The sequence below is a fragment of the Thermobia domestica genome, chromosome 1 (genome assembly GCF_964235325.1).
Source record: "Thermobia domestica chromosome 1, izTheDome1.hap1.1, whole genome shotgun sequence".
In the NCBI taxonomy this organism is placed as follows: domain Eukaryota; kingdom Metazoa; phylum Arthropoda; class Insecta; order Zygentoma; family Lepismatidae; genus Thermobia; species Thermobia domestica.
In genome coordinates this window covers 364,491,982-364,564,070 of record NC_137454.1, presented here as the reverse complement: position 1 = coordinate 364,564,070, position 72,089 = coordinate 364,491,982, and the positions used below count along the sequence as shown (strand labels likewise).

Here is a 72,089-nt window from a genome sequence, read left to right as displayed (position 1 = left end):
TCGTGCGAAGAATGAGCCTTTCAGCTTGTATACCATAAAAGCATGACAATTTTCAAATATAAGCATTAATATTTAGAAATGACTACTACTATTATTCTCTCAAAGTATTTCTATTTCACGACATTTTACGACATGTAAAAGAACTTATTACAAAACTAGTAGTTTTGAGAAGTAGGCGCCAGTTAGGTTCTGGATTTCATCAAACTGTTGTAAATTGCACTAAGCTTCAACTGGTGACCAGTGCTTAATTCAGGGCGTGACCTGGGAGGAAAATTCTCCTGGTATATTTTCGATCGTGCTCAATATTACTTACCAAAATTTTGACAGTGCTACCACCCGTCTATTGAAAATCCGCCCAGGGAAAATCACTACAACTGGTGTTATTCATGTAGCATGCGTGCGCAGTCTGTCACAATGAAAACAACGGTATTTTCAGGTCAGATCATATTTATTATTGAGTGGTGCGAGGGAAGGTAAAATTCCCGAGGAGCTATCAAATATCCCATGGGACATTTCTCCGTTCGGACTCAATTTGGTTTACCAACATTTTCGAAGTACTACTTTCACTGACTGTTCAAAGTCCCTTCCGGTGAACAGACTGTTCAAAATCTGAAATGAAATCATCACTGTTATAGAAAACATTACAAAATCATCCATACCCTATTTTAGCAGCAACATTTTTGACACGTCCTATAGATTGCTGTGTAAAATAAAGCAGTCTAATGCACCAAAGGCTGATTAATTAACACAAAATAACCAAGTGAATCGTTTGACACTTATGACGTATTCAACAGTGTATTAATACATTTAGGCATTTCACTAGGACACGTTTTATAGGATAATTACTTGGTTTTACGGAGAAAATGTACTCTGTATCCGTTAGAAGTTGCTTTTCTCGCTGGACATCGCATGAGAAACACCCCTAAGCAAGTCTGGCTAACTAATATAGCAACAGGTCCCAGAAGACAACCATTTTCAAGAAGCACGACTGTAACTTCTACGTCATTGGCTATATTTTATCTTTACAGCTACGAGATAGAGCGTTTCCTCCCTTTTTCTATCTAGCAAGTGGCTACCAAGAAAGAAAGAAAAAAAACTTAAACCCCTTCTTCGTCTTTGCCCACAAAATGAAGGCATTGCTATGGAAATAGGAACAGTAGAGATAGTAGTACTAGTAGTAGTAATACTAGTAATGGTGGTGTTGGGGAAGTAAGTAAGTAAAAGTGCCAGGATATGAGGGTTTGGCTAAAACAAGGGATACTTCGTTCGGGGGCGGAGTGGGGGTTTGTGTGTGTGTATATATATACACACCGCGAAACTTCAGCAGTGCTGCCAAGTTCTCGGAAAGAAAATCTGATTAGCAACGCCGCCGCGACCGTTTTCGTGGTTCTGCGGAATGAGTTGCATAGCGCCATTTTCTGTCCCATCCGAATGTTTTAGGGGGAAAAAGTATGAAACAAAAAAAAAGTAAGATAGTATGAGTAGTTTTTTTTTTCTTTTCTCAGAAAAGATATACAAAAGAAACTGTTAGGAGAGGGGAAGAAGAGAATATTTTTACTGCATGGTAGTCGCATGCGCCATTCACGCGTTTATGTTTACTGTATATTCAGTACCCATTTAATGTAGTGAGCGCTGGAGAACTAAGAGATCTCGTACATGAGTTCCTTCCTTATGTTACTTTAGATATAATGTGACTTGAAAATAAAGTATCCTTTTATCTATCTATTAAAATGCTACAATAGCAATTAAATGTGCCCGAGTTCCAACCTATAACTTTAGCTTTCAAATCTTTCATTTACGGTTATGTGTGATTTCACGTTTAACAGAGACAAACAGTTTAAGTATTTGTACTTTGAATAGTCTAAATTAGTTAACTATACGTACCTTTTTCATTAAGTTTATGATATGAAATTAGTGTTCAAAACCTTTGTATTTTAATAAGCCTTCTCCAAAATGAATGTAAGTGAACTATGCTGCCATCTTTGGAGTTCTTTTAAACTATATGTTTCTAGAAATTTATATGTTTGTGGCTAACCCTTTCGACAATGAGATCTCGGAAACTACAGGCTCTAGAAAGATGACGTTTTCACTGACCGATTGGAAATTTTGCGTACATTGTCCAGTTCTAATTGAATATTAAAAAAACATGGGCATTATTTCTTTATTACATTTTTAGGGTATACTGGAAGCGTTGAAATTAAAAAAAAAAAAAAAAAACAAACAAACTAAAGCATCATATCCTACGCGTTTTCATCCCAACACCACATTGTTGTATATTGAGGTTGTATATGTCTCCGCCGTATGTTTCATGGCCAAATAATAATGAAAAAGGAAGGATAAGCATTTCTCGAGTCTAAGATAAATCTTTATTTTTTGAGTGTTTTGCCCAATGAACACCGTATATAACTGACATAATTAATTGTATATGTGAGTATTTGCTTACTAGATACTGCATGCAAGAAGAAAGAAAACACTGGTCATACATGAATTAGAAACTCCAACCGGAAGTAGGCTCAAATGTTGCAAACGGTGCGAGATATTGAGAAAAAATAATCGAAAAAATCTCCCCTTTATGATACCCCTTGGCGATTTTTTTAAATCAAGACGTCTTTCACTTTTGTCTGTAAAGGGACATGTACATTTTTGTGAGGAATGAGAAGGAGATTTATGCTCATATGTGAATGATGCGCTGTGTAGAGAGCACAGGTTCAGCTAGTTATATATAAAATTCTTCCTAATGCTTTTAATTGGATGACGTAAGGTCTGAACATGAGATCTTTTATGGTTGAGCATGAGACGAGACGAGGCAGAATTTCCGAGACAAGATTTGAGACGATACAAAGTTCTTCCATTAGAAACATACGAGGTGCTATTCAAAATATTCGACAATGCCATTGTAAAAATCAGAAAACTATACTTAGGTCTTACGTCCTAATGTCCTATGTCACCTTCAAAATAGTCTCCTCCAGCATATATGCAATGATACCAGCTTTGTTCCTACTTTTGCAAGCACTCCTGGAAGTCCACAGGATGAATTGTGTTCAAGACTCGTTGCGATTGCACTTGGATGTATTTAATGGAGTCAAAACGACGCTCTTTCAACGGCAGTTTCATCTTTGGGAATAGACATAAGTCACACGGGGCTAGGTTAGGAGAGTATGGAAAGTGGGAGACCATTGTCATGTTGTTTTTGGCCAGGAATTTCCCCACAACGAGTGAGGTGTGCGCACGTGCGTTGTTAAGGTGCAGCAACCAGTCTTTCGTTTACCAGAGCTCTGGCTGTTTGCGCAGAGCATCTTCCCTCAGTCTTCAAAACCTTGCAGTAAAACTTCCCGTTGACATTCTAACCAGGTGGAACAAAATCCTTATGCACAATTCCTCGAGTGTCGAAAAAATTATCAGTATCGACTTTATGTTGCTGCGAAGTTGTCGAGCTTTCTTCGGCCTTGGAGAGGATGGCTTCTTCCATTGTGATGATTTCTGCTTCGTTTCCGGGTCATAGCCATAGACACTAAATTCATCATCTTTAATGAACCTGGATAACAAGTTTTTGACACTATTAAACTTTTTGTTGCAGCTCAGTACACGTCTGAATACTGAGTTTCTTTTCTTTTTCTTTCTTTCTTTTTTGGTTGATGCTGAGAAGGCGAGGGAAATTTCAATGCAATTCGTCTCATGTTTAGTTCATCGGTTCGTTGACATGTACCGTGGGACATTCGAAGTCTGTTACAAACATTGTGAATTGTCTACCTTCTGTCTTCGCGAATCATATTACGTACTTTCACTTTCATGATCATTTCCGGCGTTGTGCATGTTGACGATCGACCAGAATGTTTGGCATCTTTCACAGATTCATGTCCTCCTTTGAAACGTTTGAACAACTGAAATGTTCTTGCTTGACTCAATGCACTCTCACTAAAAGCCTCTTTTAGCATCGGGTGGATTTCGATTGTAGTTTTCTTTATCTTGACACAGAACTTGATGCAAATCCGTTGCTTCTTAAGAGTCTTCATCCCGGCGAAATTAAATTACCGCTAATTTTACAGTAATTATGTGATATCTTCAAATAGATAAAATATAATCGAAATGTGGAACAAGAGCGCCCTGGACAATATTATTTTACATGAGAAACCGTTATCACGACTCACTTATCTGCTTTCGATTTCGAGCCATTTTGAAAACCGGCATTTATTTTCGCGTTTCTAAACAGCTGAAAACATAAAGCCACTAGGTGACTTGTGATAACGGTACCTCACGCAAAATAATATTGTCTAGGGCGCTTTGGTTCCACATTTCAATTATCTTTCCTCTATTTGAAGATATCACATAATTACTGTAAAATTAGCGGTATTTTAATTTCGCCGGGATGAAGACTCTTAACGTCAACCCTTTGGCAAATCGCAGAAGCACTGAAACACGCCCTGACACGCTCAACTACAACTCACAACTCAATTCACCACAGATGATACAACTTCGTGGTTCAGTAGCTAATATATGTACCTCGAGATATCTAGCGTTGGAATGTCGTACTGTTACTGGTAAAAGATATTCTTGGATATTTTGGGTAGCATCTCGTATAGATAATTTTAGACGAGTCACCACTTTCATTTAGTTTTGTCCACGAGAAGAGACGAGACAAATTTTTTCGTGACAAGTACGAGACAGGACAGAGCTCTTCCAACAGAAATAAGTATATTTTTCGAAAAGAGAGAGCACTCTCACTACCACTTTTCGAAACGGAACAGCATCAAATGTAGTCTCGTGCGCGCATCCCTAGCGTACCTGCACAGTCATTTCTGGATTTGCAGAGGTCCCAGTTCGCTCTTATTTCCAGCACCTTCTCTCCTCGTTATCTCTTAATATTGCGTTAACGCTAATAATCTATGCCCCATCAGTTCATCGTAAAACGAAAACTGCTATTTCTCGATATTTTTTTCTTAGTAATTCAGAAAAACATATTCTTATGTGATGTTGAATGTGACGCTACTTATTTCTTAAGAAAAGAAATAATATATAGATAGTTTAATAATCACACACACACATACACACACACACACACACACACACACATATATATATATATATATATATATATATATATATATATATATATATATATATATATCGGGTGTTGCAAAATAAGTGTTACAACTCTTGGGAGGTGACTCCTGCCACTGAGGCAAAAAAAAAAAAAAAAGTTATCTTGAACTTTCGGCTATCGGACATAGTTTCGGATCTACAACGTGCCGAAAGCGTGGGAAAATGACTTTCGGACGCCAATAGTTCGGAAACTATCCAACGTAAAGAGGGCGGGTAAAAAATTCACTGAAGAAGTCATACCTGCTGTATTGAATTTTGCATGTTTCACAATCCTACCGTGCACGCGCAAGGGATTCCCCAAAGGAACGTAGGGAGTCCCGGATAATCTGCCAAATGAAAATTGGACTAAATGGATATGAATTGATAGGGCTTCTTCCAGGTAACAATAATTCGTTTGTATTAAGTCAATATCTAGAACAAATACAAAATGGCGGACACCTTAATGCCCGTTGTGTGTGGTTGCATAATCGCCAGCTACGGATGCTGGCCAACAGTGACGTTCTGAGTATTAAGTGTACCGAATTTGTACTCAAATGCTCTAGAAAGACATCTGGAGTGTCGGTAGAGCACAACACATGAAGCAGGGTGAATAACATGTGTGGAAACACGTAAGGAAAAATGCCCAGAAATGCACTCATACTCAGTAAACGTGAGTTCAAAGCGTCGGAAATGTATGGATTAGCGTCAAGAACATGAACGCCATTGCCAATTTACCAATAATATTCCATCAATCGGATGCATTATGATGTGCACGGTTGCATATGAAAATAAGGATGTTGGCCAGTATCCGTAGCTGGCGATTATGCAACCACACACAACGGGCATTAAGGTGTCCGCCATTTTGTATTTGCTCTAGATATAGACTTAATACAAACGAATTATTGTTACCCGGTAGAAGCCCTATCAATTCATATCCATTTAGTCCAATTTTCATTTGGCAGATTATCCGGGACTCCCTACGTTCCTTTGGGGAATCCCTTGCGCGTGCACGGTAGGATTGTGAAACATGCAAAATTCAATACAGCAGGTATGACTTCTTCAGTGAATTTTTTACCCGCCCTCTTTACGTTGGATAGTTTCCGAACTATTGGCGTCCGAAAGTCATTTTCCCACGCTTTCGGCACGTTGTAGATCCAAAACTATGTCCGATAGCCGAAAGTTCAAGATGACTTTTTTTCTTGTCTCAGTGGCAGGAGTCACCTCCCAAGACTTGTAACACTTATTTTGCAACACCCGATATATATATATATATATATATATATATATATATATATATATATATATATATATATATATATATATATATATATATATATATATATATATATATATATATATATATATATATATATACAAAATGAAAGTTCTGCGTACCATGGGTTCGAGGTATTTTGTTACACAGAATCCAAATTTCGAAACCTCAGGACGATCGACTGTCATTTTTTTTTTTTTTTTTTTTTTTTTTTGTATGGGCGTAAAACCTGAGCGAACTTGAATACGGAGGATACACGTAACACAGCTATAATTGACAAAAAACAGCGGGAGTGGTAGCATATGCTGATGACCTCGCCATAGTCATGAATGCAAGAACAAGAGCGGAAATACAAAATAAGGCAAATACAGTAATGAATAATTTACTTGATTGGTGCAAGTCAGTTAAATTGAACATTTCTTCTGAGAAAACAAAATATATCTTGGCATGTGGAAGACTCGAAAGGAATCCAATAATCAAGATAGATTCAAAATCAATTTCAAGGGTTTAGGTCTTTAAATACCTAGGAGTATGGTTGGACGAAGGTTTGAAGTTTGAAACACACCTCCAAAGTCAAAAATAAAAAATAGTTAGTGTAGCAAACAAGATATTTTACATAATGGCGAAAGAATATAAACTTTCCGCTAGACATTGCCGGTTATACTATAAGATGATCTTTGTGGCAATTGCTTCGTACGGATCAAGTGCTTGGGGACACAGATTAATGGAAAATATTAAGTGCCGTCAAAAAATTGACAGTACTCAAAGAGCAGTTTTATTATGTATGACAGGAGCAATGGCAACTACACCGGTAGAAGCCTTACAAATAATCTTAGGTATCGAACCATTGCATTTAGCAGTTTTAAGGTCCGTTAGTAAATATTGTCGGAAAAAAGGTGAAAATGCTAAAGTAGGAAGACTCTTTACTTTAACACCTGACGACTTAGAGACAATTTTAAAAGAAAAATGGCAGGAGAATTGGAACAATAGTACGAAAGCCAGGAGAGTCTACGAAATATTCCCAAACATAAAACAAAGATTAGAACTAGGACATCTTGAGCTAAATAGACATACAATACAGTTCTTGTCAGGACACGGACCTTGACGTACAATTTTTACAAAAATCGGCTTACTAGACTCTGACGAATGTGATTGTGGAGATATTCAAAATCCAGATCACTTGGTTTTCTACTGCCTACCAGATGAAGATCAAGATTTAAGAGTCAATCTACGGAATATTCAGGAACAACACGGAATAATAGAACTGATACGTAAAGAGGACTATAGAAAAGGTTTAAACAAAATTTGCACTAAAATATCAGAAATAAATAGAGCACAAATAAGTTTAGATCTAGCGCGAAGAAGAGATAATTAAGTCAAAATTGGAACGTTCTACAATGAACAGAAAGCTATATAATAATAATAACGGTACTCAAGTTACATATAGTGTTTTGTGTTAGTGATTAGTCCAGTGTAATGTGCTTGTGTCTAGTGTATTATCTTGAAGCGGAGAGTAAAGTTAACATTCGAAATTAGTGGTGGACCACTTAGTTAGTAGCAACAGGATCGGAAGTCCAAATTTAACAGAACAAACTATATTAAACAGAAACGGTATGGAAGACCAACAAGAAAGTAATTATTAAGTCATTGACTTACAAACTGTATAATACAGGTGAAACCAAATAGGTCCTATAAGAAAAAAAAAAACTGTCGATTAATCTAAAACAGGTGAGAAACCTAGTAAGTTTTATAAGTAAAATCAAGTAAAAAATAAATAAATAAATAAATATTAATCGTCAATGTTTTAACACAGGAGGGAAACCAAATACATTCAAATAAACAAAATAACACACAGGTGAAACCGAAAAAAAAATGGTTTCAATGTAAAGAAACAAACAAACAAACAAAGATATTTCTTTTAATAATGTTTTATTAGTAGTGACATGTAACTTTGTGAATGTTGTATTTTATATATGTATGTTATGTCAATAAAAAAAAAGAAGAAAATAGACCTGAGGTAGTTACCAAAAACTCAGGTCCAAAAAAAGGCCATCCCCTACCTAAATAGGGAAGGATAATACAGCAAGAGAGGGAGATCTGGAAAATAGGAGAGAGATTATTCAGAATGGGCAGTTGCGTCTGCCGATAAGACCGAAATATTTGGCAAAGGCAGGGATAGTGGAGGAAAAAAAAAACAGCTATACAAAAAACAAAAGTTCTGTCCAGTAAACCCCAGGATACGAATTCAATGTATTTTGTTACAGAGGATCCAATTTCCACAATCATCGCTCAAGACGATTGAACCTGTCCATTTTTTATTATGGGCCTAAAACTTGAGCAATTTTGGGAAGGGAGATATGTAACACAAGCATACAAAAAAAAAAAAAAAAAGTTCTGTACAGCGGACCCCAGAGTATGGATTCGATGTATTTTGTTACACAGAGTCCAACTTTCGAAACCCCAGGACGATTAACAGTATTAATTTTGTCTTATGAGCGAAAAACATATGTCCTTCCTATCCAAAATTGCTCAAATTTTTCGCCCATAAAAAAATTTACACGATCAATCGTCCTGGGGTTTCGAAAGTTGGACTCTGTGTAACAAAATACATTGAATCCATACTCTGGGGCCCGCTGTACAGAACTTTTTTGTATGCCTGTGTTACATATCCTCCTTCCCAAAATTGCTCAAGTTTTAGGCCCATAATAAAAAATGGACAGGTTCAATCGTCTTGAGCGATGATTGTGGAAATTGAATCCTGTGTAACAAAATACATTGAATTTGTATCCTGGGGTCCACTGGACGGAACTTTTTTTTTTATATATATACATATATATATATAGCTGTGTTACATATCCTCCGTATTCAAAATTGTTCAAGTTTTTCGCCCATAACAAAAAATTGATACGATCGTTGTTCCTGGAGTTTCGAAATGTGGATTCTGTGTAACAACATACATCGAATCCATTCTCTGTGGTCCGCTGAACACAGCTTTTGTTTTTCTGTATGGCTGTGTAAGTGAAGTCAGTTTTACTCGAGTAAATACGAATTACTCGAAAACAGCTCAGCGAAGGATAGAAACAATTCTCAAGAGTATACAGATAATATTTGAATAATTTGAATAATTTTTGTAGATAGTAATACCTACATAGCATAACAGTACCAAGGCTATTGTGACAAACTTTCTTTGTAGATTCTTTCTAAAAGATTGCACATCTTCAGCAAATATTCTTTATTCACGGTTCTCACTCTGCCTTCACCTTTTCAACATTTGTTTTCTCAATTTTGTCTTTTCTCAATACTCTTTTCTTTTCTATTCTTTCCTTTTCAACCGTGAAAGATACAACAGAATAGCGATACATATTAGGGGAGTCAAAAAGGGGAAAGCAAAGAAAGAATGAAACTCAATATACACGGTATTGTCCATGCCCCTCTTTTGTTGTTACCTCTTTTGCTTTGATACCTGCTTTATTTTCCTGTCTTTCTTAACCACACTTTTCTTCACTTATCACATATTTCCACTTGACAGAAGAGGTAAACAAAAAGGGAAGTAATATTCAATGGAAGTAGAAATTGAAAAACTTTTCTTATTCTAACGTAGTAATATCATAAATATATCTCACGGAACTCCGGCGCCATCTGCTTTATTTGCTGATTTTATTCTCTTAAGAGTTTTCTTCTTGTTTCCAGTACATCTTCGTTTACTGACTGAACTCATTGTCTCATAGCTATTGCTGCTACTTGCGAACACAAAAAGTTTGTGCGTTTTTCTTTTCCAGAAAGTTCAAAACGAAATTTATTCACGTAATGATTATATCAAACCAGCAACTTGAGGTAACGTTTCATGAAAAGCCATATTTTACTCGTGCATGCATATTTATATAATACCTACCTATCTTACCCAGTGGTGCTATTCAGCCGGTTCGGTAGAACCAGTTAACAAAATATTTTGAGTTCCTAGAACCGTTAGTTATACCCAGAAATAACAGTAAATTTTAGCCAGCAACAGTAAATTTTACTTTAACTATCTTTGTTTTCAGTACAGCTACAGCAGTGGTGCCCCCCCCCCCTCATGGCCATGACGCACCCCCCCTCAATTGTCTATCCGTAGGTGTTCTTCCATGGAAAAAAATCTTTTCGATTAATTTTTACACCCTCTCAAACATATTTATATAGATTTTTAACCCCCCCAAATATTTCAATGACGCAGTTTGCGTCATAGCCCCCCCTTGTGGACACCCCTGGCTACAGGGTTAAATATATGATCTCTTAGAACGAGCTATAACCGTTTATTTCTTAATCTTAAATGCTCAGATATTAAGAATGAGAACTGGGCTCTCATTAGTGTAGTGGTGAGAGTTATTTATATTTGAAACGGATACATACCATTATCAACAATGTTGTTCATCCATTGCTGGATTAAAGTCTTTCGAATTCTTTTCAACAACCATCTATCTTCGCTAAATTGCTTCAAAGATATTCGCAGTGCTACCTAATTTCGTCACACCACCTTGTATTATTAAATTGTGTAGCCCTCTACTTGCCATTTGAATCAGATAATGCAAAAAGAGCTTAGGTTGTTTGAAAACAACACCGACAACGTTTGGGAGGTGTTTCCTGACACTAAGATAAAACGAAAAGTATAGAACAACCTGGGTGCACAAATGCTTCCTTTCGGAGTTATAGGATGCCAAAAACATGAAAAACTGAACTTTAAAGGTCCATAGTTCCAATACTATGGGACCTACCGTAGTCGGGTCAAGATTTTATTTAGGAACTAGTATGTGCTCTATCCAAATATCCATGTTTCAGAATCCTGCAGTACTTCCGCAACAATTTTATAGAGGTACAGTAGTTGGTGAGTACTTCAAATTATAGGCCCGTAGCCAAACTGCCTCTATAAAAATTGTTACGTGAGTACCTTAGGATTCTGAAACGTGTATCTTTGGATAGAACACATATTATCTTGGTGTCAGGAATCACATCCTAAAAGTTGTCAATGTTGTTTTGAAACACCCTATCTCTCTCTCTTTCTATATATATATATATTGCATACCCTTGCATTGATCGATTTATGCCCGTTCGCCTTATGCTCTCAAAACACACTTTGACGGACAACCGATAAGGATGTTATCTTAAGGCGGAGCGGGAATTCCCGTTTCGCCTTTTTCCGTTTCGCCTTATAACATACAAGGGAATTTTCACTCCGTATTTGTAGCAAAGAGGGATTTATTTTATTCTCAGCTGCAACCTCTCTTCTGTTTCAGACAAATTAAACTCAAATATCTTACAAGAACATAAATTTTATTATCACACCCAAAATAGCATATCAAGTTTCTATGCGGATATAATATGAAACAGCACCAATATATGAAATTACATCAATTACATTGTTCTTTAGTTTATCTTTTAGGCAGTGAATCCTGTCGTCAAGCGTATCCACTTTAGCTTTCTTTCTAAGTGTTCCCTGATTATCCTCGCAGTCTTTCATTTTAACGTTGCTCGTCTTTCATTAATTCAATGAAAGAATATATCGTCGACAGCGTCACAAAGTGTCGTATCTCAAAAAAATCGAAAATTGAGATATTTTACTATGTAGTTGCATACACTGACTTCTACAATTTCCCAAAGCGACACATCTGTAATGTGCGTTGTTTTGACGGTGGTGATGACGTCACTGTGTCGTATCTTGAGATGAAGCATATAAACCATTTTCACAAACAGTCGTATCTTGAGTTACGACAGTTTGTGAGCAACAGATCTTTCGCAGCTGGACAGATACGCCTATATTCAAAGCAATTTGTTTATATACTCAAAGTGGCCCAAAAGTAGGAATACAGTCCCGTACTGATAAACTCATTGTTTTTTATATCATTTCTTATTGTTATCCATCAGGTAGACTTAGTTTCTTTATCATTTGTTCCTAATGTATTTTTACTTATATCTTAAGGTCGGAACAGCCGAAGCAAATAAACTTATAGGCTAGAATGTTATACTTGATCAATGCGTTGCTGTATACATATATATTTACACGGCATGGGGCGTCCTCAGGTTGCGGATCAACATGACATGACATTTTTGAGTTTTACGTCCCACGGTTATGCCGGTTAGGCTAAAGGAGACGATGATTATGAGAAATGAATGAAATGATGGAATGGAGAAAGTGGGAGGAAACGGGAGAACCCCGAGGAAACCCACGCTCACGCTATTTGTCCACCACAAAATTCACTTGGCGGGAGCAGGGAGCCCGCGACCCCATGAACCAGAGGTGAACGCTCTACCACTGAGCCACCGCGGTCCTAGGTTGCGGATCGAGGAGAAGGCCTTTAGATATAGAGGTTAGCTGCGAAGATACTGAATAAGCAGTCGCGGGGAGACAAGGAGTGGCCCTCCAGCTTGGGCGTTTGGGTGAGCCTAACAAACTCATCCTGTAATCGAAAAAAAGACACTTTTTCAGAAACAATCACAGAAGCCTCGGACCAAGACTGATAACTTGGCCCGACATCAGCAAAAGAAAATGGATATGAGATTTGGAACATGGAATATTAGAATTAGGGAGGCGCGTTAAAATCCGTAATAAATGAGTTGGAGAAATACAGGATGGACCTAGTAGGAGTTCAGGTTGGTTGCTCTGATGGGGTATGCGGTGCAAACACATAAGAACATCAGAGAAATTTCTCTCCGATTCTTTGAATCTAGGCATGGACAAAATGAGGGAGATTCAGTCCACAGTGCTATAAGCACATCTATTAAGCACTGTGGCAGTAATTTTTTACCCTCGCAACTTGAACCGATTGTTAAACTGGCAAGGAAAAAGAACCCATATACTGTTCATTGTATTGACAGAAGCGATGTATGAGATTAGATCTCTGTCTCAATGTCTTTGTATTCTGTCAGTTAGACGTGACGAAAATGGAGATCCAATCAATCGGACGGAAATGCCCGAAGTGAAAGTGAACAAAGACTATCCAAACTGCATTCAGTTTAAGACAAGTCATTTTGAGGACACTTACATAACTATTTCCCTGAAAAGAACGCACATTGAATCCACCAGATAGAAGTTCCTACTTTGCATACTTGTCAAAAATTATCGCTCCAGAGAAGTACGAGGACTCGTTTTGATTGATTGATTTTTAACGTCCCTTTCAGCAGCGAGGCTATATGAGACGTGGACCTACTGATTAACGTGGAATCCGAACCACATGAGCTTCCGCCGGGAATCGAACCCGGGTCTCCCACGCCTACGAGGACTCGTTATCATTGTGTCCGGGCCCAACTCCAATCATTCGAAACCCTGAACATGTTCAATTTTACAGAAACTTACCACATTAGCCATCCTTCTCAAGTGCAATATCAAAGCATGCAATTTGCAAATTACTTTGCAAGATTTTATATTCTGGCAACGTCAACTTGATAGCATTATTATATGTTATGGTTAGTATGCTCTTAATATTGTGTTTCTTGTGTGTTCTCAGGAATTTCGTTTTACCCTCAAGAATCTCAGGAAGCATTTGTTAAATTATTTTGTGTAATAAACACGAAGTTTTTCAATAAAAGTGCAATATATTCCGATTGTTCATCTATTAATGTAGTTCTCAGTATAAAAAAATATGCGTCGTATCTTTCATACAAGAGAGGATTACCATCGTCACAAACTGTCGTATTTTTTCCCGCCAAATTTTCCACAAGCTTTTACAGGCAAATTCCATAAAACTTTCTCCACTGATTTCTTATGTTTTAAGTTAAAACTTGGTAAATTTTCTCTCCTTTCGGTAAAATAGATTTTGAGTTATGGCCGTTCAAAGTTGTGTGAAAACCTAAAAACCGTTCTCCTGAAAAGTTTAGAAAACTGAGATACGACAGTTTGTGACGCTGTCGACGATATGTCTAAGTGGTCCCTTGATGCCTTTCTTCGTAAATTTGGCTTGCCATCCTTCCGCATTGTTAGCCGTTCGTCCTTGATCGTTTTCAAAGTGATTACACAAGTCACTGCAAATAGGTAAAAAAATACGTCATTAGCACATTTAAAGATTCAAAGAATTGCAGGAGCATCTACGTTGGAAAGTCGATAGCAAAATTTTGAGTGAAAAAATTTTTTCTTTTGTAAATCAAAATACTTTATTCTTTTTATAATTTACAAATCAGTGAATGCAGAATCTTCAATACATGCACGTCGCAATAAAATGTATATTGCACTACATGAGGTGCTAATGGAATAAAATGCTTTACTGTAGAATTAGTTGAACCTGCGCTCTCTACACAGCGTATCATTCGCATATGAGCATAAATCTCCTTCTCATTCCTCACAACACATGTACATATTCCTTTACAGACACAAGTGAAAGACGTCTTGATTTAAAAAAAAAATCGGCAAGAGGTATCATAAAGGGGAGATTTTTACGATTATTTTTTCTCAATATCTCGCGCCGTTTGCAAGATTTGAGCATACTTCTGGTTGGAGTTTCTAATTGATGTATGACCAGTGTTTTCTTTCTTCTTGCATGCAGTATGTAATAAGCAAATACATTACATATACAATTAATTATAATGTCAGTTATATATGGTGATCATTGGGCAAAACACTCAAGAAATAAAGATTTATCTTAGACTCAGGAAATGGTTATCCTTCCTTTTTCACTATTATTTGGCCATAGAACAAACGCCTGAGACATATACAACCCCAATACACAACATTGTGGTGTTGGAATGTATAACGCATAGGGTATGATGCTTTAGTTTTTTTTTTTTAATTTCAACGCTTCCAGTGTAACCTAAAAAAATGTAATAAAGAAATAATGGTCATGTTTTTTTTTAATATTCAATTAGAACTGGACAATCTACGCAAAATTTCCAATCGGTCAGTGAAAACGTCATCTTTCTAGAGCCTGTAGTTTCCGAGATCTCATTGTCGAAAAGATTGTCCACAAACATATAAACATAGTTTAAAAGAACTCAGAAGATGGAAGGACAATTCACATGCATTGATTTTAGAGAAGGCTTATAAAAGTACAAAGGCTTTGAATAATAATTTTATATCATAAACTTTATGAAAAAGACATAGTTAACTAATTTAGACTATTTAAAGTACAAATACTCAAAATGTTTGTCTCTGTTAAACGTGAAATCAGACATAACCGTAAATGAAAGATTTGAAAGCCAAAGTTATAGGTTGGAGCTCAGACGCTTTTAATAGATAGATTGTAGCATTTTAATAGATAGAAATGCTCGGAATAGCTTAATCAATGATTTAATAATTTTTAAAAACTGCAGTAAATGCCAGCTATCTATGTATAAACTTACTTAAGAAATAGGGTGTCACCATCATCCAGCCAAGTGTCAACAAGATAACTATGAAACTCCTCCTTACATGGAACATCAGGCGCATCTTCTTGCAAACGTACAAACACTACATCTAAATGGGAAGTTAATACCAGAGGTAGTGCTGCTGCATGTCGAATCCATCTTTTCATTTCGGAGTTCTCTGAGCGCAATTGAGAAACTCCTAACTTCTGAACCTCCCTCCACACTGACTGAGAGAAGTGAAGGAAACATCCTTTGATTTCAACATTCAGAAATACTTCATTTACAGCATTGATTGCTGCGTTCTCAAAATCAATAGAAACTTCTTTCAATTTGAAACAGTCCAAATTTCTCAGCTTCTTCCCTGATTACCTCCGGTAGTCTTATATATGTGTCTTGCTTTTTACTTGGGAAGTAAGCAGAAGAGAAGAGGAAATACCTGGCCCAAATATTTTCCGTGCAGAGTGTACAATTGGGAGAAAAGGAGAGGTACTGTCTTAAATACCCCACCCATTACAATCCTATCGCATTGACGCAGAATCTCCAAATTTTCAACAGAACCGAAAACCTGTTGAAGATAGAAAGACTCGAATAAATAACACAGACATTCTAAGGAAATACTTTAATATTAATATTCTTACTTCTATTACTATTGTCATATTAGACTTTTACTATTCCCGCCAAAAAAAGCACTAAAACTGCGCAAGAAAAAGAAAGTAGGAAATGATAAAACTATTTTCTTGACTACCAAAATATAACTTACAAGTATTCTACTAGCGTCAACGACTTCATCCACCAACAAAGGTTTTTGCCGTCATGCGTTTCACTTCACCATCTTTCCACCTTCAATTTACTCAGTCTTTGCAGTAGTGGTGGCCAGGTTCATGCCACCAAAAGTAGGGACAACAGATGCAGTTTCACTACACTATTATCCCTTAGCAATTTCCTCCCTGGAAAGAAGAAAATAAATTAATTTTAAACATCAACAGGAAAACAAAATATTCTTTCCCTCGAGAATGTAAAGACAAACAGAGGTATTGCTTAACTACGACAGGTTAATTGTGTTACGCTGTAAATAAAAAATGGATTATGAATTTGTATGCTAGCTAGAATGCCATTAAAAAAGTTCCACGTCTAAAGCTCTAAAATTACTTTTGGAGAAGTTGCAAGAATAAATATTACAAGCTTGCAGAGAATTACTTATACTTATTCAACTATTACTATATACTCACATATATATCTTACCGTTAGTAATTGTTGATGTTGATCGATCCCAGCCCCCACCAAGTGAACTTTGTGGTGGAAAAACACCGTGTGCGTGGGTTTTCTCGGGGTTCTCCCGTTTCCTTCCACTTTCTTCATTCCACCATTTCATTCATTACTCATCACCACCGTCTCCATTAGCCTAACCGGCATAACCGTGGGACGTAAACTCAAAGATATTTTGTTGATGTTGGTTCTTCCGTCCCCTCTTCTTCATATTTGAGATACAAATACAAGGCAGCATGAGCAATTTTTTAAACAGTGACGCAAATAATACATTACCCTGAATACTTACTTGGATTATACTCTGTTTTATTCGTTCAAACGTAAATAATACTAGCTTTGCAAATGTTTTGCAAAATGTCAATAAATTCCCCTATTATAATTTGAAAATCCCCTTCTCTGGTGTAAGGCGGAATTCCCGTTTCGCCTTACAGTCAAATTAACCTACACTATCTTAACATCATACCCTTAAGTAATGAAACCAGGCATAAGGCGAAACGGGAAAAGAACAAACGGGAAGACACCCATTGATCAAGTATAACATTTTAGTTTATGGATGTATTTATTTCGGCTCTTTCTAGCTTAAGATGTAGGTTAAAACACATTAAGAATAAATAATAAAGGAACATGGATAACAATAAGAAATGGTATCGAATACAATGAGCTTATCAGTACAGTACTATATACCTACTTTTGGGCCACCCTATGGTATAAACAAGAATTTTAGGAATAATCAAAAAAATGAATCAAAAGATTGAGATCTTGGCCAATAATTACTTTTTGGTTCAGGGGCCACAAAATTTTTGAATGCCCCTAAATCGAGTTTACATATTTTCTTTTTCGGAATAAACACACCATACTGCGTTAAGTGATAGTTTGGGTTTGGCTACATTGTATGTAGTTCTCGAAATATGAGGCATACAAGAAAATGTTTGATTGAATTAAATAAATATATTGGATTTTTTGGATCAGGGGCCACAAAATTTTTGATCAGCACCTAAATCGAGTTTTCTTATTTTTTACGGAATACGCATATCATACTGAGTTAATTGTTAGTTTTGGTTTGGCTATACTACACGTAGTTCTCGAAATATAAAACCTACAAGAATTTTTTTGCCTGAAATATATGGGATCTTTTGATTCAAAAAGCAGAACAACCTCTTTCTGCGTAGAAAAATCAAAGTTGACATCGGTTAGACCAATGAAACAGAAGCTTACTATGCATAGAAACATAGGTGTACCCTATAGGAACAAAAATCAGTTGTTAGATCAATTTCGCCATATGGGCGACTGAAGCCCTTTTTGCATGAACTAATTAATTTGTGATATCCAGTTTTTTTTTTTTTTTTTTTTTTTTTTTTTTAAATGCTTGTGTCTATCTTGTATGTTTGCTACCTAACTATACATATTGCTTGTTTTTGCTTTCAGTAGCTTAGCTAGAGTACAGGGACTATAATATTGAATGATCTTTCCTTGTTGAATGCTTCTTTGGCTATGGCAATTCTCGACCTGTTATCTTTGAAGCAATAAGTGTCTCTCGTCAAATATATAACAATTATTATAATTCATTCACTTAAACAGCACCGGTATCTCTCTCTCTCTCTCTCTCTCTATATATATATATATATATATATATATATATATATATATATATATATATAGATAGATAGATAGATAGATAGATAGATAGATAGATAGATAGATAGATCCATATTTTTTGAGTAATTTGCTAGTAATTTTTATGCAAGTTATCTCTATAAAGAAAAGAAGCAGTACTCAGTAAATGACTGGGTGATCTATTTCTAAAATAGTCTCAAAAATATGAATTTAAAATTGTTTACTCTCACCATCACTTTCTCTCTCTCTTTCTGTGTGTTTGTGTATGTATATATGTATGTGTCACACAGACACTTCTGAGCCCTTTACTTCCACTTTCAATTCCCCTTATATTTGCAATGGAGATCGGTGTCCATTGTATTAAATCGTATATTAAATCAACTGTGAGAAAGATCTACCATTTTGTATTTCCTTATTCTGATAGTAGATATTTCCTTGCTGTTTAATACACACATATATATGTATAAGTTTGTAGGAAACACAAGAGATGAGAAAACACTAGAGTAGTTAGGACAAAATTCAGGCTGAAACGAGAGGGGGATATATATATATTTTAGGGAGTTGTGGTTGAGTAGAGGGTTCCAGTAGTTGCGGATGAACAAAACAGAAAACAGAAAGAATCTGTAGTCGTACTTCCCTTTCCCCCTTTCCCTTTTTAACCCTCTGGTGCCTGCATATATTCCCCAACGCACATATATACCAAAACAGAAAACCAGCCTAACTGCCAACACAGCGTTACAGAAGCAGATGAAAGATTCATAAGATGGCAAAATGACATAAAAACCCAACTAGCATCAGAACAACAGTTCCTCTGGGAGACAACATTCTATCCCCTTTAGAGCGTTTTCTCGAAAAAAAAATAGAATTCTCACCCCCAACTCTGCAATACACCTCTTCTCCAGCTCCGATAACCCTTTCGTGTCGACATTAACGGTACTTATTCGCTGAAATTCTCTGAAATATCCAGTTCACTGTGAACATTTTTTCCCCCACTATTTTGCAACAACGATCCCTTCACTTATTTCCACCTTTCTCTCTCTCTCTTTCTCTAGCCTTTTTCTCTCTCTATCTTGTTTCATTTTTATCCCTCGTGCTTTGAACTCTTCAAAACAGTACAACACGTGTATGTACGTTTATCTGCCTGAAGCTGTCTCATATAAGCTTGTTTTTCTCTGCGGTATTTCACGATCCACTTCTAGCATCAGTGTGGTAAGCCGTATCATTATACTAGACATATGTGTGCTTGTGTGTGTAGAGAGACGAACTGCTAGTAGCAGATACGTTAAAGTGTACTTTAGCTGACTGACTGATAAAAGTGTTTACTTAGATCTATTTATCACATTATATATATATCACATGTGCGTTTGCATACATTTAAACTTTCCTTTGGTATACTCAGTTCTGTCTTTTTTTAGGAGGCGAGGGTTACGAACCATGGAAGATGCTATTTTTTTGTTAATATTGTAAAAGTTATTAACTTTGAAGGAGTAGCTAGGGATAGGTTGAGTGAATCAGAGTCCGGAATCGACTCCCACTTCCAGTTTTTATTATAAAATTCCTCTAATAATACAAAAGTATTTACAGAAATACTACAATATAACTTTCTCTAATGTAAGGTAGATGAAAAAGTAGCCAAAGATCTTGCAGCCTTGAGACAAGATCTCTACAGAGCTCGGGAGCTCGGGGCAAGCTAAGTAGAGTGGTGTAGGTAACCCCAATGCTCCGAAGCAAGCAATGAGAGGGTTTAGAGTCTTAGGGCCCCGAAGCAGGCTAAGCAACTGAGGTTGTCATCCTGACAGAGCTCCGAGTAAGCTAAGTCAGGTGAAAGGAAAGCCTAGAGTCCCGCAGCAGACTAGAGGTTTTGAGGTTGGATTTCTCCTGGAGCTCTAGGCAAGCTAGAGGAGGAAAGAGCAATCGCAGACTGATTACAAAAACAGAAATAGAAAAATTATTAATAAGGACGCCCCTCGGGAAAGTCCGAGTCCTGGACAACGAGTAAGGCATCAATCAACATGAACATGCCTCTCCTCCATGCTATTAGTAATCTATAGCATCTGTCGGTAGGGGTGTGTATGTTGCGGCTTTTATCTTTACGGAGACATGTGAACGCGAATCTGTCAATGTGTAGATAGAAAGAAGGGTAAAATAGAAGATAGGAAAGCGCTAGAGAACAGTTATTTTGATTAGAGAGAGGGACAAAAAAAACCTGGAAACCAGGAAAAGAAACCTAAATCGATCATGCTGGATGCTTAAGTATTTACATGGCAAAACCACGTAAGAAGGGTGGCAAAAATCCATGTAAACAGTCTGTAATAATTTAAATTATCTGCTAATTTAATAAACCTATCTGAATTATTAGTAATGCAAATTTATATTGTCTGTAATGTAGAGGTGTATTGTTAGTGATGCTATCTGTTATTTTTTGCATGCAATTTTTCCTCATCGTTGACCATTATCAGTGCTTTGGGTCGTCATCGGTTCGCAGGTCACGGTTGATTACCTCCCCTCTTTTGCTTCAGTTTGTTTTATTTTTCCGCCGATCCCCCTGCTTTGAACCTTGCTAGTAACTATTTGTGAACTTGTGACGTACAGCTGACCTGTTGTTGTGGATATTGTGTTATTGACAGTTTGAAGATCTTAGTGGCTATGGTTATTGCTTCTGCGAGTTTAGGTCTTTCTTCTGAGGGTGTTGTTATTGATACTATGGATATAAATCAAGCTATTATTTTATATGTGGCTCTGTCAATTACTTCGTCTATTGTTTCTGTGGTTGGTTGTTTTCCTGCTTCTTCCTGTTTAGCTTGGAGTTTTGTTTGATTTTTCTTTTCTGGAATTCTGTCTCTGAAAAGAGCATGGAATATTGGATCTATTTTCAAAGATCAGCCTAGGTCTTGCTATTTGAATAGAAGTTTTCGGTCTTTTGGAACAGTTGCTGCTACCTGTCCTATGTCCCTCTAATTTGCAAGTCGCACAGAAATTCCAGTTTATTGGGAGGTTACAGATGTTTACGTGCGTGTTCCCACATCTATTGCATCGCCTGTCGTTTGTGCATTGATACTGGATGTGACCGTATACATAACAGTTCCAGCTCGGCATGGGACGCGGCTGGCTTCTTCACCGCTCTACTTTGTATGTTCTGGATCCTGACCATAAGCCGTATGCGATTAGTTTATTTATACCTTCTGAGCTGGCTGAGAATAGCCTCACAAATTGAGTGGGACCATTCTCTGAGTTAATTCTGATGAGTTTATTGAATTTTATATTCTGTTTCTGCAGCTCTACTTCAAGATCCTTAAGTTCCTTGTTTATGGGAAAGCCTTCTATCACGCATGTAAACATGGGAGGCTTCTTCTTGTTTTGGTTCTTGCTGCTACTGGTTGATTGGTTCTTCTTTGTTTTGGTGTTCGCTTCTGATTGGTTACTGTAGCCGGTGTGCTATACGTTTGCCTTCATTGTTTTTTCCTAGTTGGTTCCGTGGTGCATTTTTCCTGATCTCTGATTGGTTAATTGATGTTTGTTTCTAAACTTCTAATTAATTCTGTGTTTCTAGCTCTTTGTTGACAACTGGAGGTTCTTGGTAGTTCTGAGAAGGACCAGAGCTTCTGGTTTTCTCCTGTATGAATTTGATTTTTTCCTGTATGTTGGTTTCCACCAGTGTGTATGGTTTTCACCTGTGTGCAGGTGATTTCCCCCTGCATGAATTTTGTTTCCTCATGTGTGAGATTAAGTGGAGCGTCTTGACAAGATTGTTTCGTTTCTGTGGATTTCTTCCTCCTGTTTCTTCTCTGGACTACATGAAAGTTGTCATCTGGTGTGTTGCTTTCAGGTTCTCTTCCTTCATCTGTTTGAGCAGATTCGATTTGGTTTTCATTGTCGTTCAGGGCTTCTTTTACGTTTGATTTTTCTGGACATTATGGGTGGTGGTCCTCATAAGAGCCGGTGTGTTGGCATTTAGCTTCTGTGGGGTCTTCTTGGTATGTTGCACGGTGTTCTTCCGTTTCTTCACTATTCCATACTGGCTTGCGTAGCTCTTGGAAGTTGAAACACTGCACGTGAACCAAAGTCTCCTGGCCGGAAGATCTTGAGAAAAATGTGTCGTGCTGTTTCTGACTTGAAGAACACTTTGACCCTACTTCCATCATTCGTTACATGGAATTCACTATAGTCCATCCTAATGCCAATGATTTCCCCCACGGCATCTTCAGTGTATCTACTGGATACGCGTTTGATGCATACTGAAGAGGTCTTCGTGAGTGCCTCAACTTCCATTGCGAGCTTCTTGGCTTGGTCATACATCTCCCCCACTCGATCGTCGATGCTATCTTCTTGAGTATAGGTGTGTCTTCTGCTTCCGTGGGCCTCTCTGCTGGAAATCCAGTTTGGTCCAGTTTCACCTGGCTGTCTTCCGGTGGGGTGCTTTCTTTGGTGGCCGTCGCATGGCTCTAAAGAAGGGCCGATCTTCTAGATAAGCTATATCAAGGAAAGGTTTCTCTAAGTTGTGTAACGTGCTTCTTTATGCTGTCCTAAAGAGATAATATTGCGTTCCCGTCAGCCAACTGTCGCCATTGGCTGTACAGCCTATATAGCCAGAGCGAATCTTGACTCACAATAGGAGGTCCAGCCGACGGAAAACAATGCTTATTTCTCAGGAAGCGGTATGTGTAGATGTGCTGTAGAAGATACTCTTTATTAAACACATAGTTTCTTCTCTTAATTATACTCTTATAATAAGAATAGTTTCTTTTTTTTTACTGGTGACCACACCTTAGTTAACACCGCAAAGTTTCTCGGTGTGTCACAGTGTCTTCTTCGGCAAAGCACGGCAAATGCTCTTCATTATATAGGCGCTTCGGGTGGTGGTGGCGCTGCTGTACCCATGTCGTCATGTGACTTGTAGGTGGTGCTGGTGGTCACTCGTCTGCTTCTTGTAGTAACCAAGGATGTTATAAAATAGAGGATCTGCCCATATGTATCTTCAGCCTATTAAATCAATGAAGCCAAAAAACAACCGAGCATCGCCAAGTCTGATTGGATACTCTCGCTTCTTGCATAATCTGATTGGCTACTTTCGTTTCCACCACGATTGTTGGCTCAAAACATTGCGATCGTATTGGACAGAGTGGGCAGAGTAGGGGTGGCGAAACTGTGACGTATGGCTTCAAGATTTTGTTCTAAGGGCAGATCCTACATTTTATAAGATCCTTGGTAGTAACCCAATGTGAGGTGTAGTACTCCGTCGTAAATCCATGTGGTTGCTATTTACAAGCATTAGCATGTGCCATTGTTTATAAACAGAAGCACGTGGTACATAACAGTGGAAATTAAACTTACGTGAGTCAAACTTTCTTAATGGATGCTGATTTTATGAAAAGACTACGAACAATGTTTTCTTTGCTTGTTTACTCCCGTAGTGCAATTATTCATATGAATAATAATATGGTACATTGATTTTTAATGTCATTAGTAGAGCCACTCAAAAGGACAAGAAAAAATTAAGAAGTATAACAGCACTTTATTCATACGCAGTAGGACCTCGAGAATTTGAAGCTGAAGATTAATACATAAAAATTCGAGTTACCAAATTTTTCGAGTAATCAAGGTACGAGTTATCAAAATGACCACAACAAAAATTCGACATACCGAGGTTCCTTGTTCCTAATTAAGAGTAACTAAATAACCGCTATAACTCGAAGTTTTATTCGTTCAACCTCTATAATTCGAAGTTGTCGAAGTTCCTAAGAAGAAGAGGTATTGACCTAGAAACATGTGGAAGGGGCTTTCATGTCTAGATATGAGTATAACACATTTACAGCACAGATTAGCAACAAAGACAATTATGTAAAAGCATGAAGTTATAGCTTCGAGTTATCGAGGTCACATCAAGAGAAATTCGACTTAAGTAAACTTCGACTTGTGGAGGTTTGAAGACACGAAGATTCATGTTTTAAAAATATGATTATGGAACCTTTATTATGGAACTTATCGAGGTTGTAATTTTTACACATTTGAATTATATTGGTTGTTTTAACATTGAATGTTGCGGAGAGTTCAAGGAATATGAAACAATTCGAGTTATTGATATTCAACCGAACCATGTTTGGTACCCTGAATATGATTTTGGTTATCTAAAAGTCCAGGAAGAATTAATTTGAAGACCATAATAGAGCATAATTATAAAAGACAGAGCATAATATTATTTTAAAAGACAAACATGTCAGTGCATTAGATAATTCAAACAGTTAACAGTCGGGCAAATCGTTGTCGCTAACTGTGGTGCTTGCATGCCTGACGCCAATAAATGTTGCTAGCTTCCGGACCATTTGCAAGTTTAAAACTATTATGATGATTTAATTGCGACATAAAATTGCTCTGTTTCAATTTAATTGCGACATAAAATTGCGCTGTTTCAATTTAATTGCAACAGCACTGTTTCAATTTAGTTGCAATTGCACTGTTCCAATTGCGGCACTGAATGCAAAAAGGGGTCAAGTCATCAAACCAAAATTTTGGAAAAAACGAGAAAAACTGTATAACTTGGGTAGTTCTTGTCAGTTTTTAAAAAATCTTTGAACTGTACATAGTCGGATGATACACATTTGTTGACATTTAAAAAAATCATATCGTTTATATTGAAACTTGGTAAAAGAAATTTGAAAATTGTCGACATGTTCCCTTTTAGCATTCAATACAATCTGGAACCTTGTTTTCACTCCAGTTTGGACTTTCTTGTGATGACAGTACTAGGCCTTGAGTACAATAATACTTTGTGAGTATTCCGAAACACATTTTAATGCTAATTACTTGTTACAAGAGAAAATATTTACTGAGAATCCCATGCTTCACTCTCTGGTTCATCGTCCTCCGTTGCCCTGGTGCTGTTTCTTTTTCTTTCTTTCTTTCTTTCTTTTTTCTTTTTTTTTAACAATATTGTAAAAGTACGGAAATAACTTCACTGGTATTATGTCCAGCATCTTCTGGACGTCATCAACTTTTGCTAGCTTAAGGTCCAAAGGGGCAAAGTAAAGCTGAGGCATATTTGAGAGGGTGGGTATAGCTTTCCGTTTCAAAAGAGGAAAGATTTGCCGTAATATTCCACTAGCAAATTTAGAGGCTTCGACTGATTTTGATGTGGCAGAATAGTGAAACATCTTGTATGAAGTAACACTCCACGTTTCTCCATGAACAGTTACTGATTTCCTGTAAAATTTATCCAGATGTGCCTTCTAGTCCTGAAAAATGTCTTGTTTACACAGTTCTATTTTCATCTTCTTCGCCTTTTTCTTAAAAACGTCCACCTTTTGTTCTGGTGTATACACACGATCTTCTTTACATTTTGCAAGTTCTAAGATCGCAAAATGGCGATCACACGCCAAATAGAAATGACCTCTTGTAGGAAGCATGTGATGAATGTTGTGGAACCTTCCCGTTTGAGATAGAGCATGCCAGAACTGTGTAACTGTGCAATTTCTATTTTGCCCTGTGCACGCATCAGAAAAACATATAAAGTTTTCACTGTAGGTGGAATGGTTCTCGTCAATAAAACGCACCAAAAGTGACACTACTGGGTTAGGTCCTTTCTTCGTTGTTAACTCATCATACATTTAAATGAAGGGCTTGCCGTCTGAAAATCGATGGATTCCAAAAACAAACACCCATGGATGTCTGTAGTAAAACATATCTGAAACGAGTAGGTGTGGAATTGGAATGGACACTCTTTTCTTCATTTTTTCACTTTTTGTTCCATCATCTTCATATTCTCATAAAAAGCTGATGCACGGTTTTTACTCAGTTTCAACTGTAATGTTAGTCGATGTTTCACAGCAGTATTTTGTTCACTCGCGATCTGAAAGTTTAACTTCTCGCATGTTTTGCATACGTCGACTTGAGGTTTCCCAAAACTATAGTTAAAGTGTTCTTTTTAAAGTAGTTATAGTAAAATCGATATTTTACTAAAGGTTTAAAATTTGCACTGTCGACTGTTCCCTCTTTCGTAGCCTTGTAGTACAAAAATGATTCGGGATCATGTTGTTCCAGAAACAGTTCCCACATTCTCTGAATGCTGAGATTACTAGCAAGATATTTCTTCTTTTCACCGGAACGGGAGTAATGTGCTACGCGGTAGGGAAAACCTCGAATGAAATCCGAAATCTGTTGACGAACATCGTCTGAAACTGTTTTTTGTTTCCCATGAAACCCTTGTTTGTCACGAGCTGACATCACGCGTTCTTGGGCCGAAAGACAGAGACGAGCAACACGTTTCTTTCATATTCCATGCAGTGCCATGAATACCATTTTGCAGACAACAGTTTCCTGAAAGCCAACTTTCACCTGAAAAGGAACAAAGCAGAAAGTATGTTTCAGATTCTAAGGAAAACAGTTTTCTTTTTCATCAGTAAGATTAATAAAAATCTTGCTATAGTTTTTCAAAGAAAAAAAGCAATAGCCTATTGTTTGGGCCTAACCTACCATGTATATGTACGTTGCACTCTTAGGTTTTGCTGTTACAGACGTTGGTCTTGGCCTCCTGGTTGCTGGTTGCACAGGGTGTATAAGACAGATCAGATTTATGTCCTGAGCAATTTTCGAGGCCATGTTGTTAAATTCGTTTAGTATGAGTTCTTTGGAAGCCTCAGAAATCTTTGAGAAGCACTGTCTTTTGCACCTGCACGTGAAAAAAGAAATCCCCATTAGCATGACAGTACCGGATAGCCTTCACGTTTAAAGTCGAGTTTGTCCCAGGACAGGGATAAACTCGATTTATATTAATAGGTTAGGTAAGGTTAGGTTAGGTTTATATATTACAGGATTAGGTTATGCAGTGGGTTAATATTGAAGGGTGGAAAAGGGGAGAAATTGCCAGGCACCTCTGTACATTTCCCTGGAATCTCATTTCCTTTGTGCCTTCCAGGGAGAGAGGGGGACTTGGGAATGGTTTAATGTGCAAGAGAAAAGTTTATTAAAACGAAACTTTAACTCATCATTGTTCCCTGGAATCTTAATCTTTATCTTAAATTCAACGAATGCTTGCTGAACCCTGCTATTTTATTTTGTGTTGAAACATTTAGAATATGAACTGGAACTGCTAGAAATAGTAAGAACACATTCAATAAGAAAGTTACTTAAAGTATTGTACTGTTCATGGTTTTATAAGTACTTTGTGGCTATTAATTAGCGTGATAGTGATTACGTACAATACAATAAATCTATCAGTAATCCAGGATATGTACCTAACAGAAATGCATTTAAACCCTTGAAAACCGATCAGTGAAGCGCAGAAAACATCATTATTACACTGTCTGTACAAGGGTATGTTTGCGTTTCTGAATACTGCGTTCATTTGTAGATTATATTCCAGGCATGGTATGGGGTTCATGGCTATATTATGTAATACAGTCTATAAAACAATGTGGATGAAAATTCTATGGAAATTAAAAGAGTGTGGGAGATTATTTACAGTAATGATCATTATTGTACCAAGTAAAAGTGAAATGTTCTTCATGCTATGTATAGCAAAGATTATCGTAACCCATCAAAACATAATAACAACATCGTTAGTGGAACATCTGAATTCAAGCACATGGATTTCGTCCCTATCTGAAAGCGCTTTAATTTCCATACTGAGGCTAGGATGGTTTGGCCTTTCACAGTGATTCAGTTAGCAATGTTCCAGAATCAGGTCCCATACAGTAGTTAGGTTAGCGATCATCAAAATGTAATACACCCAAAGCTAACTCAACCTAACTTTCCCTCAAACATAAACCTCTTTCTAAACGAGTTTACCCCTGTGCTGGGATAAACTTGACTTTTACCACCTAATCACAGTATTCACAATCCTTCCCTACCATTCGACGTGCCTTGAAATGTACTTTCCAACGATATAACAAAGTCCTATGCCGTCAAAAAAAGGTGACATGACCCCTTTTTGCATTCAATGCCTCAATTTAATTGCAACTGCATTGTTTCAATTTAATTGCAACTGCGATGTTTCAATTTAAGTATAACTGTACTGTTTCAATATAATTGCAAATGCACTGTTTCAATTTAATTTCAACTGCATTGCTTCAATTTAATTATAACTGCCCTGTTTCATTTTAATTGCAATTGCACTGCTTCAATTTAATTGCTACTGCATTGTTTCGATATTCGATTTAATTATTCAAAATGGGTCAAGGGTCATTTCGTAACCATATTTAAATTTGAGCATTAATATGTGTGTGTATTTCTACAGTAATATTAGACCTACAACTTAAACTGCATTGTTTCAATCAGCTCATCCTCCTTGCTTGTCTAGTGGCTAGCACGGGGTTCCGGGTTCGATTCACGGTGGTATTTGAAATTTGAAGACAGTGGTTCATATTATAGCAGTTCGGATTCCACCGTAGCTTTTGCCCACATCTCATATTGTCTCGGCCCTGAAAAGAAACGCTAAACTCCAACCAAACAGCGCGCGGCTTAACAGAGTGAATCAAAAAGGACGTTACAACTTTGAAAATTCATATTGATTTCTCATTTACCTTACAGACATGGTTTTGGTGTCATTTTGTAGCAAAATACATAAAGTTTGTTACCTTATACTTAAAGCCTAAAGAGGTAAAATGTAGCTTCCATTGGTGATGCAGCAAACATCGCATCTGAAGTCGATCTCTTGCCAAACACAAAATTCCTTACGAACAATTCTATAAGTGTCTTTTTAATTCTTACACCATTTGTAATTTGTATTGTTTGAGATGCAACTGTTTTCTCAACACATGCCAAACTGTCATGTGTGGGACGCCCAGCTGTCAAGAAGCAATGCCCGGTTTATTTGTAGGTCTGTTCATTTACAAAGTTTTGTCTCACTTGCTCTACAACGTCTTTAAATCTACGGGGACGATCTGAAGATTTGTTTTGTTTTACCGAACATCCAATTTCAATAAAACACTTATGCCACTGATAAATAGTAGGCCTATTGGGAGGATATTTACTATACTTTGTACGAAAATTACGTTACATAGTTGTCGCAGATTTGGATTCTTCAAACTAAAATACACACCTAGCACGCTCGGGACCAGTAAAGGCAGCCATCTTTGCTGCTACTGCCGCTAGCGCTTACAGTGGCTTGTTTCTGAACTAGCGTACTACGTGAGTCAAAACTTGATGTATTTTGCTACAAAATGGCGCCAAAACCATGTCTGTGAAATAAATAAATAAATCAATATGAGTTTTCAAAGTTGTAAAGTCCTTTTTTATGTATTTTGTATATCAAAGTTGTAAAGTCCTTTGTGATGTATTTTGTATATCAAAGTTTAAAGTCCTTTTTATGTATTTTGTATATCAAAGTTGTAAAGTCCTTTGTGATGTATTTTGTGTATCAAAGTTTTAAAGTCCTTTTATGTATTTTGTATATCAAAGATGTAAAGTCCTTTGTGATGTATTTTGTATATCAAAGTTGTAAAGTTCTTTTTATGTATTTTGTATATCAAAGTTGTAAAGTCCTTTGTGATGTAATTTGTATATCAAAGTTGTAAAGTCCTTTTTATGTATTTTGTATATCAAAGTTGTAAAGTCCTTTGTGATGTATTTTGTATATTAAAGTTGTAAAGTCATTTTTATGTATTTTGTATATCAAAGTTGTAAAGTCCTTTGTGATGTATTTTATATATCAAAGTTGTAAAGTCTTTTGTGATGTATTTTGTATATCAATGTTGTAAAGTCCTTTGTGATGTATTTTGTATATCAAAGTTGTAAAGTCTTTTTAATGCAACTTCTATATCCGGAAATACAATACGTAACACCTATTCTTACCAAACTATTTTATATGGCATGTCTTGTACATACGAAAAATAATTTATGAACTTTATGTAAATTTTGTTATCATATTTAGAAGATTTCTTCACAAAGAAAGCTTTAGAAGTACTTACTTGAAAAAAGTATATATACACTATGATATTTTCTCATTCTTTCTTTCATTGGATGCATTCATAAGATTTTTTTAAAGCGTTATAAAGATTTAAAAGAAATGATATTGATCCTTTAAACGGATTTTATGTTTCTTCATCATTTCCGTATTTTCTTCTCAATTTTTCCCCTTCTTTTCCCAATCCCAGAAAACTATTTTTTCTCTCTCTCTCGATAAAGAATAAAAACTTTAAAAATGACAGTGATGTGAAGAGGAACAGAGATGCTTTTTTTTTAACAAGAAGGCCCAGGGTAATCAAACTTTGGGAAAAGAACGTTCGAAATTTAACGAGTCTTTGGTACTTTACGTTTTTCTTTTCTTTTCTTTTTTCTAACGTTAAGGTCTAAGAGAAAAGAAGTTTTGGTGAGAGTGGAGAAAAGGATATAAGAGCAAGAAGAAGAGAAATTTAAAAAAAAATCGAAGGAAAATCCGAAGAAAATTCCCTCTAACTAGGATGGTCGTTTTTACAACATTTCTTTCCCTCTGGTTCTTTTTTTTATTATTATTTGTGAAGAATCGAAAAAAAGAAAAGAGAAAGTTGTAAGGTAATGGGAAGATGCTACTACAGTACTAGGAGTTGATGACTGACTTCATTGGGGTGCGCATGTGTAAGCTAGTGCATAAAGAAGAAAAAATCCAGATTTGCGTTGTGGAGTGAAGTAGTGTAAAAAGGAAAGAAAAGATTAGGATAGTGAAGGGATTATATTGCTAGCACGAAGCAACGCCGTTACGTAAAAGAAGCGAGCAATTTGTCATTTGCGAGCAAAAGTGTGTGTGAGAGAGACGATAGAAGAGAAAAAGAAAAGTGGTGGTGCCGTTGGTGATCCTTGCGGTACTCCTCTTTCTTCGTAGGTTGTTTCGGTTTAAAGAATGAAGGAGAAAGAAAGAAAGACATACAAACACACACTCGCATACAGAAAAGAGAAAAGAAGGGATAGATGTACAAAAAACTTTTTTTTTCTAAAGTTGGTTCTACAAACTTATCACGAGTTAAGTATGTTCTGTTGAAGTACTTCTAACAGAAACTTTAAAAAAAAATGAAGAGAGAAAACTTCTGAGTATTTCGTTCTCTTCTTCTGTCCACTGGCGTACAAATACACCCTCACGTGCACACCCAATTCATCGTCATTATCATCGTCTCTCCATATGGACTTTCCAGGTGAAGTGGGTACGTCCTCAGGTTCCTGTCATTTTTAAGAGTCACTTTTTTTCTTTCTTTCTACTTTCATCTTGTTTTAAGTGGGTAGACAGGCATCCTGTACTAAACCTTATTGATTCAGCGTTGAGTGTTTTCGAAGTTGCCACGGTTATATCATTATTTTCATTATCATGACCATCATGCTGCGTTGCATCAAAGAAGTCTTAAGAAAAAATTGTAACTTCCTGTATCTTCATAATATTCTTTTCTCTGTAAAACCTATTCTCTTCAATAAAAAGAATATTTAAAAAAATGCTTTTGTCTTTTCTACCCTCAGCAACTCCAGACGTATTATTCAACAATATTCAAGATGTATACTGCCAAGATATCTACGTTCAAGTGGATATATTCTAAGAATACCTACTACTTGCTTGAATTGTAGGCGGCTATCATTCCATTTGGTTCTCTCAATTTAAAAGTAATATATTTGAGAAGTCAACAGGACTCAAAGAACATTGTGGAGTTTTATATGTCAAGGATTGCGAGCCAGAGAGGCTCGTAACCACTTCTGTAAAACTACAAAAATGTAAAGCAAGAGTTTTGTCTTAGTATTGGGAATATTTGTGTTTGAAATTTTCATATTTTCATAGTGAGAACGAGAACAGAAGAAGAAGTTGCAGAGGGAACTGATTCGGATGAGATGTTGGAAAGAAAGAGCTTACTCTCATCAGCTTTGTTATTTAGGATGAAAATAGACACGAGAATGTGTTTTGGTAGGAGTCAAGAATGGTACTCGCCATGTGAGTGGCAAAACTCTTATCAAAAATTAACATACAGCTACAAAGCTTGAGAGAAGAATATGAAAAAATATGGAATAAAAATAAAGATGAAGTCAATGTTAATTGGGAGGAAGAAAGGTCGAGAAAATACAAGTTGAAAGTGAATAGGAACAGGTGAGTAGTGTTGTGTAATACTTCAATACATCGAACGATATTCAAATATAGATATATCGATACCAAAAAGTTTAATATTTGATATTTGTCGATGTTTGATATTATGATATTTCGATGATTCGATAATTTGATATTCGATTTTTTTTAGATATTTAATATTTTCAATATTTTTGATTACTTTGATTTTCAATATTTCGATATATCGATTGTTTTGTTATTTTATCGATTTTTGATACCCAAATCGATTTATGCCATACCCCTATTAGGGTACTGTTATTGACTAAAGCAAGGAGAGTTTTATTGTCCCCAAGAAATGCACCACATTGCGGGGAGGCGGTTAATTAAGAAATAACGAACTCAGTTTTGTGAGAGCAGACTACACATAACTCAGTTAAACAAGCTCATATGGGTGGTAATAGCCCTATACGTGGGTACGACTAAGGAAAGCTGGCGTCTGATATCTGCAGAAAGTAGACATACAGACAAGCATCTTCCTTAGGGTTGTCGTACGACAAACTTTAAAAAAGACGACATTTTTAGATTTCACAAAAAGATTATACTACTCTTTGTACTACTCAAAAAAAATCTCTTGATAACATGAGAAACAAAACTTTGACAATGACAATTATCACGGTAGCTCACTGGTAGTTGCTGGCAATAGCCTAGTGGTCTATGGTGTTAGCGTTCGGATCATAAGATGCAGTTCATTGGAGGTTCAAGTCCCTTTGAAGAGCATGACTGGATTTTAACTGTCCTCGATATTTCTATGTTCGTGACCCTGTCGTATCCGATTACATAGAATGTGACCATAGAGACCAGTATCCCGGTTGGGGCAAATTTATTTATAGTGTATTCCTTCAATACATGGGCAGTTCGGCAAGTTCTTTGAACTTCCCCTGCTGGATTTTACAGTATCTCTTCCTCCCCTATCTCTCTTTTGACCGCATTTGCGGGGTTGCAATGTTCCAGCATCCACTGTGTCTTGTGCCTCGCTAAAGTGAAACAGATGTCAGGCCTCCACATTTTGCTATAATCGAGTATTATATATATATGTATAAGAAAACTATATATGTTGAACAACAATCTTCTAATCACTGACTGAAAAGACAGGCGTTCACTTCTGGTATGATGAATCTATGGTTTGATCCCCGGCCACAAAAGTTGAATAGACAAGCTAGAAAATACTGAGGTAAAACCTACTGTATATCTTTCTGCTATTCACTTGTTTCTGCAATTAATACATGCCATTCTGCTCGCGGGCCCCCAGGCAAGTGTGTGGCTATGGTACAGACCGCAACAAAAAACCTGCAACATGAGAATGTAAGTTTATTCTAAAATGACGAAGTCTTTTGCTCCAAAATAACAGGGTGTGCAGGGGAGGACGCCGAGGTTTCTGCTGGCGTGATTCATGCCACTTAGACATTATGTTCATTTCCTGGACTGTTAGGCGCAGTTTCACAATAAACTTACATACTTATGTTGCAGGTTTTTTGCTGCGCCCTGTACCACTAAGATGGCTCTGCTACTTTCGGTTGTCAAGTACACACAATAACATATTGCAATACGGGTACTTCCAGGGACTCCACAAGGGAGAGTTTGGCCTCTCTGTAACAAGTAAATGCATATTTTGCATTAAGTTTCCGGGCATAAGCAAATATTTTCTGAATTTCATACTGCAATAGTTTCTTTATATTTTTACGTTTACAACTTCTGTTGTAAAAATAGATATTATCTCCACAACCCCAACACCTCTAACACTCCCCTAACACACCCGTATGATGAATTTATCCATTGATTCAAGTATGCCTTTATTAACGGGCGACTTTTCATAAGAAATTATACGCAGGTGTTATGTTTCATTCAGTCACAATAACACTCAGTGCAAGTAGAGTCTATTATTTTAACCTTAAATTGCAAAATAACTTCCGAAAGTCAATAAGTGTTAAGCAAAATTTCATGAAGGAACTATGGTCTTTCTAGTTATTATGACGCATTTAAGACGTCATTTTCTTATTTCCACAATATAAGGATTATTGTTAGCTATTGCAAAATTTTTAAAACACATCTTAAATTATAATAATTATTATAGCCGCCCGCAGGGTGAGCAAGGGTTCAGTTACACCTCTTATCGAAAAGTGTTCAATTCTTCGAAATACATGTCAAAACTTGTTGGATTGCCTTTCTAATACACTGTTGTATTTAATAGATTAGTTGTATGAAATTCTAGATGTTTACTAAAAAATATATTTAATATATGCACAGTGGCGTAGGCAGAATTTCATTTCGGAGTGGTTTTAGGCAACAGTCTCTACCAGGGGCGGATCCAGGGGGACGATCGGAGCGATTGCCCCCAGAAGAGGAAACTTTCTTATTTCATATATAAATAAAACCCATCCCAGAGTTTGGAGCTCTTAAAAGTAGCTCTAAGTAGTAGTATTACAACTCCCTCCCCCCGCAGAAGTCCATCCTGGATCCGCCCCTAGTCTGTACAAAGTTTTCGTCATCTGTTTAGACATCAAATTTCCTTAATCACACACTATTTTAATGCTACTTTTGTTGATTCTCTGTAGTTAAGTGGTAATCATTTGTGTTCTTGTGAGTGGTCTCCTAGTACGGACTGATGTGCAAGAACTGGAAAAAAATTGTTTTCTTCAAGACAAAAGGAATTTATTTATTTATTTTTATTTTATTTATTTATTTATTTATTTGGTCACGGCTATGTCCTTGGGAAATTTTGAGCGTTTAAAAAAATGTTTCAGTTTCATTGGTGAAATAGCAATACGATCTATCTTTGATTTATCATTATATCTAATAATAATAATAATAATAATAATAATAATAATAATAATAATAATAATAATAATAATAATAATAATAATAATAATAATAATAATAATAATAATCTCTGTATTTGGAAGAAAGAAGATCTTGAAGAGAATTCAATAATTAATTCGAAACGATGGAAAAATGGCAAATCTGTGAACACAGTAGATTTACTATTCCTAAGCATTGAATAGAAAACTATTAAATTAACATTCAACTACAAAAATGTTTTAATAAAAAAAAAATGCAATATCTGTTCTGGAAATGTAATAGATTTAGTGAAACAAAATTATGATTTTAAATTTATGAATAAACGAAAAAATCATTGAAATGATATACACAAATTTCTTGTTTCTTGAAATGATATACACTACAGCGAAATTAAACTACCGCTAATTTTAGAGTTTTTCTGTAAATAAATTTAAAACAAATAAAAATATTCGAAAAGAAAAAAGGTAGTTCACTAGACAATATTATTTTGCATGTGGTACCGTTATCACAACTCATTTATCTGCTTTCGATTTGGAACTGTAGATAGATTTAGCATTTTTGGCGGGGTCTGTAAATAGCGGCATACCAAAAGCAGATAGGTGAATTGTGATAAAGGTATCACATGCAAAATCGCATTATCTAGTTCACTACGTTTCTGCTTTTCGAATATTTTCTTTTTAAATTTGTTTTGAAGATATTAGAGAAAAGCTCTAAAATTAGCGGTAGTTTAATTTCGCTGTAGTGAAGACCCTTAACATGTTTTGACACGATATAGACGTAACAGTAAAGACAGTGAAGGATTAAGATTAGAAGTTAGATTTCTAGGTTTAGGCATCTATGTATGACTACGTTAGCCCGTTACGTATGAGGGATGACCTCCCTCGGTGATCTCACTATTAGGGATGGCCAGAACCGGTTCCTGGTGGAACCGGTTTTCGGCTCTGAACGGGTCCGGTTCCGGAACCGTTTTTTCGGATCCAGGTCTGGAACCGTTTTTTCGGATCCAGGTCTGGAACCGGTTTTTCGGATCCAGGTCTGGAACGGATCTGAATACCGGAACCGGAACTTTGTGGCCGTCCCTACTCACTATCCGAGGAAAGCGAAGGAAGAAAGGATTGGGGAAGGGAGGAAGCGGCCTGGGAAATATCTGTTAGGTACCATTTCGACATTTGCCTAGTGTGAATGAGGAAAACATAGAAAAACCTCGATCAGGATGGCTGGCCTAAGAGAGGTTTTGCACGTTTCGATTGAGTGTCCGCGCCGAGAATCGAATCCGAGACCGCTCGCACAAAACACAAGAGCGTTAGCGACTACGTTACGCAGGACCACTGTGAATAATGAAGTTTTACTACCGTGTTAAACTAGCATAGAAGCTAAATAGCCGTTTGTACCTTTAGTTTTCTTAACTGAACTCGTATTATCAGTTCTGATAGAATATCTAAAGCTCAGGATAAAATGTTTGCCGAACGAAAAGCGAGATGTAAAACAGATGTAAAACTGTACCATGCCATTGGAGGGCCGAGCGGAGCGACGGCCCCGGAAGGCGAAGTAAAGGGGACGAAAAATTCGGGAGGGAAAAGAAAAGATATATATAAAATGAAAATCACTCATACCGTCGAAATACTCTCTCCCCGGGCGTTGATTTTGCACGGCACGGCAATAACGTAAAGAGAAATCTTATTCCAAAACAAACGGTTTTATATCTGTTTTCTTCGTTTATAGTACTTTTCTTTTTCTTTTTCCTTTTTTTCTTTTTTTTTTTGTCTGCCAGTTTGAATTTAGGCAACCAGTGAAAGACATACAACAAGATGCATAGCTTTCAGGCAGCGTCGTAACTTAGATTTTTTTCCTGGGGGGGGGGGAGTATCCAAGCATTAATATGCGTATTTGGGATCCCTACAAAAACTTGTTTTTCTAATTCTTGGGCCTCCCTCTTTCCATCTTTCTCTTACTCTTTAAGTGCCCCCGAAGCCTCTCGGCACAGCAAAGTCTGTGGGACCGTTATTTACGCCCTTGGGCCCCTTCCATCATGACAAATTAATTACGGGGACAATATTGACAAAGCTCAAAACCGTACGAATAAATATTATTTCTAGAGCCCTTAATAGTAGCCTTTTTTTTTTACTGAAATGGGCAGAGTTTTGTTTTATTTATCTTTTGTGTGCTGGTTTGTTTATGTAATGTATGAACCTGTTTGATGCTTCTTTTATAATTTCATGTTCGTATCATATAAGGAGTAAGAAAATTTTGTCTTAAAGTGGCCCCCGCTCGAACGACGGGAAGTTTTTCTGGGGGGAAATTGCCCCCCTGCCCCTCACAAGTTACGGCCCTGCTTTCAGGAACTTGATAAGACAGTTAGGCAACCAAAACGACATTTTTGATATGGTGATTGCATAACGTACACTTGCTGGCAATAAATGAACTGTCAGTTTGAAAATCAATCAAGACGTCCAGTCTCCGAATGAACATAGGACACAAAAGTACTGTATACTGTAAACGCATTTTCTTAATTGTAGAACTCACTACAAGGAAAGAAAAGTAGAACTTGAACAAGAGAGTCGTAAAGAGCGATTTTTTCTAAATCCCCAAAAAACTCCATTTTTTTGAGTCTCTAGTGATGGCACGCCAAATTTGTTTTAGCAGTATCCTAAGTCTGTTAGTAGTTAAAATTAAGAGGTGGTTTACTCCTCCCTAGACAACCAGCAACAAAGCATATTAGCCAACCATGCTTACCACACATCATCGAATTGAAAATAGTCTAAATGACAGAGTTTTGTTGGGTGTCATCATCATAGGTATTCTGCCATTATTGGCAAGTCACTTGTCGCAAATGAGAAAATTCCATGTCCCAATATCTTCCGCTAACTATGTTTTGATATTCACCATTAATTGTAGTCTCCTTCGCCCCTCCCTCTCTTTCTTGCCACTATACCGTCTAGCACGTCCCTCATGATACAGTTCCTTCTTACCCAATGTCCTATCCAGTTTCTCTTCCTCTTCTTAATAATGTCTAAAACTGGTTTTCTCTCCTACTATTTCTAAGACTCTCTCAATTGTTTTTCCCTCAACTCAACTAATTCTCTCCATTTTTCTCCACACTCACATTTCGAAAGCTTTCAGTTGTTTTTCATTTTGCGTAATGCGTAAGGTTCATGTTTCTGATCCATACAAAACAATACTCCACACGAAGCATTTTATGAATGTTTCTCTCAGCTTTTTATTCAAGGTTCCACAAAATAGACTTTTCTTCCTCCTAAAGGCTTCTTTCGCCGTTCGTATCCTTGGTTTTATTTCACGTTGACACTTCATATCTTTACTGATGATACTGCCCAGGTATCAAAAACTAATGACGAGTTCTATTTTCTCACTTCCTATTTCTATATCTGACACTAACCACTTCTTTTCAATCACCATGGCTTTGTTGGGTGTAACGTCAGGGATTTTTGTTCTTTTCAACTCATTTTCAAAAACAAAGAAACATATTTGAGGCTTTCCAATGCTCCTATTTCTCCTATATATTTGCGTCTCTTCCCATAAACTCCTATATTTCCTACATTTTAACGAAACCTCCTATATTTTTGTGGCATTGCTACTTCCACTTGTGAAAATAACATAAGGACATATGGTGTGGGTGGTTGGAGGACCTTTTGTCCCCACAGTAGAGTGGTTGAATGGAGATTCTGCTATGTTTCGTCCTTTCCTGTTTATTGTCTAAAGATAATTACATTAAGCAATATACAGTTAGCGCAAAAAGTATTCATACACCTACAAAATGGAACAAAAAATGAACTAGTTTTGTCATATTCATTAAAACGTTCTATAGAGTAGTGATTTTAAAGACTTGCAAATACTCTGTTTAGGTGTATCAATACTTTTTGCACTAACTGTAGGCAAATAATTGTAGAATATGTTTACTGATAGTCAAATCTTACCTTAAAAGCGTCAGCTGCAAAATGTTTAGATTTTCGATTTTATTTTACATTTCAGATAGTTGTTCCAGGAAAGGATTATTTTTTTTAATTTCTACCTATTGGATGATTGAAATGTTCCTTCCTATAGGTAGAAATATTGTTATATGAGTTTCTTTGTTCCTTGAAAATGTTCCAGAAAATAATTGAAATGTTCCTTCCTATAGGTAGAAATATTGTTATATGAGTTTCCTTGTTTCTTGTTCCTTGAAAATGTTTCAGGAAATAATTGAAATGTTCCTTTCTATAGGTAGAAATACTGTTATATGAGTTTCCTTGTTTCTTCAAAATGTTCCAGGAAATAATTAAAATGTTCCTTCCTATAGGTAGAAATATTGTTATATGAGTTTCCTTGTTTCTTGTTCCTTGAAAATGTTCCAGGAAATAATTGAAATGTTCCTTTCTATAGGTAGAAATATTGTTATATGAGTTTCCTTGTTCCTTCAAAATGTGTCAGAAAATAATTGAAATGTTAATTAATCACAGCTTCTCGAACCCTCATATATATATAAGGCTGATATTTGTATCTCGCGTCTGTGACTTTCCGTGTAAGGTGATTGCACTTCTAATCCTTGATATTTACCGTTATGTGAAACACGTTTACATCTTCTTATCCCCGGTAAATAGCTCGCTAATATGGGTATTAATGTAACGCGATGCTGCTGCTCCCTATCCAAGGTAAACACTTGGTTACAAACAAAGGCATATGCTTCTGTGTGTATTCCCAGTGTCATATGGCGTTGCTCCTATCAGACAACTTGTTTAACGATCTCTGGTGACTGGGCTGTCATCTGTCAATCACTTGCTCAAATTAGCTCTTGTGAAGCTGGCAGGCAAATTCATTTTCTCATTGACATCCACATCGTGCTCTTGTTTTGAACTAGGATATTATCCAGAAATGTGGTGTCACTGATAAGATCTGGAGATGCTTAGATCTTTTTTCTTTTCAGAATCCATATGTTCTTAGTCAGCTTGATTCAGTGACGAAGCGTGATAATGACTTTTAGGTAAGCTCAGTAGAACGCATACTCCCAAAATCAATATTTTAATGACTTAATATTATTAATAACTTAATATAAGTAACACAGAGATTTATCAGCGTAGAATTAAAAGAATGCCACTTATTCTATCCTGTGCCAAACAAACCAAGTCCGATATCTAAATGGGACCATTTATAAAGATTTTGAAGCTTTTACTCTATGTCTTTTTCCTTGGCCCACGTAGATATTTAGGACTCCTTTCAGGCTGCTTTTTTACAATTTCACTCAATTTATGTATCTGTCCCTTCGATGGTAACTCGGAAAATAACCGATTTTCATGAAATTTGGTGTGTGTATATATTCCACCAAATTTCATGAAAATTGGTTATTTTCCGAGTTACATATATATTCCATTATTATTTCCGTAAAATAACTAGATTTTGGTGTAATATTGTGTATATATATATTTTTTTTCAAGGGTTTCCAATCATTCCCTTTGCATTGAGTTTAAATCAGTGAACTGGTGGAATATTAGGCTTCTGGCTTCACGTCTTACTCAATAGTTTAAATAGTGAAAAGCGACGTTAAAATAAGTAGACTACACGTTTGGTACATTAAATATATATTTTCGCGTTTATCTCAAATCTTGCTATAGATTTATATAGCATTAAACATTTTGGTCATTTTGGATACGTTACCCACAGCTAAAGAATTAGAGGAAATCTTTCTCATATAAAGAAGAAAATAACGAATTGGTTTCTGAGTACCAACGACGGAAAGATACTTTAAACAATATGCACTTAAGAATTTAGCTCACTGTCATTGTCATTGAAAGATACATTTTGATTTTCACGTTTACTATTCCAATTTGATTCTAATGTATATCTTTCTTTTGTGATAATTTCTGGTTCTTTTAGCATTTCTTGTTATTTTGCCACAATTTGGTCTTATCTTGATAGTATTTGTTTTTCTATTAATTCTGTTAAGAGCTTATGATCATTGTGAATTAGTTTAAGTTGATCATATGTGTGAATAAATCAATTATTTGAAACAAAAAGACCTGAAAATACAATTGAATTTTTTTAAAAAAAAAAAAAAACGTTAAACATAGGTCAACATGTCTAATGGGTGACCTCTGGACTTCCCACAAGTTCTTATACCTCTTCCGGGATATTCAAGCTCACAGTTGAAACTTTAAGGACCATGGAAATATTCACGGGATTTCTCTTGGATTTCAATGGGATATGCCTGTTACAAACAGAAACTTTAAGGATAATGAAAGTATTCACGATGTTTCTGTTGAATTTCAATGATATGTGCCTGTTACAGTAGAAACTGTAAGGATAATGGAAATATTTACATTTCTGTTGAATTTCAATGGGATGTGTCTGTCACAAAAATAAACTTTAAGGATAATGGAAAGATTCACAAGATTTTTCTTGAATTTCAATGGGATGTGCCTGTCACAAAAAGAAACTTTAAGGATAACGGAAAGATTCAGGAGATTTCTCTTGGATTTCAATGGTATATGCCTGTCAGAAAGAGAAACTTTAAGAATAATGGAATATCGAAGTGATTTCCTTTGGATTTCAATGGGATCTGGTTGTTGCACTAGAAACTTTAAGGATAGTGGAAATATTCATGGGATTTCTTTTGGATTTGAATGGGATGTGTTCGTCACGGGACAATAGGCTATTTAGATTCCCAAAAGTCCAAAAGTGATTGTCCTGCAGAGTCCAAACATATCCATAGAAAATACCGTTTCTGGAACAGAAGCGGACATTCGAATTTTCACGGGTATATCCACGGCAGATCCACCAACAAAATGGGATGTTCTTAAGACATCCACATATCCCGAAACTAGTGTTCCTTGTAGGGGTGCACACGAAACAAAAGTTGAATTTGTCTTGTCTCAAAAAGTATGTGGTAGAAGTTATGTCTCGTCTCGAAAAATGTAATATGTTTCTTTTGCAAGACCTCTTTTGAATTTCGTCACGAAAATTTTGTAGTCGTCTGGCCTCATGGCTGTTGGAGAACTCCCTCAAAGCTATATGGTTAGTGTACGCTACGTTGACTGGGAGACGCGAGTTTGATTCCTGATGAGAGCTCAAGTAGTTCGAATCTCACGTTAAGCTATAAGTCAACGTTTCATATAGCCTCGGTGCGAAAAGGGACATGAAATTCCAAAACAGTGAACTCATCAACCTAGTTTCAGGGATATAAAGGATCTCTGTTAGCGACATATATAACGTGTTTGCTAACGTTTTTTAATGTAAATAAATACCTGTGATATAAATAAATCATAATAGTAAAGTGAATAATCAAAGTGGAAGTGGTAAAAGAAAAAGAATTAAAAAATGTAAAACAAATATAAAAATCTCATGCAATGTTCATATCTGGATGCACAATAATTTTCTGAAATTTTCATAATTGAATTTCCAAGAATAAGTTTTAGAAATTTGCCACCCTCAGAAAGTTGCAGTCCAGGGCCATGGCTCAAATTGGGCCAAGTGTGAATATGACCCTGATCTCTGTACAGGGCGTGTACTATGCGAAATATACCGAGCCAAAGCAATTGGCGCAACAGCCTTTTTTGTAGACCTGAACCCCTCCAACGCCATCTGTTAGCAACGCGCTAAACTACGTCCAAGCCTTGCGACAAACCCCTGGTCTGCGCGTTGCGTCGCCCTGTCTCTTAACAGGCGTATCAGGAGCTTTCTAAATCTATAGTGCTTCCAAAATGTCTTGAGCCGTGGCAAAAATACGAACTAAAGCTCACACCCTCACACACACACACACGCATTGAGCCAATAAGGGTTCAACTGTTGCTAAGCGAGAGAAAGCGACTAAAATTCCTTCAGCCGATAGTAGCGCTTGCAACGGAAGACTAGGGATCAAGTCAATGTAGCATTAGTATAGCTACGTAAAATATATTAACCCTAAAACTCACAACCATGATCTTCAGTGATAGTAACGGTGTACTGGTTGGATGTTGGAGAAAAAAAAGATAGAGAGAAAAGAAAGAAAAAGAAAGACAGAGAGCACACTCGGCAAAATGGTAACTGAAAACATTTTACATAAATTTAAATTCCAATTTCATCTGAAGACTACGGAGTGCAACCATGAGACGGAGAAGGGGGTTAGCTTTTACTTATAACTTCTCTGTGCTTCCCCTCTGCTTCCCACAACATCCCGTACTTTTAAAAAAACGACAAAGGTAGAAGAGGAAAACGATCTACAAATAACCACTCCTGAAGAAAGTACGTGTTGGATTTCAGAAAATGAATTTCTTTCTTCTCTCCTTTATCCCCTTCCTCCCACGGCCCCCAGTTTCAGCTTTTTCTTAATTCGTTCTTAAGAGAGATTACAAATCTACCGTAAACGACTTTTAAAATGGCCATAGAAGGAATAAAAAGGAAAGTTGCAGGAGACAAATGTTAGTATTTCCTTTAAAAAAACAAAAAACGCTTAACACTCATTTGTGTCGCCTAGTTTATCGTAAGTTTCAAATGTTTACCAATTTCCCTAAATGTGCAAAAACTTGGAGGTTAGATTTAAACGGACTTAAATTCTAATTAGTATTTTGTGTTAATATTTCACTGCCTTTCACTCATGAAATATTTCTCATACCAAGTAAAGTATAAACTAATTTTGTCGAAATTGTAGAGTTTAAATAGTCCTATAATCCGTCAAGCAAAAATGCTTCGCATGTATGCACATACAGGAAGTACATAACGTCCTGCAGGAATAAAAGTTTAACTATTGTGTTTAAGAATAGAAACTTTTTTAGTGAAGAAGAGAAAAGTTTAAGCTTAGTTCTGGCCACACTAGTCAATGATGCTTGTACTGGTTATCACGTGATAACGTGATTCAAGATGGCATCCATACACGAAAAGGTACAATACGGTGCCTTGTTTGCGGAGTTAATGTTGCGTTTCGGTGCGGAGAAAGTTCCAAACAACACATGGAAAACCACCCATAACAGAGACAAGTATAAAGATACGTTATGAAAAGCAAGGATGTTACAAAATAGAGGATCTGCCCATACGTATCTTCATCACATGAACCCAATGAAGCCAAAAAACAACCGAGCATCGTCTGAGCCGGCAAGTCTGATTGGTTACTCACGTTTCCGCCAAGATTGTTGGCTCGAAACAGTGCGATCTTAGTGGTGCGGAGTGGGCACGGTAGGTGTGGCGAAGCGTGGGCATGGGCAGATGATGCTTGGACGTATGATGCTTGGGCATGGGCAGATCCTCTATTTTATAACATCCTTGATTAAAAGTTAGAAAGGCTATAAGAAGTGTGCTAAATCTGCCACGCAGTGGAAGGCGAGGAATGAGTGACGGTGTGAATCAGACAGTCCAAGAGAGCTTGCAACGCAGTCCAATGAAATCGCTTAAACGGAAATCCTTGGAACTACGAATGCTGAGATGAACGTTACGTACGCAAGATGATGAAGACTCGAACCTAAACTTAAAATTTGTACATGATCTGGTAGACGAAAACAATGATATGAGAATAGAATTTTGCGTCCTAATGCTTACTCATTTAGAAAAGGTGATCGTGGTCTTCTGACTCGTATTCTGTTCTCAGTTGACCCACACTTTATGTTAAGGAGAATATGACAACCACAACTGATAACTGTCAAATTTTGAAGGGTTGAAAATCCACTTGAGTTCGCGGTGCAATTCTGAAATTTGTTGTGTGTTGCTCGCGTCCAATGAACCACGTCATTGCCCTACTTTTTATTTTACGAGGAAGACACCGTAAATGGTGACAGCTATTTGAACATGCTACAGGCTACAGACATTCCTTGTGAAACAGCTTGAGAGGTTGGGCATTATCAATGAGATTCACGTGTAACAAGATGGAGCACCACCTCATTTTTCCTTGAAGTTCGGTAGTTTCTTAAAGAACAATTTTAGCTAAAATGGAATGGCTTAAGAGGATCTGTACTAATTGAATTTTAAAGCTGATCATAAAGAAGATGCGTTATGCAGGGGCGGGTCCAGGGGGCGAACGGGGAGATCGCCCCCCCAGAAGAGGAAACTTTCTTATTTTATATATATAAATAAAACTCATCCCAAAGTTTGGAGCCCTTAAAAGTTGCAGTATGACAACCCATCGCCCCCCCCCAGAAGTCGGTCCTGGATGCGCCCCTGGCGTGATGCTGATTATAATATAAAAATGCATGTGAAATATGTGTAGATGAGTGATATAGTGGCGTATCTCCAGTAAGCTAAGAAATAATATACAAGAAGATGAAAGAATATTAATGATGTATGTCATGAAAGAATAATGAATATTCGTTAACAATGTTGGAGGAGTACGATGCGACGCTTGTACAACTACTATGACTGTGAGTTATAGCATGAACCCAGTTTCAAGATCAACTTCAGCAAACACTTCTCCCTGAATGTGATTAGAGAAAGAGAGAGAGAATGGAAATGGTAGAAATCTGTAGGCACAAGATCAGGTGAATACGAAGGATGATGAACAGTTTCTCAGCCGTGTTTTACATTAACTTATTTGATCAATTGTGTCGAATGTGGGAGTATATTATTACCATGGGTACCCACGCATTCAATTTTTACGTCTTACCCATAGAATGCAAATGACACATAATAGTTAAGTAGTCATAAAATGTGCCAGTTCCCGGTTGTTTGACGGGGATTGCCATGAAGTAGAGCTCTTTTAGGAGATTTTTTTTCGAAGTCTAACGATCATTCTGATCATGAAACATCAAATAAGTCAATGGTTTTCACGGAGACAACAAAACCTTTTCTTTGTCGTACTTTCAGCAAACGCATTAATCCCATACATAAATTATTTTCGCTGCTCTTGCTGCATTTAATCCTGTGTTAAACTAGAAGACAGAATGTGGAGAAAATGTTGACCTTTGTCCAACATTTGACCTTCGTCCGTTCGTGACACTCCATCTTGTTTGAACTGCAAAATATATATATATATATATATATATATATATATATATATATATATATATATATATATATATATATATATATATATATATATATATATGTGTGTGTGTGTGTGTGTGTGTGTGTGTGTGTGTACAGAATTCTTCAACACGTAACACAAAACCAAGCAATAACAATAGAATGACATAAAAAAAAATTCGGCAGCGCATTACTAGAGCCTATCTATTTCAGGTGTGCCCTCGGAAAATATTTGAAACACCCCCACCATTGCTTAAGAAAAAGGACTGAATAACCTCAGCTGTGTTGCCAATTTGTCATTCAGTCGTTTGGTCTTGACGAGTGAAGATCGTAGGTTACTTAGAATGGCTAACAAGACAGTGCACAGTGAAGTCTGTGAATTAATTCAATGTGGCAACGCTTCCGCATCCAACAATTGAAAGATCTCGGCCGCAGCAACTTGTCCCTCCTCTTTCGACAAGATACGGGAAAACACATATCGACAGCAGCGCCAGCAAGGGCACAGTTGAAATAAAAAGGCTCTGCCACCCATAAACAAAATGCTACGAACTTACACACCGATCCAATACCTTGATGTTAACTTCCCGTGCGACAAGGGCGTTATGGAGCAATAAAATCTGTCAGTACTAATTGAAATGATTATTATTGCTAAAATTGGACAGATTGTATCAGTGGCGGATCTTGTCCGAGGCCGAGGGAGTCTAGGCCAATCTTTATTTTATTTATTTATTTTTTTTTGAATGACAAAAGTAATTGAAGCAATTATTTTCATATTTTTTGAAAGTTTGTAATAAACTCATAATATACCTATCATAGTCCGTGGTCTGGCTGTCCCTCCCCAATTTTTACCTTGTATATTCGCCACTGGATTATATCAACATAAAGGATCGACCATTATTACCCAATCTAAGTCACATTTTTGGACTAGCAGCCCAAAGATGTTTCATTCGTGGACAGACCTGTTGTGTATACATACATACAACTACACACAACTTCCACGTCTGCAGTAGCTCTCATTTCACCATTTGGCAGTTGAGAACAAAAGACACCCGCGCCCTCTGAAGAGAAGGAAAATAAAACTTTAGACATAATAATAATAGAGTTGAGCGTGCTGTGATGTTGAAGACAGAATTAACTCCGCAGTAGACAACTTACGTGCTGCTTACGTTTCAACTGAAAGAGTAGTTCTAAACAAAAAAAAAAAAAAAAAAAAAAACTATAGAAGAAACAGAATGAGTTAACAGCGAGCCAGAAAATAAAATTAGAAGGGGAAAAAATACGTCTTTCTCCCTTGGTTTCTGCTTACTGAATCCGTGATACAAACTGCTCTTTGATTTATTGGGCCATAAACAGTGCCTCCACAAACGAACCGGAACTGAATGAAATCTATGGCCTATAGCACGGAGGTGGAAAACTATGGCAAAGAGTTAAAATAAAAATAAAAGAAAAGAAAACGAATATGGGTTACTAGGGGGGCTGTCGGAGAGGGGGGCGTGCTGCTACCTATACGGCAGCGGGAAAACTACCAGGGGGGGGGGCGCAAGAATGAAGAAAGAGATCTCTCCAACAAGAAATTTTCTTTTTAACTGTTTCCTGCGGTAGGTTGGTTTACGACTTTATTCGCGCATTTAAATCCACATTCTTCTGCTATTGCTAGAAAGTTCTCCCTCTCCCCCCCTCTTCGCGTTGTCTTTTCGCCTTCATGTTGAATGAGAAACAAATGAATTATATATCACGTTTTTATTATCATTTCACCTTCGAAACTCTTTGAATTTCTCACTTTTCTGAACATATACAGCCTTTCCTATATATAAATTCTGTTCATCTCCTTCCTGTTTCGATGCGAGAACTGTAAAATATATATCAAATCTTGACATGCAAGTGAGTATTTTATTTTTCTTGTCACCGATTTGTTTGTAAATTTTGACTTCATGCTCATGTTAGAGAACTTTTCGGTCAGGTATAATGCATATAGACGCATAAACAGATATTTTTTAAATAAGGAAAACTGTCAGGAGATAATAGTTATATAAATACAAAGATGGTTTTATAACTGTGTTTAAACTTAGAGGGCGTTATTTAGAATACTGACTTTCATACAGGCACCACACTTAATAGATGAAGAAACTAAAGAACAAAAATAATGTGATATCCGAAAGTAAGGCCACATTGCCACGTTAAATGAAACTTGTAGCTGTCATAAAAAAGAAAAAAAAATCCTTGCAACCCAATCTTTCTATTTACTATTTAGATGTTACAACTTCTTGAAAGCAAGAAAGGTGTCTCCACACATGCAGTACTGCACTCTAGTGGACAAACAGTGAACCTCCTCATTAAAAACATGTATTTTGGCGCACTTCCCCTCCCTGTCGAAAAGAATCAGTTGTTTTGGAAGCGGCGAAACTGTTTTTTTCCTTTATATCAGCGGGAGGGCGATAGCAGGTACCAAGTCTCAGAAAGTTGCACATTGTTCAACTCCTTGCAAGAAGGAAAAAATGTTGTGTGTCCCTTTCAAGACTATGTGTACATGGTAAAATATGGTAGGGTTTCAAGATTTTTTTATGACAGCTACAAGATACATTTAAGGTGGTAATGTGGTCTAATGTTATAAAGCAGTCATACTTGAGGATTAATAACGACATATTTCTTTTTAGATTGTAAGAGCTTCTTGCTGGTTAAGTGGCAAGCATTCTTGCATTTGGGACCCGGGTTTGATTCTCAATGGGAGCTCAAGTTGTTAGGATTCTATACGCATGTCTTGTATAGCTTGAGTGATGAAAGGGGATTGATTCTAAATTAATAAGAAAGTAAATTTACTGAAGTGACACGGAATTAGTGAAGAAATAATTATGAGAGATATGACTAACTGTAACTTTTTCCAAAGAGATAAGAACTAAATCTGAAGCCCATATTATGAGTAGATTTGTGAGTGAAACGTGCAAATTGCAACTGTGCCACGAATGCTCCTCCTTCACGAGAGATGTTTCATAGCTTTGAGTTAGGCTTAACGTCCTTACAAAACCAAACATAAATACACTATTTACTCATGAGATACTTATTGCAGGATATTTCCATATTTCCACATAATAGTTTCTGTTACAAATAGTGCTCCAAACAAATCCTCTCAGAATATATTCACCTAATTTGAGATAGAGATTCCAACCCATGACAGAACATAAAAGAGATTCCTGAACTATCTATCCATCTTGATTTGATTGCAATCTAACATGATTTATTTCCATAGAATTTTTCCCAACAACAATTATTCAATATAAATGCATATTCCGTAACATTTTGTGTTGTTAGCCTTTGTAACCTCATGCCCAATAATAATTAGCTAAAAGAGACAGTAAAATAATAAATAATATATTAACTAAAGAGAATTAGATTAATAAAGAAATTATCAACTAAAGAGACACTAAATTAGCTAAAAGGAGCACTAAATTAATATATAGAAATTGTCAATTAAAGTGGCATTAAGTTAGTAAAGACATTATTAACTGAATGTGGCTAAATTAATATATAAAACACTAGCTGAACCTGCGCTCTCTACACAGCGCATCATTCACACATGAGCATGAATCTCCTTGTCATTTCTTACAACATCTGTACAACATATCCCTTTACAGACACAAGTGAAAGATATCTTGATAAAAATCAGCAAGGGGCATTATAAAGGGGAGATTTTTTAATTATTTTTTTTTCAATATCTCGCACCGTTTGCAAGATTTGAATCTACTTCCGGTTGGAGTTTCTAATTCATGTATGATCATTGTTTTTTTTTTCTTGCATGCAGTATGTAATAAGGAAATGCATTACGTACAAAATTAATTATAATGTCAGTGATATATAGTGTTCATTGGGCAAAACACTCCAAACAATAAAAATTCATCTTAGACTGGAGAAATGGTTATCCTTCATTTTTCATTTTCATTTTGGCATGAAACAAACGCCTGAGAGACATTCAAGCGCTGTATACAATTATGTGGTGTTAAAACGTATATTCTAATTCGTATATGTAGGATATGATGCTTTACATTTAAAAAAAATCAACACTTCTACTGTACCCGTAAAAACATGTAATAAAGAAATAATGACCACTTTTTTAAAAATATTCGATTAGAACTGAACAATCTACACAAAATTTGCAATCGACCACTGAAAACGGCACGTTTCTAGCACTTCTGGTTTTCGAGATCTCATTATCGAAAGGATTGGAAAAAAACATATAAATCTAGCATTTTAATATATAGATTAATCAAAGGGATACTTAAATTGTGATATAACATATTAAGTAAAGAGACACTAAATTAACAAAGAAATTGTTAGCTAAAACGAGACAAAAATAACCAAACAAATAATTAACTAAAAGTGACTAAATTGATAAAGAAATTATTAATTAAAAGAGATTAAATTATTAAAGAAATAATTAAATAAAGGGGAAGCGAATTTAATAAAATTCTTAACTAAAATGATACTAAATTTCAATGGAGTTCCCACTTGCAGAATATTATTGTTGTTATTATTAGTTGTAGTAGTAGTAGTTATAGAGTAATAGTAATTGATAAACAAAACATCAGCAATTACAAACAAATAATTCTAGTAATTGCATTCTCAAATAAATTAAAATTAATTATAAGCTACATAAATATAAGCATTTTTATTTTAATGTGTTCGTTTAAATCAACCCTTTCCAACCTGGGGTTCGCGAACCCCACGGGCCCTTAAGAGGCTTCATTTCGGCGAAATTAAAGTACAATGTCATCTTACATGAGATATCGTTACCACGACTCACTCATCTGCTTTCGATTTCGAGCCATTTTGAAAATCGGCATTTATTTTCACGTTTCTAAAACGGCTGAAAACGGAAAGCCACTAGGTGACTTGTGATAACGGTACCTCACGCAAAATAATATTGTCTAGGGCGCTCTTGTTCCACATTTTAATTATCTTTTTATCTATTTTAAGATATCACATAATTACTGTAAAATTAACGGTATTTTAATTTCGCCGGGATGAGGCCTCTTAAGACTACCTCAAAGGGGTCCGCAAGTCAATGTGAGAAAGGCACACACAGTGGTGAGAAATACATCATTTTAAGTCACGTGATCAAATTAATAATGACAAGTTTATTTACGTGAAAAGTGATATTCGGCCTACAAAAAGTTGCCTATACTTCAAAGGCATTTTGTTGTTGTTGTTGTTGTTGTTGACAAAGCCAGAAACCATGTAAAGACTGATGTGTTTGCAAAATATGTTCAAACGAAAATCTTCTTTGACAAAATAGGTGACTCGAAAAGGAAAGGTCGTATGAGAAATTCTTGCTCGACATTCTTTCATGTGTCAGAAACCATTGACTAAGCTATTTTCTGTGGTTTATTTATATATTTACAACGTTTTACTCAAGGTATCTAGCCCCAGCTTTCAAACTCAGGGCCAACCGAGGCATCATACCACTCTATAACATGATCATACCACTACCCATATTATATATACACTCAAATATGGGGAAGAAATATATATAAATAAATAACCTATATATTTTAAAGGGTCCTACACATGTATTGTAAACTCTAATGTAGGCTGCAGTGTGGAAAAAGTTGGCAAAGGCTGTTTTAAATTAATCAATCAGATTCCACAACGTGTTGGCAAAGGCTGTTTTAAATTAATCAATCAGATTCAGATTACAGAAATTTCAAAAGCTTTTGATTTCCTTAGCAACTTATCAAATATTAGCTATCCTCATTGTACAATTAGGAACAAAAGTTATTTCTGTTTGATAAAATTTATTTTGGGAATAACTGTGGTATGGTTGGAATGCACAGAAAATTAAATTTTTCTTTAATTTACTGAAAACTGTACTCAAATTGACCTTCCATTCTGAAGAAGTTTACGAAACTAATTTAATCAAACGGAAATAACCTTTGTCGCTGACTGTACAATTATTAGTTTTAAAGCTACTTATCAAATAACACATATAACGTTAAAATTAAACATATTGTAAGGATCCCCCACATCACAACATGAGCACATGTTTATGGGCAACACGTGCTAACGTTTACAAACAAGCAGACGATACACTGAACAGGAAGACACGAAGATCAACACGATGGAAACCAAAAGAGGACGAGCCATCAGAAGAGGGTCTATAAAAGAGGAACCAAAGAAGATGGAGGTATTAGTTGACCTACCTATAACAGCTCTGGAGGTCGCACTGGACGAAGGGGCTCTACTTTTCCTAAAATTCCTGGAGGTTTCCTTGAAGCGAAGGGTATTCCTAAACACAAATCATGCCTCATGAGACTGCCATTAGCCGAAGAGGTCATTTAGGACCGTAAGCTGAAGTCGCTACAAGACATCAAGGTGGTTGCCATGAGCGAAGGGGTTCCCGTATGAAACTTTACTTCCTTCACCCTTGGTCGTAAGGGAGATACATCAAACTCTGTAGACACAAAGACTATTTTGTATTTTAATAAAATAAATAGGCGAAGGGCTAGATTCCTGGACCATTATTGTTTCTACCTACACAAAATATTGCACTATACATTCCTATGTAAGTAATGTATAAGTGGTGGTATACATTCCTATGTAAGAAATGGGATACCATAAGGGTAATCCTTAACACGTCCGCTGCCGTCATTAAACCACGGGATTCATGCGATGTGTAGGAAAACTCTCTCTCTCTCTCTCTCTCTCTCTCTCTATTGCTTATGGAACCCGGAGGTTCAATGCCACGTTTACAAAAGCTCTCCATTCACTTCTGTTCTTAGCCAGCTGACCTCAGCTTTTATTTTGTATTCTCTTATTGATTTTAACGTTCCTGTCCTATTAAGACTTCTTATATTCCATGTTTCAAATCTCATATCCATTTTACTTTGCTGAGTTCCTGCCAAGTTGTCAGTCCTGGTCTGAGGATTCTGTGAATATTTCCGAACAGGTTAGTCTTACGTCATACTCCCAAGCTGGAGGGCCGTCTCTTGTCGTCTGTCCGTGATTTCTTTCTTTCTTTTTTTTTTTAAAATATACTCGCAGCTAATCTCTATATCTAGAAGCCTTCTCCTCGATCCGCAACCTGAGGACGCGCCATGCCGTGGTGACAGGAACCCACCTGGTTAGAACACCAAATTCTTGTTTGCTGATTATATTAAATTGTTTAGTCTAGTTAATTACGAGTATGATAACTGATAGCTAAAGCAAGATGTGAACACAATTCCAGTAAATACATGATGTAAAAATGATTTTGCTTAGAATGAAAAATAAAACAAAAAAATGTTAATTTACACGATCAAAATGCAATATATTATGTAGTAGATTTGTAGAAATAAAGAAAATATTTCTGTATTAACAACTGAGTTTCGTTCCATAATGTGAAACTACAGTAGACCCCTAAATTATCCGAATTCTAATACTGACCAGGGAAGGATCCAAATGGAGCACTCGAGTTGCCGAACGACATGTATGAAAGAGAGTGTGAAACTATGTTCAAATTTATAGCGGCTGAGCGCAACATGGGAAAGCAGGAGAGCCGAAAGGAATATGGCCGACCGTAGAGCCCCGCAACAGAGAGAGCTAAGGAATCACTTGTTCCGCGCGTTAATGGCCACAAAAATGAAGCTAAATGTTTAGTAGTAGATGCATAAAATCTGCTATATGTAATTAACATCATGGCCGCCATATTGAAAGAGGCCATCTTGAATTAGGATTCACAGTATAAAAGAAAAAGTGGGTCATGTGGCATATGAAATAACACTGAAATTTTACCAGGAATACATTGGTGTTAACCAATCTGTAGTAACTGTTGTGAGTGGAGAAGTAACATGCAAGAGGGCGCATATAAACTGTGTGATATAGACTCACTAGTATGACGCAAAAGCTAGAGCTTGGTGAACTCTGGTTTGTATACAGACCAAAGGAAAAGTGTGTTTACATCCAGAATAGTTGCAGGTAAGGGAAAGATAGTAATTGACGACAGAGAAAGAAGAGACCAAAGGTGATTCCGTGCCACCTATTGTGTGTCCAGTTTGCAGACAGAAAATATGCGCGAAAGCTCATTAGGTAGTATCTGCGTTATTAGTGAAGTAGTCAAGTAAGATAGAGTGGTTGGTAGGAAGGTAAATGTGCCCTTGGTCGGTGAGCCACTGTTGAGGAAGTACTAGAAAATGACAAGGTATATTCTAATTCATCATATGGAAAAGTTATTTCTTCTTGTGGGCGAGAATATGAATCTCCAGATAGTTGTGTCATTATTAGTGCTTGAGGTTTGGACGTGCAACAATAATCCCTGTGAAGAGGATCAGAAATGTAGTTATTAGTGAATATTAATACAGTGGTCGAAGAATATCAAAAGTAAGAGATAGATGATAGCGTGTCAGGTGAAAACATCTCTTGTGTTTTCATCATGCTCTTATATATAGTAATCATATCAACTGTCACTCACAAATTGGTATGTACCTTTATCAGCATCCTTGCTTATGTGATGATATATGTTATTTTCTTTGAGAAGAACTACGTCGTAATTGTACCTGTAATCCCCAGCCCTCCTTTGTGTCGGGTGTTTTAACGTCACAATTATCCATCTTTTTCACTGCAATATTACCAGCTCTTTGCACATGCAAATCCTCTTTGTAATCTTTTTCTAGATGTGCATCGTGTGCCAACATTATTCCGACCGATTATTCCGCAGTTTGTTCAAATATACCCTCACGACTTTCTTGCAGGTTACTTCTTAACTCACAATAGAGTTACTGCAGAAAGGTTAACACCAATGAATTCCTGGTAAAATTTCAGTGCTATTTCATATGCCGCATTACCCACTTTCTCTTTTACATTGTGAATCTGAATTCAAGATGGCCACTCAATATGGCGGCCAGGAAGTTAATTACAGATATAGCAGATCTTATCATGCATCTACTACTAAACACTTGACCTTAATTTCCGTAGCCATTCACGCGTAGAACAAGTGATTTCTTAGCGGGAGCCCTACGGTCGGCCATACTTCTTCCGGCTCTCCTGCTTTTAAATGTTGCCCTCAGTCGCTATAAATTTGCATATGTACATAGTTTCACACCCTCTTTCATGACTGATACATGTCGTTCGGCAACTCGAGTGCCCCATTCGGACCTTTCCCTGGTGAGACTGGTCGTAGTGGATCTGCACCTTATAGTTTCGGAGATCCGGCCAACACCAAAGAAACTAATTAAACTCCCCATCCCCCTCAGGATACATAATTCCCGAAACTTTGTCTTATTTTACAGCCTAGAGTGCAAGGACAACATTTATACACAATTTCAATGTTCTATGTCTGGCGAACGGCAAAAAGAAAAAAAAATTAAGACCTCATCCTCCTACTATATGCAATTCCCTAAACTTCGCCCTATTTACAGCCTAGGTTGCAAGGGGAACTTTTTCTCAAAATTTCAAGCTTCTACGCCTAGTACCATAGTTTCTGAGATCTGTTGATGAGTAAATCAGTCAGTGGATTTACTCTTTTATCAGGTCCCAGCGCAGCGAAACTTTACAAAAGATAGAGTTTGATTTCAAGTAAATGTCTGTATCTGGTGCTTCTTTTTTCTCGGTAACCACTGGCCGAATATGAGATAAATTTGGTGAGCAAATAGCCGGTGGTCCAAGGAATAACGATTTGATACTGTGCTCCGCCAGGGACAAACTCAGCTTGGCTCGGCTTGGCTAGTATCTGGTACTTTATTTCACCTGGAATACTTGTACGTGTTGCTTTGTTCGAAAGATTTGCAAAGGGGGTTTCACCTCGCTTTGTGTAAATACATATACATTTTAAAAAGTCATAAATATTTCGCTTGTTGTTAGTCGACAATAGCGACACCACGCGGCACAAATTCACTCTGATCTTGCTGCTTATGCAAGTAGTTAGTAAATACACCGTTAGGTAGCAGGAATGTGCCACCATTTATGGCGTCATCGCGGTAATAAGAACTACGTGTTTTAATTAAGTCCACGAATAACGCGATCAGTGCCTAGCTGTTCCATACATGATGAACTAAAACGCGAGATACAATCGATGATGGTGTCGCCTAGGCCAATGAAACAAAGATTCCGACGCGACGTTGTTGTCTCGTAAAGGGGTATGTCTTACTAGACGCACTATAACACAAGCAAGTGAGCAAGCAATAGATATATCTCGTTCTCATTTTTAATAATATAGACAAGTCCATAGCAACTCCGCATTTGCTAACAGCGATTAAAGTAAATTCGTAGCACCGCGTTCAAATGTTATTAACGTTGTCCCTTAGTATAAGATGTTATTACTTTTTACTCTGAGCGACGATAGAACAGAGAATTGAAAGTCGAATTCGAAAGTTCAACTGTTTTACACTTTTCATGGCCCCTAAATATCGAAAAAGTTATTTTTCTATGTCTGTTCGACCGTCCGCCCGTTCGTTCCGATGTAAATGTGTTCAATCGCCTAGAGCCCACATCGTTCAACATATCTGCACCAAATTTTAAACTAAAGTTTTATAACTTTCCGAGGGATGATTTTCGAATTTGCTTCTTATCCTCAAAATTAGGTGTAGTTTAAGGAGGAGTGAAAATAAAATAATACATTTTTTCTCGAAAATGGCTCTAACGATTTTGTTTAAATTTCATAAATAAATATTACATTAACAACGTTATACTGTGGTATAAGTCATTTTTCTGGGAAAAATCCAGAAGGGATAGTTTACTCTTAAGGATAAGCTTTTGAAAACGATTTTCTCAAAAATGACTCAAACGATATTGTTTATACAAATACATATTTCGTTAGTAACCTGATAATATGGTATAACTCATTTGTCCTGAAAAAATTTACAAAGGATACTTTATTCTTGGGGGTGAGTTTTTTCTAGCTAATTTTCTCAAAAATGATGTAAGCGATTTTGTTCCTATTTAATACATTAATAGTTTGTTAGTAACCTCATCATATGGTGCAAATTATTTATTTTGAAAGAATACAGAAGATGTTGTTTATGCTTTGGGGTGAGTTCTTCTCGGGCGATTTTTTTTTACAACGATACTTTGGTTTTACTGTGTCGTTAATTAAAGAGCTTAATGATTCTTAGTTACACTCCCGATTACCTGGGGAGTAATTTACTAAAAGCTCAGTAATGTCGCATCAGGATGATGCAGTTACTTGAATAAAAGATTTGAATTTGGTTTTTATATTTTATTACAAAAGGATGAATATGTAATGAAGGAATGAATTTAATGAAAGATCCGGAGTTCTAAAATTAAAGGGAATAATTATAATTTCTAAAGGCCGGTCTACGCGTTGTAATATGTCATTTATAGTCAAGGTTTTGAATTTTCTAAAATAATAATTGTAAATTGTAATTATCCTCGATTTTTCGGTTATTAAAACGAGATAACAAGTTTTGCACCGAATTGTAATAATCATAGTATCCTAACTGAGATTTAAATCATTTCAAGAAAAGCTATGGTTCTCAATGACCTCTGGTGGTACTTTTTGGAATGATAATTTTGTTCAAGTGCAGCGCTACCTGGGATCGTCAGATCACAGGCAGCTATCAAATAGGAAGGAAAACGATTATATTTGGTGTCAAAATTGAATATGTTTCAACCTAATCGGCTTCTAAATTAAATTAAGTGTTGATAGTGTATTTGATAAATTGTGAATATGTGAGTTTATTGCTGAAAAAGCTTTGGTTTATAACTGGAATACCTACTGTAAGTAAATTATTTTCTAGAATTTCTCTTGGCAAGTTAGTACGCCATTTAACATTGTGGTTGTTTCTATGCTGCTATCGCTGGTCGATATTTGAATGATAATGAGTTTTATAGTTGAGTTCTCAATTTTGTGATCTAAATTAAATTCATTTTGTGTTATTTTTTGTATTCTCAAAATTTGGCAATTAATTATATTGTTCGAGTTTACAGATATAAAGTTGATAATATCCGATTTAACTCTATTATTTGACTAATGTAGAGCTTAGTTTACCTGGCGTGCTATGAGAGTATTTTTACTAGTAGCTATTGGATTTAATAAGTTCCCACTTTTGTTCAGTTACTTGAACTATACCGACATAATCATAATTTATTTTTTAGTGGGGGAATTAAATTCTCCTTCCTTCCAGCGTGCACGTTTAAGTTGTCTTTGCGGAGGCAGGTGCGCGTGTAACGTGTTAATATCCTTCCAAAATAATTGTAGTACTAATATAAATTTATATTTAGAAACAGGATATACGTTACAAATCTAAATAGCTGCCTGTGATCTCAGTTGGTGAGTGGGAATGTGAAATATGTTATTATTTCTTGTTATGTGATAGATAGAGCCGGATTATTCTGTAAAAGGGTTGCATTATAGTTAAATAGTAAGTAATTAAAATTGTATTGAGCGTCACCGAGTGGTTCGTAAGATGGCGACCGGACCTGTTAATCATGACCTACGTCTTGAACTTGATCATTTCGAAAATGGTGATACTGGAGTTTTAGTAATTAACCAAACTCAATTGACAAATCCTAGTGTGGAAAATCACGCTAGTGATCTTGGCGTTTTGAATGACGCTAGAAAGAATAATACGGTAGAAAATGATTCATTTGTTATTGCAAGTGGCAATAAAAATCAGAGTGATAATGTTTGTATTAAGACTTCGCCTAGTCGCCCGGGGGTGTCTGGTGGCCACGAGCAAACAGCAGTCGGCGGTCAAGGCCGTTCACCTCCAACAGCTGGTGGTAGCTTATCAGCACAAATACGAGCAATTCGTTCGCACTTGGCTGGAACTCAGATATTTCCTTCAGAATCGGTTGTAAATAATTTCACAAGCAATACTAATGCTTCTGTTTTGAGAACAGATTTAAGTAAACTTGTTACTCATTCAGCACAAAAATCTTTAAACGATTTTGCTCGTAATATACCCTTTTGTGATGGAAGCAAAGATATAGAACTCTTTCAGTTTTTGCTTTCTGTTTATAAAATTAATAAACTGAGGTTGTTTCCCTTAGAATGTATTATGATGTTGGCTATTGGAAAAACTACTGGGTTATTAAATACAGAATTACTTAAGTTGTTGGGCAATGTTAATGACTGGTTGGAGGTATGTCGTGCCTTACGAACTTCTCTGTTGACACCATTAGGCTTACGAGAAATAAATAGATTGTTTGTTGAACGTATTCAGAGCAAGAATGAAAATATATTAGAATATATCAGCAATATTTATGATGCTTATGTGGTGTTTCAAGGCACTCTAAATGAAGAGGGTATTAAAGTGAATGTTTTACAGGGTATGAAACCAGATATTAGATACGCAATCTTTAAATATAATATTCCATCAACTTATCAAGAACTATATGAGGAAGTTGTTAAATATGTGAATTATGAAAGATCAAAATTAGTCTATGATGAAATGTGCGGGTCAAATTTTTCTATTGAGTGTAAAAAGAGAATAAAATGTTATTTTTGTGGCGGGGATCATAAGGTTATAAATTGTATGTATAAAAAGCAACAACAAAAACAACAGGCGGCCTTGATGAATAGAACGTCAACCGAGGATAATAGGAAACCTATAGCTACATTTATCGATGCGTATTTTTTGGGACGAAAGTTAGAAGGAGCCTTAGATACTTGCAGTACAGTGAATCTTTGTGATATAGACTCTTTTAAAGAATGGGAACAAAACACTAACTGGAGAGTGCAATATATTAAAGATACTTTTCGTGGAGTGGGGATTGGAAAGGAAGTGCTTTATTTAGATCAATGTGTTGTTCTACCGATAAAAATTGGTGGTTTAACTTACAAACTTAAATTCTTTTTGCATAAAAACTTGTCACCTAAGTTTATTATAGGAATAGACGGAATTAGTTTTCTTAAAGGAGCAATAGACATTAACAAGAAACAATTTATAATAGATGGTGGAAAAGTTAAAGTTCCAATAAGGTTAAATAATACCCCTACTCTTTTGAAAAATGATTCTGCCGCAGAAACTAATCATTCCAGGTCCCATAAGGTTCCGACTTCTAAATGGTTTGTGGAACATCAGGCGTCTCGCGATGGTGTGCAAGCAGAAACAGGTTCAAACAGCAGAGCTACATCCAGGGCGGTGGTACATAATTTTCAACAGTCTGGTACACAGGGGGATGGATCCAATGTACGAGAGGATACGAGAACTCCTAATAGGCAGGCTACCAAGGTTTTGGTCGATCCCAAGTTGGTGAATGAAGATCCTGATTTACCAAGGTATGTAAGTGAATTGGTTGCTAATTATTCTGACGTTTTCAGTGATCGTATTGGAACAGTTAAAAACTTTGAGTATGAATTAAAAGTGACTGATGAAACCCCTATTCGAAATAAAGCATATCCGATTTCACGTAGTGAACAGAAGGAGATGGATAAAATTATTGATGATTGGTTAGAACAGAACATTATTGAAAAAAGTAATAGTTGTTGGGCTTTTCCTGCATTTTTAGTTAAAAATAAGAGTGGGGGAAGAAGATTAGTAGTCAATTACAAAGGTTTGAATGACAGACTGTTGGTTAATTCTCAATATACTCCGCTTATTGAGGATGTTATTGCACAATTATCTCAAGGGCGTATCTTTAGTGTGATCGATCTACGTAAAGCTTATCTACAACTGAAGATATCTGAGAATTCGCGCCAGTATACTGCGTTTTTGACGCACAGAGGCCTTTTTCAATTTCGTTATTTACCTTTCGGATTATCTGTGGGGTCTTACTTGTTGTCAAAACTTATGACAGACTTGTTATATCCCTTAAAAGAGGAAGGATTGGAGTGGTTTTTTGATGATGTCGTACTGGTTTCTAAAGATATTGTTTTGCATAAGAAATTGTTGACAAAAGTGTTGAATATTTTTCGTGAAAATGGTATTACGCTGTCACTTGATAAAAGTGTTATGTTTCAAACTAGAATTTCTTATTTAGGTCATATTATTGAATATAATAAATTTGAAATGGATCCTGCTCGCCTAGATATTATACGAAACTTACCAGCACCCAAAAATCGTCGGGGGGTGTTGCGCTTATGTTCATTCTTGCAATATTACTCAAGGTTCGTGCCTGGTTTTCATGAAATAATGCATCCAATAAATGAATTGAGATCTCCTAAGGTGGCATTTCATTGGGGACCCGCCCAGAAAAAAGCCTTAGATGATATCAAGGCAATGTTCGAATCCCACATAGTGCTTAAATTACCCGATTTAAACCAAAAGTTTATAGTGTGTTGCGATTCATCATTAAAAAGTCTTGGAGGGGTGATCCAACAGTACGATTCAGAAGGCTACTTGAGACCTGTAGCGTATTTCAGTCGAAAATTACGTCCTTATGATTATAGTAAGCCCATTTATTTGCTTGAATTGATGTCAGTAGTGGAGACTCTAGAACGATTTAAAATCTATTTACATAATAAATTTGAATTATTAGTAGATAATCAAAGTTTGTCTTATGCCCTCAAGAATATTAAACGTGTAAAAAAATATGGTAGCTTATTGCATAGGTTGTTTGCCTTTCATTTTGATGTTAAGCACATATCGTCAAATTTAAATGTAACATCTGATTTTATTTCTAGAGTATATAACACCCATGATTTCGAATTGATTGAGAATGTACAATCTAGTGATGAGGAAATGCAAAACCTATGTATGGTAAATATGTGGGATATGCCCTATGCATCTTTATCTATTAAGGAGCATCAGTATAAAGATCCTTTTCTGTCGGAAATAATTAAAAAATTGGAAAGCAAACAACAGGTAGAAGGTTATAAATTGGTAAACGGAATACTTTGTAAGAAAACAAAAGCATATAAGAATCCCTATAAGGTTTGTGTTCCCAAAAATTTATGGAGAGTATTGTTGGAATTCTATCATGGACAAATTTTGCCCGGTGGTCACGGAGGGGTGAGCCGTACGATTGGGAAATTAGCCTCGCGCTATACATGGCCTGGTATCTTGAAAGATATTAAGGAATACGTAACCACTTGTAAAGAATGTCAATTAGCAAAAGCCGAAAATAGGAAAAAGATGGGGTTGCTAGTATCAGAATATGAAAAGACTGTAAACGGTCTTTGGTATGGAGATGTAATTGGGCCAATAACAAGATCAAAATCAGGACGTTATTGTTTAATTATAGTAGATGGCTGTTCACGTTTCGTTTATCTGGAACCTATTAAAGTTTTGTCCAGCCAAAGTATTATAAATAAGATGTATAGGTTAATGTGTAGGCATGGGTTTATACATGCTTTCGCCCATGATTGTCACTCGATTTTTGTATCTAAATTGTTCACGGACTTTTTATATAGTCAAGGAATCAAAGATATCAGGATTTCCCCTTACGCAGCGTTTTCGAATTTGAGTGAAAGATACATACGTTCTGTGAAAAATGGGTTAAAGATATTTTTCCATGATAAACAACAACAGTGGGATAAGGGCATACACGAAATTGAATTTTCACTCAATAATTCGATCCACACAGAACTAAAGTGTAGTCCAGTGGATATGGTATACGGGTATAATGTGTGTGACCCTCTTGACACTAAGTGGAATGTGGATAAAATATTTGTGGATAAGAATAAAGGTGAAATTTGGGCATCGGCGATGCGTAATATGGAGTTAGTGTGGAAGAGGAGGAAGGCGTTATATGATAAAAAGAGAATTCCTGTTGATTATAAGGTGGGGGATAAATTATTAATAAAATCGCAAGTGAAGTCATCATTGGTGGACAAGTTTAATAAGAGCTTGGCTTATCGTTGGGAGGGCCCATACACATTGGTCAAATTCCTGGGTCAGAACAGTGTTCAAATTAGATCTGATGCTAATCCTAATGATGTTCGTAGGTCACATGTAGCCCTTACTAAAAAGTATCGAGAGAGAAGAGATGTAACTGCAACATAAAAAAAAAAAAATATTCGGCTAATTTAGAGTATCTCAGTCAGTGTTACCGCTTACCACAGTTTTAGTTTGGTTGTGTATTTGTTTGTGTATTATTTGTTTTGATCAAATAGTAATTGTTATTTCTATTGCAGGCCTGCAATGCCGTGTTTTGTGTATTGTCGCGACTACCATTGATGTATGTATGTGTCCATGAATAAGTTTGGTTTCGGATATTGTCAATTATTGCAGAATTTGTCAGCTGTATGTAAGTAGTATGTTTTTATTGTTTATTGCCTAAATGGATGTTTTGGAGAGCCAATATCTGTAAAAAAAACAAAAAAAAAAAAAAATCAATTCTGCATTTCCGAGTCAGCTAAATTTTGTTAATTTGAGTATTGATAATTAGTTTGATAATGCTTATGAGGAATAAGATTTGAAATTAATCTCTCCGATATTAGACAAGAATAAAAATAATTTAGGCTGTATTATTATAATTTATTAATGAGTTAATTGCCATAATTATTAACGGGTGATGGATTAGAAGTAGAGGTCCATGAGTGAATGTATTTTGTATGGCGATGGATGATTCTCATTATTATTAGTATTTGATTTTGTTTAGTTCGTTTCTTTTTCTTTTTCTTTTTGGGGGTTAGGTATGAATGATGGAGTGGATGATTCAAATCAACTAACGGAGATATTATGAGTAGTTACCTTATGGCAATTGCTTATTAAATGGATTATAATTTAGGAACATTTATATTAAAAAGGTTAACTTTTTAATTCGGGAGGGCAGGATGTGTGTAATATGTCATTTATAGTCAAGGTTTTGAATTTTCTAAAATAATAATTGTAAATTGTAATTATCCTCGATTTTTCGGTTATTAAAACGAGATAACAAGTTTTGCACCGAATTGTAATAATCATAGTATCCTAACTGAGATTTAAATCATTTCAAGAAAAGCTATGGTTCTCAATGACCTCTGGTGGTACTTTTTGGAATGATAATTTTGTTCAAGTGCAGCGCTACCTGGGATCGTCAGATCACAGGCAGCTATCAAATAGGAAGGAAAACGATTATATTTGGTGTCAAAATTGAATATGTTTCAACCTAATCGGCTTCTAAATTAAATTAAGTGTTGATAGTGTATTTGATAAATTGTGAATATGTGAGTTTATTGCTGAAAAAGCTTTGGTTTATAACTGGAATACCTACTGTAAGTAAATTATTTTCTAGAATTTCTCTTGGCAAGTTAGTACGCCATTTAACATTGTGGTTGTTTCTATGCTGCTATCGCTGGTCGATATTTGAATGATAATGAGTTTTATAGTTGAGTTCTCAATTTTGTGATCTAAATTAAATTCATTTTGTGTTATTTTTTGTATTCTCAAAATTTGGCAATTAATTATATTGTTCGAGTTTACAGATATAAAGTTGATAATATCCGATTTAACTCTATTATTTGACTAATGTAGAGCTTAGTTTACCTGGCGTGCTATGAGAGTATTTTTACTAGTAGCTATTGGATTTAATAAGTTCCCACTTTTGTTCAGTTACTTGAACTATACCGACATAATCATAATTTATTTTTTAGTGGGGGAATTAAATTCTCCTTCCTTCCAGCGTGCACGTTTAAGTTGTCTTTGCGGAGGCAGGTGCGCGTGTAACGTGTTAATATCCTTCCAAAATAATTGTAGTACTAATATAAATTTATATTTAGAAACAGGATATACGTTACAGCGTTGACCTGAAGGGTCTCGGTTTCTGACCGGTTGTCTCGTTAGCTGAAGGCTAACCAAATGAGACTGATAAATTAAAACATGCCAATGCAAGGCTATGTGCGTAAATAGAATATTAGCTTCCTTTTTCCTCGAACAAACCTCTTTGAGAATAAATCAAAATATGGTTTTGTTTACTCACGTTTTATCCGCTGGATTCTGTCCAATAGAACTGGCTTACTGTGGTCACTTTTGGATGATAAATTTACGACGCACTTTATCACTTGTTTGGAATGTTTGAGTCCTTACTTCAAACCCGCCGGAAGACTATTCCTCTTCTTTCCTAGGCGTAGCCTCGCATACTCGCAGGGTCTCGCTGCTCAGCTCTGGACTTCGTGGTCCTGGGTTCGAAGATGGCTGACGGCTGCCCTCGTCTTCTCCCTCAATGGATCTGGACTTGTGAACTAGAAGTCCTCCCTGGGGGTCGTCTAATGCAGGGACGTCTTTCAAGACTCGGACGAAGACCGGTTCAGCTTCTTGAACTTCTGGGGCTGCTTCTACATAACCAAGGTGTTGGCGTCGGGTCCTCTTGAGTGGCACACACGCTGAGCGGCGGCGTATACCCTCTAGCAGATAATGATTTCTGGACACCTAAACTTTCTGAAGTTTTGCTTTTATATCAGGTAAACATCCTTGTTTACCTATATAGATTTTAAATTTAAGTTGGTGAAAGTGTGTTTCTGTGACATCCGCGTGCTTGTTTATGGAAATAGAATCGTTGTTTTCCTTGAATAGCAGTCTATTCTGGAATCACAAAGCTCGTTCGGATGTTCACAGTTTCAACCAAGAAATATTAATTTCTTAATAATGAAAAATGTTTTAAGATAAACTTATAATTTAGCCCATTCTGGCTGCATGTTAGCTACATTTTAAAGCTACTCAAAGGTGAGTTTTTTTTTTTCGGGCGAAGGAACCCCCAAACGCCTTGTAATCCCTCGCATTTTTAAAACTCAAGTGAACCTTTCTCCCTACCAAATTTTCCATCGTATAGTTTGTATGATTTTCAATGAAAACCTGTATCCCCGAAATAGTCTCATCGGTTTAACCTGCACCCTAAAACCCGCCTGTGGGTATCTCTGGTAGTTCTCACAGGATTAAACTTCTGTAGAGAAAGTTTTTATTTAGTACGTATATTCAACGCAGGCTGCAAAAAATTTGAATGCTTTGTGTATTACTAAAGATACTATTTTTTTTTCTTTAATATAGTAACTATATATAACTAGGTCCTTATTGCCCGTACATCTTTGTTTTGCGTACCATGATGTCGAAAGCAATTAGATACAATCTAAAGTGCAATCATAACTAAACGCTCTTGTTTTTATTTCCATCTTAACAACTTCCGTCTAGTGCCCACACCCACACTTAAATGAACCACTTTTTCATCTATTATAGTTGATGGTCAAGCCATTTGTCTCCTTATTCCCTTCCACTTTTTTTTTAACGATATAATATTACGTATGCTGTCAGAACAAATATTATAAATGGGGCAGACAGAGAGAAAGAAGCTGGGAGGGAGTCTAACACAATCGTTACAGGCTCACAACTAGCTTACCTTCAGCCCATTTCAATAAACAATTCATTCTTTCTGTTGCTATTATGTAATCAGCTAAAAGGATCTCTTTTATTAAAAAAAAAAAAAAGAAGACGTGAAGTAAGGGACAGAGGAAGGTAAATGTAAATCAGAGCCAATTATACATTTCTTTTGTTCGCCAAAGTAATTTTCATAATATTGCAACCTTTATTTCTTCTACTTACTTTTTAATTTTTTTTCTCTTTTTTTTCATTATTATGATTATATTTTTTTTCTCTTGCTACGAGTCCCCCTAAAACAATTCAAAGAATTTTTCTCGTATCGTTCAGAGAGAGACGTTTTATAATATATGGATGAAAGAAATGGTTTGACACAAACAACAAAACAAAACCAATAAAGGGTAACACAAATTATGATGCGAAGAGGCGGATAAAGTAAGAAGAGGAGGAGGAAGAAAAAGGGGAGGTTACAAGAACAGCGTTGCAAACGTATGTTAGAAAAATTTTCATAACCTATGATAAAATACATCACTTATGATTTATTTTTTAAAATTAAAAATGCACATTTTTTTTGCGTATACAGAAGAATTCACCGTTGCACTCACGATTGTGAAATAATAGATGGTATGTTTTATTATTATTATTATTATTATTATTATTATTATTATTATTATTATTATTATTATTATTATTATTCGGACCCAAGAACAACGGGAATAGGGAATGCGGAAAGTTCATAACAAAGAACTGCATAATTTGTACCGTTTACCAAATATTGTTAGGGTCATCAAATCTAAGAGACTCAGGTGGGCAGGTCATGTAGCCAGAATGGAAGAAAGTAGGAACGCTTTCAAAGTTTTAATTGAAAATCCAATCGGAAAAAGGACCATTAGGAAGACCTAAGCCCAGATGAGAGGACAATATTAAGATGGTTCTCACAGAAATAGGAATACAAAGAAGCAACTATATTCAGTTGGCTAAGGACACAAGTCTATAGAGAGCTTTTGTGAACGCGGCATTGAACCTCCGGGTTCCATAGAGTATAGAGTTTATTATTATTATTATTATTATTATTATTATTATTATTATTATTATTATTATCGAGAATTAAAATGCAACCGAACTTCCCTTAACGGCCGGGCCGGATTAATGTTTCGCCGCCCCCTAGGCCGAAAGATGTCTGCCGTCAATCATCCGACGTAACAAAATTTTCACAGAATAGAAAATAAAATGAGTAACATTGTCGCTTTTACAGGGTGACGCGGAGCCGACTGACAGATTTCGAAGTTGAAGATTGCGCAGGCGCGAGAGCTTGGACTGGGTTGCAAGTGGGAGACAGGAAGTGCGTAGGATGTCATTTCATAAGAATGTCATAAGGCTTTTTTTTACCATGGACATCGTTGTATAATTCAATACAGCAATTGTTGAAACAACATTTCATTGTTTGCTGACATTGTTCCAATAGTCAATTATAATTGTCACATCATTGTTATGAAATGGAATCCTATCCGCTTCCAACCCCCAACCTAGTCCAAGCTATAGCGTCTGCGCAATATCCAAGTTTTGAAATGTGTCAGTCGGCTCCGCTCCACCCTAGAGCTCCTCCGTGGGTGAGCGGTTGGCGTACGCGCCTTTGGCGTGGGAGACCCAGGTTCGATTCCCGGCGGGAGCTCATGTGGTTCAGATTCCACGTTAATCAGTAGGTCCACGTCTCATATAGCCTCGCTGCTGAAAGGGACGCTAAACTAAAATCAACTCAACTCCGCTCCACCCTGTATAACGTAAAGTTGTGTGTGGTATGCAACCAGCATGACGTATACGCACAGTTGGGTTGCATAGTACAAAGGGATCCATTAGCATCTAACTCCTTACTTTAAACTTTCTACATTCGCCAACTAAAAATGATTGTGATCCATCAGGTAGTCTTTGAGACTTTTTTTTTTTTTGTCTCCAGGACAGGCGGGCGGACAAGGAGACTACATGTGTAAAATTTGAGACAAAACTCTGAAAATAAACTTATTTTATGCATATCTTTTTTTCATTTTTTTCTTTCGTGTAAATTTTCATGAACTTTCCCTCTGGGTCTGCTTTAAAAAAGGATTTCGATGCTTACAAATTTACGATTTATTTTCTTAAAAAAGAATAAAGTTCCAGAAAATGATCTTTTTAGTTGGTGAGACTCCAACCAGTGAGTAATAAAGTCAATACATTTGCTAACTGAATTATTACTTGAAGGAGGAATACTCTGACTTTAAGCATGGAGTCAATCCATTTTAAGTAATCAAGCATGTGCCGCTCGACCATCTCCAAAAACTCTAATTTTTTTCATGAATTTTTATCCTATATAAGAATACTTCAAACCCACGATCATTGGGATTTTAAAACGTCTCGTAGCTACGCAGCGGCTGGCGCCATTTTGCGTTTTCTCGTTTTTAGGCGTTTACGTTGCTTTGAATATCTCAGCATGTATTTGTCCTACCGACATGAAAATTGTTGGACGTCCCCAACTTGTGCAGAGCTAAAACTTTGCCCTCTAAACATTTTTGCCTAAAATCAGTTGAAAGGGGTGAAATCAGGGCCTACACTAGCAACATTTTTGGACATTGAAGACATGTTTGGGAAGAGGAAGCTATTGACGTAGAGGTCTGAATTTCTGCCTGGATGTAGTCCGGAGTCATATGTTTATACACAAAAATTTGCAGACCTGTAGCTGCTTCCAAAGTAATGATAAAATTCGTAAAGTTGCGGAATTATGCTAATTTGGCATATTTCACTGTCCAATATCTTCAACGAGCCTCGATAGAAAAAATTCTCGCTGTAAACACTGACTGGAGAATGTAGATCAAACGAAAGGATAACAGTTTCCTGCATGAGTTGACAGTTAAAATAAGAATAAACAGGATTGAATATCATTGATATAGCAAGCAGCAAGAGCTTACGGACTTTTTGTCAAGTGTGCATTTTGACTTTCGCCTTCTGCTGATAGCGGCATTCTTCATCAGTGCTGCTGTGGGTGTGATAAGACAGTGTTACAACTAGAGGAAAGAAACGAGCTTGAGAGCCTTGGGTGGAATAACCATTCATCCTACTTTATTTTACTTCACAGCAACAAATTTCCAGTTGAATTTGTGAACAAAACACCTCCTAGAGTATGACGTCATTCGTTAATACTTTGACCCCCTTCTGCTTAAACACACAAAACGCGCTTTGTTGTGTGTTATGGTACACTAAAGGAGTAACTATTCCCCAAATTTCAGATTTTTTTTCATCGAGGAACATTGGAGATATTGGACAGTGAAATATGCCAAATTAGCATAATTCCACAAGTTTACGAATTTTTTACAGACATTTGGGAGCAGCTACAAGTCTGCAAATTTTTGTGTATAAACTTATGACTCCGGACTATACGCACACACAAATTCAGACCAGTTGTTTCCTGTTCCCAAACATGTTTTCAATGTCCAAAAATGTTGCTAGCGTAGGCTCTAATTTCACCTCTTTCATGTGGTTTTAAGCAAAAATGTTAAAAGGACAAAGTTTTAGCTCTGCACGTCCAACAATTTTCATGTCGGTAGGACAAATACATGCTGAGATATTCAAAACAACATAAACGCCTAAAATCGAGAAAACGCTAAATGGCGCAGCCGCTGCGTAGCCATGCGATGTAGTAAAAAATAATTAATTGTGATTTTGAATGTACTCTTATATCAAGTCAACATTTCTGAACAAATTAGATTTTTTTAAAAAAAAAGATCGAGCAGCAATTTTCCTTTTTTCTCGATCACTTAACATGAATTGACACCACGCTCATTATATTATTGAATTGAATTGAATTGGAATCTTTCAATTTTACGTCCCAGGGCTATATCTTGTAGGCTATAGTGCTGCCAAAATGCCTTAAGCCGTGGCAAATATACGAACTAAAGCTCACACCCTCGACACACCCACGGTTGAGCCAATAAGGGTTCAGCTGTTACTAAGCGAGAGAGCCTTAGCCAAAGGGAGTGGAATTCCTTCACCCGATAGCAGCGCTCGGAACGGATGACTAGGTGTCATGTCAATGTGGTGTATCTATAAATGACACGGTGATGTTGATAAATGAATAAAATTACGGAATGAAGAAAGTGATAGGAAACGGGAAAATCCCGAGAGAACTCACACTCATTGGTGTTTGTCCATCACAAAACGTACTTGACAGAATCCGGAAACGAACCAGAGACCCTACTCACCAGAGCTGAACACTCTACCACTGAGCCATCGCGGTCCCCTCATTCTATTATTATTATTATTATTATTATTATTATTATTATTATTATTATTATTATTATTATTATTATTATTATTATTATTATTCACGTATAGCATTTTTCCATCTTATTAAATCTCGCCTTCGGTGCGAGCGGTCCCGGGTTCAATTCCCGGTGGGGCACTCGGTCGAAAAAGTGCACAATGCTTTTTCAGGCCAGCCACCCTGAATGAGCTTTTCCTGGGTTTTCCTCATTCACACTAGGCAAATGTCAGGATGGTACCTAACTTGTAGGTCCCAGGCCGCTTCCTTCCTTCTCTTTCTCCGGATAGTGTGCTCGCCAAGGGACGTCATCCTTCAGAACGTGACGGGCTAAATATTCTTAGATGCCGAAAGCCCAGAAATCTAAAATCCTAAATCCTCCTTACTTATTAAATGTTCCTTCAACATGTGCCCTAAGAAAGCTGAGCCCCTACGAGAAGGCCTAATTGTAAATCCGGCGTTGCTTAAATGACATCTCCATAATATGAACAGATTTCTTTTCTTTTCTTTCTTCTTTTTTCTAGACAAAAATACGAGACAAAACTATCCTTTCTACGGATACCTTCAGACACAAACGTGAACTACCTTCTTTCTTTTACCAAACGTTTTATTTGCCTTTTCATAAGCGACAAGAATTTTAAAAAAATATTCTCAATTTCTGCGTAATACGGTATATATGTATACGTATATGTACGGTATATTCAATCTCAAAATATACATTACAGTAAACAAAAAAATCCCTTTCTAAATCATCTTTATTATTGCAATTGCAAATTACATCTTTCAGCAAAAGTGCAAGAGGGTTCTCTTAGATGAGGGATGTCTCTTAAATGAACATGTTCCGGAATAGGCATTTCAATTTGAGTACTCTGTGACGTCACAGTTTGGTTCTCGCTTTCTCAGATTGAGAAGAAGGAGCTGACAGATAACCTGGTGTTGATTAAACACAGTGGTGACTGGTAGGCAAACAAAAAATATCGATAACGTAGTCAATGATAGTCCTAGAATATTACTCGTGGCTCTATGAGCGCGCGTTCACTCGCAACACTACTCTCCTACCTCATCCCTTCCTCTTATTTTTTCATTGAGTTTCTTTCTGTTTATCTCAGATTGTAAAATCGCACTGTTACGTCATGTAAAGGCCAGTAATGATTGGTTGATCTAGACTAGAACCGTTGTAACAGCAAGTTTTGCACGGATATTCATCAAGCGAATAAGAATGTCTCTCGTATGTTTAATCCTAGTAAATGAAATGACTCACATCTGCTCTGAGGAATCGCTGCGATATCCGGATTTTGATGTCAATATAAAGAAAATATCGAAACTTAGATCGACATATCCAAATATCGAAAAATA

The 72,089-nt window shown here is 36.4% G+C and overlaps 2 protein-coding genes and 1 long non-coding RNA gene across 3 annotated transcripts; 1 reads left to right on the top strand and 2 right to left on the bottom strand.

Moving 5' to 3' along the window:
- Positions 1–11,645: 11,645 nt before the first annotated feature.
- On the bottom strand, positions 11,646–65,484 carry LOC145664240 (uncharacterized). Its single transcript, XM_081730728.1, has 4 exons — positions 65,058–65,484; positions 16,416–16,602; positions 15,653–16,220; positions 11,646–14,341 (listed from the first exon to the last, which is right to left on the bottom strand). Exons 3-4 carry the CDS (start codon positions 15,820–15,822, stop codon positions 14,194–14,196), a joined length of 318 nt encoding a protein of 105 aa, XP_081586854.1. The 5' UTR covers positions 15,823–16,220; positions 16,416–16,602; positions 65,058–65,484; the 3' UTR covers positions 11,646–14,193.
- On the bottom strand, positions 24,583–27,177 carry LOC145664246 (uncharacterized). Its single transcript, XR_014127338.1, has 2 exons — positions 27,002–27,177; positions 24,583–26,863 (listed from the first exon to the last, which is right to left on the bottom strand). It is a non-coding gene; the product is annotated as an uncharacterized LOC145664246 (long non-coding RNA).
- On the top strand, positions 57,598–64,788 carry LOC145664235 (uncharacterized). Its single transcript, XM_081730715.1, has 2 exons — positions 57,598–60,495; positions 63,292–64,788. The coding sequence occupies exons 1-2, from the start codon at positions 58,679–58,681 to the stop codon at positions 63,332–63,334; spliced, it is 1,860 nt and encodes a 619-aa protein (XP_081586841.1). The 5' UTR covers positions 57,598–58,678; the 3' UTR covers positions 63,335–64,788.
- Positions 65,485–72,089: the final 6,605 nt, after the last annotated feature.

Excerpts from the sequence above, each read along its gene's own strand:
- LOC145664235 (XM_081730715.1), top strand. The coding sequence starts at position 58,679 with ATGGCGACCGGACCTGTTAATCATGACCTACGTCTTGAACTTGATCAT. Across the intron at positions 60,496-63,291 it reads GAAGATCCTGATTTACCAAG|GCCTGCAATGCCGTGTTTTG; the intron begins GTATGTAAGTGA and ends TTTCTATTGCAG.
- LOC145664240 (XM_081730728.1), bottom strand. The coding sequence starts at position 15,822 with ATGAAAAGATGGATTCGACATGCAGCAGCACTACCTCTGGTATTAACT. Across the intron at positions 14,342-15,652 it reads GGTGACACCCTATTTCTTAA|TGACTTGTGTAATCACTTTG; the intron begins GTAAGTTTATAC and ends ACCTATTTGCAG.